Here is a 71,856-nt window from a genome sequence, read left to right on the forward strand (position 1 = left end):
CATCGAGTCCAACAATTTCAGATATCTTGTCACACCCTTGAATACCTAATATCGTCAACTCTTTTAAGTTAGAAAGATCAGGTAATCTTTCCATAGACATACAGTACCAGATATATAAATGTTTCAAATTCTTCAGAGTTAAGATATCCTCGGATGACAATGCTTTTAAATTCCGGCAGTGAATGATGTGTAATTCCCTCAGCCATTTCGAATCCCTCAAGTAGGGTATTTTCTTGAGTGAATGGCAACCCCTTATCTTCAACTCCTCAAGAGAATCCATCCCTTCACCTTCAAAATCAGACAACATGTCAGTCCCACGGATCGTTAAACCGAGTAGATTTCTGGAGCACCTCAGTTTTGGTAATTGTTTAAGTGAAGAGCAGTTCGAAATAAACAACTTCTCCAAAGACTCCAATTCGTTGTCGGCACCTTCAATCTCTTTCAGGCTCTCGCAAAAACTAAGATGTAATGTCTTTAAGTTTCTCCAGCCACCTCCTTCCGATAGCTGTACCAGTGGAACCACAATAGGAACATGAAGGTTTCTCAAACTTGATGGAAGACCGATATATAGGAAACATGAAGGTTTCTCAAACTTGAGGGATGACCAATTTGGCCCCCCCCTCCGTGATATAGATGCACCAGAAACGACGGTCCGTTGGGGGGGCCCCCCCCGCCCAAACCGGGCTAGGTAACAATAACGGTTCTGAGAGAGTTCCAACAACGTCAAGTCTGCTCAAAGGGGGGGTCCTTGAGAGGGGGGGCGGATGACCATACGTTGAGGAGTGTGTGGAGTAGTGGAATCGCTTCTTTTCGCCCCCGATAACGCCGTTATCCACTCACCTCCCCAATCTCGGAATAGATATCTGAGTGTTTATGCGTAACTAACTCTTCTGACTAGTCAAGAGGTCTTCGAATGCTAGGTTGGATATTTTTCCCAAGTGTGGCACTTCTCCACGAAGCGCCCAAGAGGGAGGTATCTCTCCCGAATGAGGCCCTCGGGACCTTCTTCAAGGATGAGATGCACCCGCCCACGGGGGTGCCTTTCTCTCCCGAGATGGGGACTCGGGACTCTAGCTCCCCACAACACTGACTGCTAGGGTGGTCAAACTTGGGGGAATATCTGGTAGTTTTTTCAGAGAGATACATCCAGATAGATCGAGTGTCCTAATAGATGCCAACTCACAACCTTTAATTGCAACATCCACTAGTCTCTGGCAGTCCATCATATCTAATGTGACCAAGTTCTTGAGATAACCGATAGATGTGTGGACCCCAATCAGATTATGACACTGCTGGAAATTCAATACCTCCAAAAGTGGATTTCCTGAAAGGTCAGGAGTTCTACACAAGTTCATGCAATGGTTGGCTTTTAGAACTTTGAGATTAACTGCCATCTGCAAAATAATTGAAAGAAAATTTAAGATTATTTTTTAAAAAAGAAAATGCCTACAAATGCACAAATTAAATGGAAGAGACACCTTGATGCAATCCCAACCCATCCACTTTTCAGTCATCTCACTCTTTGATAGATCAAGAATAACTAGTTTTCTCGGACAAAATTTGGTTAGTGCAAATAGTCCATGGCATCCTTTCCAACTAAGCCATCTCAGTTGTGAAAAAGAATTTCTACATTCGCCCAAGATTTCTACATAATCAAGTTGGAGTATTCTTAATTCGGTCATTGCATCAAGGCCTTCACTCTTTAATGGTTGTCGAAACCCGATAGCAAGTCCTACACACTTATTTATTCCCTGCAAAAGAAATGATTCTCCATTGGTTGACAAAATCATTTTTTTCCTAACAAGCCCCCCCCCCCCCCCCCCCAAAAAAAAAACACTCAAATAATAAATTTACAAAAGTAACACACACACACACACAAAAAAAAAAATAAAATAAAAAATAAAAAATAATAAAATTTATATGAATTGAATACATACTTTCCCATCTGCAAGTACATCCAAAGCTTCTTCATTAGACCATATTCGACTACGTGTCCCCGGTTCTGTATTCTCTTGACGAACAATCTCTCTCCCAAGATCTCGAAGCACATCATGCATCCGTAGCTCATCATCTTCATTAATCGTCATCAAAGACTTTGCACAAAGAACATCAAGTCCTATTTGAGGAAAAAAATCATAGCTTTCCCATATATAACATGCAATGTCTTTTTTCATCCCGATGAAAAAACAAGCAGTATCCAAAAACATTTGTTGCTCTTGATGCCCTAGTCCATCATAACTTATTTTCAGTCTTTCCATAACGTCATTATGGGGAATCTTTTGCAACTTTTTCAACATTTCTTCCCATAATGGTTTATTCTTCGAAAATAAAGATGAAGCTATAACTCGAAGAGCCAAGGGAACCCCTCCAATAATTTTTACAATTGCTTTCGAAAGATACACATAATCTTCATGAGGCTGGATCCTTTTGAAGGCATGCCAACAAAATAGTTGAAGAGAGTGCACATGATTTAGCAATAGAGGCTTGTATATTTTATTTCTATTAACTTCGGCCAAGTTCAAAATATTCTCATCTCTAGTTGTAATTATGACCCTACTTCCTGGGCCAAACCAATTGGGTCTTTCAGCCAAAGCATCTATCTGTTCTTTCCTATCAACATCATCAAGAACAAGAATAACATTTTCTTGGGAAACTCTTTCTTCTATCAATCTTTTTAATCTATCACAATCTCTTGTGTCTGGGTCTTCTTTGATAATATCCTTTAGGAATTGCTTCTGCAAAGAAACTAGACCCTCAATCTGTGCTGCTTGTTCTCTAACATTTGAAAGAAAACAATGCTTTTGAAAGGTCGAAAGGATATCATTATAGATAGCTTTGGCAAGAGTTGTCTTCCCAATACCCCCAAAACCACAAATTCCTACGAATTGAACATCATTGGAGCCAATAGCTAATAACGATAATAGATCCTTTACTTTAGAATTCATGTCAACAAGGTACTCACATTCAGCCAAGCGTGTTCCATCGACCAATTCCCGTAGAGCCCTTTTGACAAGTAATTCAACTAACTCTACTTGATCCCTGTAGTTATTTTATATAAAAATATGATCATAAGAACAATGAAGGGAATGAAAATATCAACTAAAGAGAAGAAGAAAAAAATTGAAGATTTTTTTTGAAACAAAATTGGTAAAATTCTAACTACTATAGAATGAAAAGAATATACATAATGAAACAAACTTAATAATTAGTTTGTAGGATGGAGACTTACGTAGTATTGTCGATAACTTCTCCTTTCAAGTTCCCTACCACTCTTAGAGCTTCCCTCCAACTTTGTACTTTCGAGGGCTCAAACTTCTTTTGGTGTTCCATGAATGCATTCTCAAAAATTCCAGTCTGATTCCGAACATCGGATGGGTCAACAAAGAAGAATATGGGCAAGATTATTTGCTTGTTGGATCTGTGGCATTCAACTATCTGAGTAAGTTCCATAAGGCACCACTTGCTATCCACATAACCTTTGGAGAAGATAGGGATTGCGATTTTGGAACCCTTGATGGCTTGCGAGAGGGCTGGAGCAATTGCTTCTCCAGTCCACAATTTTTCACTATCAAGGAAAGCATTGATTCCTCTATCCTTCAGAGTTCGGTATAAGAAGCTAGTGAAGTTTTTGCGAGTATCTTCGCCTCTAAAGTTGATAAACACATCGTACCTAGAAGAAGCTACAGCTTTGGAACCAGTAGGATAGGAAGCTAAATCTTGTGTTGCCATGAAGTTCGAAGTTTAAGGGAGTTGTAGTTGCAAAGTAGCAAAGAAGACTGGATGTTCAAATAGCTCTCTGTATCTTCTCTAGAAACTAACTCTCTAGCTTGGTATGTAATGCCATCTTCACTAGAAAGTACCGTTGGACAGAGTGATCAATTGCCTTAAAAAAATCAATATTTTACCGACACCAATTTTTAATTTCACATACCTTTAAGAATTACCATCCAACTCTCAACTAAAGAGAGATAAGCTGTCTGATTAATTAATTCAGTTTAGTTGAAATCTTTGTCAGCAGTTTTTGTTTGTTTGCCACTTTGGAATAATTACTTGATTACTTCAGACTTTCTACAGAATTCGCAGTAATGTCTGACTTAGATTTTGTTTTTTTTTTCAATCGTGGTCCTCGAATGTAGTGCAGGTCCCTACCACTACTCAAGAAAAGCAAAAAAGAAAGTTAGCGGCGGTCTCTACAATTGGGTCACAATCCTTTTCAGAATTTGGAAAATTGCTTCAAAGGGGAACGTGCAACTGCGGAAGTAGGTTTCCATCACGCAAATTCCTTTAATTATTACCCGGAAAAAAGAAAAAAAAAAGTTAGAGGAAGTGTTTACAATGGGTCCCATTCTTTTTCAAAATTTGAAAAATTGCTTCAGAAGGGGACGTACAAGTAGTTTAAATCACGGGAATTTGGCCCCTGGCGAAACAAAACTAGGGGCGAATCGAGATTTGCGGGATAGCCGATTTCTCGGCGATATCTCGCCTTTCTTGTCGAACTGCGATATCTCACCGAAATGTCCGATATTTCTCCGTTGTAACCGGTGAAGAGGAGAACCCACGGTGGTTTCCATTGCCGATTTTAGAAGATCAAAGTACAAGGGCAAGGTAGAATCTTCAACCATGGATATCAACTCCGGTCGCTCCTTGAGTATATTTCCGCTCGTTGTGCAAGGGTCCGCGTCTTCCTCGATCAATTCAAGCACTCTGTTTTGGCCATAGCTATGTGATTTGGTTAAAAAGATCTCACATGAGGTCGCCTTCCGATTGCCTGTCTCTTCCCCGCGGAGGGAGGTGGGAAGACGAGGAGTGAGGAGCCATCTCGGCTCCACGGGAGTGAGGAAGGCGAGGGGTGAGGAGTGAGTGATGAAGATTGAATTCGATTTTTTGAGATTATAAGTTGTGAATTTGATCCGCCGCCCGTGGTTGATGGAGAACAATGGAGTTATTAAAAAAAAAAATAAAAATATTAAAGATAAACATGAGGCTGAACCTACGCGCTTTTGCGGTAACATGGATATTTATATTAGTTTATTAATTTTTGAACTTCAAACGTTGAGCATGCGAGCCATCACTCATCAATCATGTCATCATGTTATTTTATAACATATTATTATATAATTCAGGTAAATATCGGCGAAATCTCGGGTTCGCCGGGTAGCGAACCGAGCGAACTTTCGTTCCATGGTTTAAATTGGTTTTGATTTACTATTAAAAATAAATAAATAAATAAAGTGGAGGTAAGGTGCGAAGTCTTGGTGATTCTTGCCGGTTCACTGGTTGAAGCAAAATTTTACCAATATATTCTATGCGTGATAGCTTGATAGGGTGTAAAAATAGGGTTTGATTTACGCGTGTCAGTGGCTTTAAATGTCTAACGCATATTTTAGAAGAAAAAAAAACAAAATATCAATAACTTTTGGGTAATTTTCATCTGGACCCCCTAAGGTTTGGTCTAGGTCACTTTTAGTCCAAAAAAATCCTCCTTTGCATATGGCTCGCCTAAGGTTTCTAAAAATGACTAAGGATAAATTAAAATTTAATGACCAAAATACCCTTATGGTACAATGGGGATTTAAAAAGACAAATTATAACTACAATTTTAATCTTTTTATTTTATAATCAAGGATCTTAAAAATTCAAATTTACAAACTTATACCATGATTGAAACTCATGAAATCTCATTCCCATTATAGAAAGCATGCGAGCAATTAGGGTTTTGGTTTGCAATGAACCAGATTAGATTTCTTATTCTTCTTGTTTGTTCTTCTTTTGCTTCTTAACGATTCCAGAGCTTTCTCAATCAAATTGAGAATTGAGGTGAGCGTGTGAAGAGGGAATAATAGGTAAGTCATGGGTTGCTGAGAATTGTCGCTCTTATCGCTCTTAAAGAGGAAGGCTAAAACAGATAAAGACAAGGTACAACAACATCATAGCCAAATTCCGCCGTTGAAGCACCCACCTCATGCTGATGATTTAGACCCTACTGTTGTTGCTGTTGGAGTTCCTTCTTTCTTTGATTTTTCACTTTTCGACCTTAAAGCCGCCACCAAAAACTTCAGCTCGGAGTTTATCTTTTCTGAGAGTGGGGAGAAAGCCCCCAATCTAGTCTACAAGGGTTGTCTTCAGAATCACCGATGGATCGCTGTCAAGAAATTCCCCAAATTCACCTGGCCTGATCCCAAGCAGTTTGTTGTATTGCATCCCTCTCTCATTTGCCATTTGGGTTTTCTAATTCTCTTCTCTCAATCCCGTCTTGTTTCTTCATTACTCCTTAGGTTTTGGGTGTTTTTCCTCCCCTCTTTTACTTGACTCTGATCCTTTTTCTCTTCCTTTCCGTTGGGTTTTAGGAGGAAGCTTGGGGCGTCGGAAAGTTGCGACATCGAAGGCTTGCGAATTTGATCAGTTATTGTTGTGATGGCGATGAGAGGTTACTTGTTGCTGAGAACATGCCTAACGATACCCTTACTAAACATCTATTTCACTGTGTGTACAGTTGTCTGGCTTCTAGGAAAAGGAGCAGATCAAAACCCTAATTCTGCTTTGTGTAATGGGAATGGGATTTCATTGATTTTTAATGAAGGGTATAAGTTTGTAAATTTGAGTTCTTAAGAACTTTGAATATAAAATAAAAAGATTAAAATTGAAATTATAATTTGTCTTTTTAATATAAACCGTTAGATCGAAATCGCATACATGATACAATCTTGACCATTGCACCATAAGGGTATTTTGGTCATCAAATTATGATTTGTCCTTAATTAGTCATTTTTAGAAACCTCAGGGGAGCCATATGCAAAGGAAGACTTTTATTGGACTAAAAGTGACCTGGACCAAACCTTAGGGGGTCCAGATGAAAATTACCCATAACTTTTTCACTTCTTATTGTGAGTGACATTGATTTACGTGTGTCAGTGGCCTTATCTCAATTATTTTTAAAAACAAACAAAATATCATTAACTTTTTCACTTCTTACGTGTGTGGCTACAAAATACGCAACAGTCAAATCCACTTTTTAACAAAAAAAATTTATTTTTTAACATTAATAGAAGACAACTACACAAAATGATTCATCGTCTTCTTTAGTTCTTCAGTTCCTCTTCTGTTCTTCACTTCTTCTCCATCAAACCGTGGATAGAAAGATTTCAACCATGAAACTAAATACGGAGATAATTTTTTTGTTCGATTGAACCGAAGAGGCAAAGAAAAACACGTAATACGAACGTAGCAGCAGATCAAGGTGGCAATCAATCCATTTCCGGCGATATTTTGTAGGTTGGGTGGCGATTTTTGACGATTTTTTATGGATTTGGTATTTTTTTCCGGTGATATTTAGCGATTTTCTGGCGATATTGTTTCATTTTGTTTTTGCGGTGCATTTTTCGGTTCGCTACTTAGCGAACTAGGCGAACTTCGCCGAAATGTTTTACCGTGAGTGGAGGTCTTCACAGCGGGTCCCTTTTTTCAAAATTTGGAAATTTGCTTTAAAAGGGAACGTGCAAGTAAGTTTCCAACATGCAAATTGCTTCAGTTTAGCACCATAAATGTGCTAAACTATTAAGCGACAAGAAATAGACTGTTAGATCGAGATCTAGGTCGAGACTTTAATCTCGACCGTTAAAAACAAACTGTCTTTCCACTATATATATATTGTTATAAAATAAAGAGAAAATATAGAATACAAAGAAGAAAGACAATATGAGTTCAATCAGAACTAGTCCATTCAGTTGAGTGCATTACATATTTATAGTAGAAGGAACATCTACTCTGATATGGAAATATCAAAGTCTACAAAGAAATACAATATATGATTCTTACACACAATAAGATATTCTTGATATGGAAAGATAGATTGCCACCCAAGATAGAAGGTGCATAGAATGGAAATATTGACTGCCAACATTGTGTGTTGATATCACTGTAATCTTTAATTAAGATGGGAATGTGAATCACCAAGATTGTATGCTGAGGTGGTTGAGATCTTCAATTGGAAGTACAATCTCTTTGGGGTAATAGACATCCATAATAAATATTATTTATAACACTCCCACTTGGATGTCCATCAATAGATAATGTACCTCGTTAAAACCTTACTAAGAAAAACCCTGTGGGAAAAAAATCTTAGTGAAAGAAAAAGAGTATACATATCTAAATAATACGTATTGATAGCTGCCTCATTAAAAACCTTACCAGGAAAACCCAGTGGAACAAAACCTTAGTTAAGGGAAAAAGAGTGCAGCACATATTTTACTCCCCCTGATGATAACATCACTGAGTATCTTTAAGTACGTACATTCCAATATCATATACCAGCTTCTTAAGATTTGAAGTAAGCAACGCCTCAGTAAATAAACATGTCAAGTTATCACTTGAACGAAATCAATGAACATAGATTTCACCATTTCATTGAAGATCATGAGTGAAGAAGAATTTCTGTGAAATATGCATCGTTCTATCATCTTTGATGTATTATCCCTTCAATTGAGCTTTGCATGTAGCATAATCTTCATATAATATTGTTGAAATTCCTTCTTTTAGTAGAAGACAGCATGCTTCATGAATGTGTTGTATCATTGATCTTAACAAAATATATTGTCAACTTAATTCATGAATCACTCTTATCTCTGCATGAAGAAGTGACAGCTATAGTTTGTTTTGTTGAGCATCATGAAATAGTTAACCTTCATTTGTGAATAAACAACTTGTTTGAGATCTAGTTTTATGTAGATCAGATAAATATCCTGCATATGCATAGTAAATTGATATTCACATTCATAAAATAACATCATATCAATAATTCCTCGAAGGTACTGAAATATATATATTTAATAGCATTCTAGTGTCTTCATATTGGAGAAGAGATAAATCTTGCTAATACACTTACAGAAAATGCTATATCCGATCTTATACTATTAGCAAGATATATTAATGTTCAAATTACACTGAGATATGATACTTCAGGACCAAGAAATTCTCCACTGTTTTATTGGGATCGAAATAAATCTTTCTTTATATTGAGCGATCTCACAACCATTAGGGTACTCAATAAATGTACTTTATCTATGTAAAATCACTTCAAAATATTATCTGTATAAGTTGATTAATGAACGAATATTTCATTTGTCAAATGCTCAATTTACAAATCAAGACAAAACATTGTCTTTTCAAGATTTTCATTTCAACTTTCTTCAAATAATCTTCTGCTTTTGGAAACTCTTCAGGAGTTCCAATAATATCAACATATACACTTATTATAACAAGGTTAGATCCATATCATTTAATAAAGGCACAATAATAAATTGGATCATATATTCTTCATTTAGTAAATATCCACTAAGGAGATTATACCATATATGTCATGATCATTTCTGAATAAAAAACATATTAGTGTTCTATAAAACAAATTTAGACTATTTCATCCAAATTTTGTTTTCTCTTTTTCCTTCCTTCTTCTTCTTCTTCTTCTTCTTCTTCTTCTTCTTTTTAATGCTAAAAAATATTGACAGAAGAAAGTAAGTGACAGTTTCTTTCTAGATTTTGGCACTGATAAAGCCATCACTTTGTTCACTTCAATCGAATCCTTTCTTCTTTTTTTTTCTTTTTTTTTTTGTATATTAACAAAAGAAATGTAAAAACAAATAGTAACCCAAAGAAGATGGGTCTCCTATTTAAAATTTCATGGTTTACGGGTCAAATGTTACCCATCTTATATACCATGCATATAACCACAAGAAGGGGCTTTGATCAGCTAATAAACCCAACCACCTAAGAGAAATCATATTCTAGATTTCATAACCAATTTTCTTTATATATAAAAATAATATAAAATGATTACCAAAAAAAAAATAATAATAATATAAAAGAAATCGAAGGAGAAAAAAAAAAAAGACAAATCCCATCTCATCAGCAAAAAAAATCTTTCTAAATTGATTAAATCAAACAGAATAAGAGAAATAATAAAAACCATTTGATGCACTTCAGTTTTACTTTTCTTTTTGTTTAATTTATCAAATTCCATCATAAAAATTTAAATCATGGAAAGGGTTTTCTTAAAAAAACCAAAGCAATGAGTGCTTGTGGAACGTAAGCAACCATTTAAATCTTTCAAATCAATTTCAAAAATTATCAAATCTTGCTATGTACGGCCAGAGAAGAGAAAGAAATAAAGTGTTAGTCCCAGATTGACACTGAGAGGGGGGTGAATCAGTGTCTTCAAAAATTCACCACAATGTGGCTGGGTCTACCAGATAGTGTACCACCACTCTGCAATCAAGGCACTCCAATATGTGCAACAAAGAAAAATAAACAAAAACGCAATGCACCAGAGTTTACGTGGTTCAGCCAAATTGCCTACATCCATGGAATAATACCCAACCTAGGGTTTCGTATATTACTCAATACACTCTTAGATATTTTGACTGCTACAACAGTCCAGGAACACCAATCCCTGCTTTAGTCTAAAATGCAATTCAGACAAGGGCACCAACCCCAACCTCCTAGACAAGCTCCAACTTGCTAGGTCACATTATTTTGACTGCTACAACAGTCCAGGAACACCAATCCCTGCTATAGTCTAAAATGCAATTCAGACAAAGGCACCAACCCCAACCCCCTAGACAAGCTCCAACTTGCTAGGTCACAATGTAAACCAATAATTCAAGTTCCCCAAATTACATTCATGAGATAGATTCTTCATCACTAAACATAACCTCGAAAATAATAGACAATCACTTGTGAATATGGGTTACCTCAACTTGTGTAAGATGCATGGTAACAATACTTGTTTCTCTTTTTCTCCAACTCTTTTTTTTTTTTTTCTTTTCAATCTTTTTCAGTTTTCTCTCTTTAAAAAAGCCATACAACCATGTTCCCTTCTTTTCTTTTGTTGCTTCTCTTTTCTTCTCTTTCACTTTCTTTTTTGTTCAGCAAAACAAAAGACTTCTTATTCCCAAGCTTTCGATCTCCATAGCCAACCAACGTCTTCTGGTTCGACCTCCACGCTATTCCCAAGCTCCTCTAAACGTCCTCCTCTTTTGCTCTCCTTTTATAGATTAATTTAACTCAGAGTTTGAATCAAACTCAGAGTTCCTATCTGACTTAAACAATGAGTGTTTTAACGTACAAATCGGACTAACTTCGAGATCTCCAATGAAAAATCCCACCGTTGGATTTGAAGATCAAGAAGTCTTGAAGCTCTCCTCAAAAAATCAGCTCAATCAGACACTGGATGACCATCCGATGAAGAGGTTGATCAAAACTGGACTCAGAGTTTGAATCAAACTCAGAGTTCCTATCTGACTTAAACAAGGAGTGTTTTGACGTACCAATCGGACTAACTTAGAGATCTACAATGAACAATCCCACCGTTGGATTTGAAGATCAAGAAGTCGTGAAGCTCTCCTCCAAAAATCGGTTCAATCGGACACTGTATGACCATCCGATGAAAGGGTTGATCAACGCTGGACAGAGACCCTCAGAAACGGGATTCTTGAGTTTTCTTTATTTGAATTGGATTCTTTCTCTCAAATCTAATTTCCATATCAAAGCCCACTTAAGTTGCCAACAATGACAACACCTTCATTTTAGGCCAATGGAACCACATAAAGCAATGTCTATTTTTGCTTACTGTATATTGTCAGGATAAACAGATGTACCGAAACAAAATTAACATACTTCTGTGACTTTCTTTTCAAAAAACAATGAATAAAAGATTATTTCACTGGTGAATGTGTTAAGAGGTACTGGACGGAGAGGACAGCTCCGAGGCAAGTTCAATCATACCTTCCTCTTTGATTTGGATCACCAGCAGAGGAAATGAATTGTGACATGTATTAAGATATAGTTCATGACTATTGGAGTCTACAGATCATTATTTCTTTTTTGTTATTATTTTTATCTACAGATCAGGGAAATAAGAAGGTGCCACCTAGTTATCACTTTTGATAGATTGCTCAGTTGAAGATACGGGAATTGAAGGTCTCTCTCTTGGGATTATTGTGGGGGTGGATTAAATGAATAAGAACTTCTTTGGTGTTATGTGTTCTTCTTACTAAAAGTAAGAGGTAGGTTCTGTAAGATTGCTTGACATAAAATTTCTCTAAAATGAAAAGAATTGAGTTGGATGAGTAGCAAGACTAGGAAGGAGATATGGTTGTGATGATTTACATTTGAAGAAAATTAGTTGCTGCAACAATAAGTGATATGGAGAGTTTGATTGAGGATTTCTGGATACCTGCAGCAAAGTGAGGAGTTACAAAACACAAATTGAAGGTGGCAGAGCAAATGGGAAGTGCAAATATGATATCATCAGGAATAAAACCGCAAAAGAAGGAAAACAGAAAAAGAATATCTAGCTTGATACAGGTTGCAAACTGAAAATTAAGCATACAACAAAAACTAAACCGAAAAGTTGTCTTTCCTCCGCCACCAACCAAAAGAAAAGCACAAACACAAAATCCGGAGCCCCTAGTTTCAGTGCAAAATTTCTGCTTGGTAGCCATTAAGTATATACCTGACTGGTCCAAATATTGACTTGACCATCAGAGGTGGCACCTGACCAAAGAGTTGGCCCACGTCTAACACATTGTTTTGCAAGCGAATTAGAGGGAGGCGGTCGATACAAATCAAGACTCATCATTTTTGGCGCCGTCTGTGGGAATGACACTAGAAGTCATGGTGGATAGAAAATCATTGCTCTTGAGAAACCGATCTGATGAGTTAGACATGATACAAGTAGTGTAACTCAGAATAAATTTCAACATATTGACTGCTTTCTATGGTGATGACTGAAGAATGTAAAACTGTTTCTCAGTCCAATTGCCATTAAATTCTGTAATTTGAATGGTCAGTAGGATATTATTGTTAGGATTAGAGCGCTCAATCACACAAAATCGAATAGAAAACAAGGAAGAAGGAGACATGGATTTTACCCTGGTTCACCTCAATGTGAGGCTACGTCTGGTAATAGGTTTTTCACTATACTCTTCTAAAAAAACAACTTAACAATGTTCTGGTATAAGAGAATACATGTATACGCTTAGAAACCTTAAGCCACAACTATTCGTGGGTTTAAGCCCAAACTGTAAAGAAACTCCGAGGCTCATAGAAACGTGGACCCTCTACAGGCTAGGGTAGTTGCCCCCACACCCCCACTGGGGCGGCCTCCCTGGAACCCCCCCGCTCACCGAGGAGCGAGACCCTGTATCCATTGGCAACATAATGAGAAGCATGAGCCATACTCAACAATTATCATGCTCTACTTTATTAATAAAGAAATTAAAAATTAAAAGGTTCTCGTAATCTGAATGGTGATTACCGTATTAGCTCTATTTTGTAACATGTGCACAGTTTTCCTCGCCCACAGAACTTTAAGTCGATAGTGAGACGATCAATTGAAAGACAATTTTGGTTAAGTTAAACCAATCAAGGATACAAAAAGAATACATTGGGTCAATTGAGATTTTGATACCTACATTTATGAGGTGAAAAACATTGATTTCCTTGGTGAATAGCAACTCCAAGGATGAGAGAGCACCAACCATGAAACAGAACCCAACTGCAACACAGCATAAACTGATTTCAGAGAGGAAAATGAAACACGAAGGCACTTGAGCTTGAGCTGGGTTGAAGTGTCTGATGCTGCCATTGTTCATCTCAATCATTAATTTAGTTGACAAAGAAAACAGTTGCTCAGCCCTTCCATATATGTCTTGGATACATTTTTCCAAATATCAATTCACACAAGATACAATAAGACTCCACCCCCTTATAGATAAATAGTAAGCGGCAGAAAAGGAAACACCAAATTAAGGGAAGAAAAGAATCCTGGCCATAAACAATATCAGGTATAGATTAGCACACCTGTGTAGTTATTAGATCCCGAAAGATCCAATAGAGAGCGTGAAAGTTGATTGGCTTCCACTTGAGTGACAAATGAAGAGCACTAGATGGAGAGCTTGGAGAATTAAAGCAACACAGGAACTACTGACTGAATCTGTGTTTAATTTCTGCTTCATGTATAACCTAAAACCTGCATAATTAGTTAATGTTATCAGTAACCATGTATATAAATAAATAACCGGAAATGACAGACATATAACTATCAACATCAGTAACAAAAGAATACCATAGTACGTTTACCTTCAACTAATCTGCAAGGGGTGACTGATCTGGGGAAGAAGGAAGGAAGGGCATTTTCCAGTTGCCACTAGAGATGCTACAGCTTCATGGTTCACGCTTGGGTAGATTCTTTGTTTTCTCTATTTTCTTTTTCTTTTTCTTTTCTTTTGGTATGGATTGATCGGGTATATTCCTGCATTCTTGAATATGTACCTCCCCCAAGTACTTTAAGCTTGATAGATCTGGTAGTCTTTCCATGGAGCAGCATTCCTGAATCCACAAAGTCTTTAAGCTTTCCAATCTTTCAACACCCTGAATCCTACTTAGATTGTGGCAGTTTATTATTTCCAATTCTTGCAAGGACTCTAACCCATCAAGTCCAACAATTTCAGATATCTTGTCACACCCTTGAATACTTAATACTGTCAACTCTTTTAAGTTAGAAAGATCAGGTAATCTTTCCATAGACATACAGTACCAGATATATAAATGCTTCAAATTCTTCAGAGTTAAGATATCCTCGGATGACAATGCTTTTAAATTCCGGCAGTGAATGATTTGTAATTCCCTCAGCCATTTCGAATCCCTCAAGTAGGGTATTTTCTTGAGTGAATGGCAACCCCTTATCTTCAACTCCTCAAGAGAATCCATCCCTTCACCTTCAAAATCAGACAACATGTCAGTCCCACGGATCGTTAAACCGAGTAGATTTCTGGAGCACCTCAGTTTTGGTAATTTTTTAAGTGAAGAGCAGTTCGAAATAAACAACTTCTCCAAAGACTCCAATTTGTTGTCGGCACCTTCAATCTCTTTCAGGCTCTCGCAAAAACTAAGATGTAATGTCTTTAAGTTTCTCCAGCCACCTCCTTCCGATAGCTGTACCAGTGAACCACAATAGGAAACATGAAGGTTTCTCAAACTTGATGGAAGACCTGATATATACGAAACTGAAGGGCAATAACGAACAGTCAAGCTGCTCAAACTTGAGGGATGACCAAACAGTATGTTTTGAAGTGAATAGCAGTTACTGACTGCTAGGGTGGTCAAACTTGGGGGAATATCTGGTAGTTTTTTCAGAGAGATACATCCAGATAGATCGAGTGTCCTAATAGATGCCAACTCACAACCTTTACTTGCAACATCCACTAGTCTCTGGCAGTCCATCATATCTAATGTGACCAAGTTCTTGAGATAACCAATAGATGTGTGGACCCCAATCAGATTATGACACTGCTGGAAATTCAATACCTCCAAAAGTGGATTTCCTGAAAGGTCAGGAGTTCTACACAAGTTCATGCAATGGTTGGCTTTTAGAACTTTGAGATTAACTGCCATCTGCAAAATAATTGAAAGAAAATTTAAGATTATTTTTTTAAAAAGAAAATGCTTGCAAATTCACAAATTAAATGGAAGAGACACCTTGATGCAATCCCAACCCATCCACTTTTCAGTCATCTCACTCTTTGATAGATCAAGAATAACTAGTTTCCTCGGACAAAATTTGGTTAGTGCAAATAGTCCATGGCATCCTTTCCAACTAAGCCATCTCAGTTGTGAAAAAGAATTTCTACATTCGCCCAAGATTTCTACATAATCAAGTTGGAGTATTCTTAATTCGGTCATTGCATCAAGGCCTTCACTCTTTAATGGTTGTCGAAACCCGATAGCAAGTCCTACACACTTATTTGTTCCCTGCAAAAGAAATGATTCTCCATTAGCTGACAAAATCATTTTTTTTTCCTAACAAGCCCCTCCCCCCCCCTCCCCCCAAAAAAAAAACACTCACATAATAAATTTACAGAAGTAACACACACACACAGACACACAAAAAAAATTATATGAATTGAATACATACTTTCCCATCTGCAAGTACATCCAAAGCTTCTTCATTAGACCATATTCGACTACGTGTCCCCGGTTCTGTATTCTCTTGACGAACAATCTCTCTCCCAAGATCTCGAAGCACATCGTGCATCCGTAGCTCATCATCTTCATTAATTGTCATCAAAGACTTTGCACAAAGAACATCAAGTCCTATTTGAGGAAAAAAATCACAGCTTTCCCATATATAACATGCAATATCTTTTTTCATCCCGATGAAAAAACAAGCAGTATCCAAAAACATTTGTTGTTCTTGATGCCCTAGTCCATCATAACTTATTTTCAGTCTTTCCATAACGTCATTATGGGGAATCTTTTGCAACTTTTTCAACATTTCTTCCCATAATGGTTTATTCTTCGAAAATAAAGATGAAGCTATAACTCGAAGAGCCAAGGGAACCCCTCCAATAATTTTTACAATTGCTTTCGAAAGATACACATAATCTTCATGAGGCTGGATCCTTTTGAAGGCATGCCAACAAAATAGTTGAAGAGAGTGCACATGATTTAGCAATAGAGGCTTGTATATTTTATTTCTATTAACTTCGGCCAAGTTCAAAATATTCTCATCTCTAGTTGTAATTATGACCCTACTTCCTGGGCCAAACCAATTGGGTCTTTCAGCCAAAGCATCTATCTATTCTTTCCTATCAACATCATCAAGAACAAGAAGAACATTTTCTTGGGAAACTCTTTCTTCTATCAATCTTTTTAATCTATCACAATCTCTTGTGTCTGGGTCTTCTTTGATAATATCCTTTAGGAATTGCTTCTGCAAAGAAACTAGACCCTCAATCTGTGTTGCTTGTTCTCTAACATTTGAAAGAAAACAATGCTTTTGAAAGGTCGAAAGGATATCATTATAGACAGCTTTGGCAAGAGTTGTCTTCCCAATACCCCCAAAACCGCAAATTCCTACGAATTTAACATCATTGGAGCCAATAGCTAATAACGATAATAGATCCTTTACTTTAGAATTCATGTCAATAAGGTACTCACATTCAGCCAAGCGTGTTCCATCGACCAATTCCCGTAGAGCCCTTTTGACAAGTAATTCAACTAACTCTGCTTGATCCCTGTAGTTATTTTATATAAAAATATGATCATAAGAACAATGAAGGGGATGAAAATATCAACTAAAGAGAAGAAAAAAAATTTGAATATTTTTTTAAACAAAATCGGTAAAATTCTAACTACTATAGAATGAAAAGAATATACATAATGAGACAAACTTAATAATTAGTTTGTAGGATGGAGACTTACGTAGTATCGTCGATAACTTCTCCTTTCAAGTTCCCTACCACTCTTAGAGCTTCCCTCCAACTTTGTACTTTCGAGGGCTCAAACTTCTTTTGGTGTTCTAGGAATGCATTCTCAAAAATTCTAGTCTGATTCCGAACATCGGATGGGTCAACAAAGAAGAATATGGGCAAGATTATTTGCTTGTTGGATCTGTGGCATTCAACTATCTGAGTAAGTTCCAGAAGGCACCACTTGCTATCCGCATAACCTTTGGAGAAGATAGGGATTGCGATTTTGGAACCCTTGATGGCTTGCGAGAGGGCTGGAGCAATTGCTTCTCCAGTCCACGATTTTTCACTATCAAGGAAAGCATTGATTCCTCTATCCTTCAGAGTTCGGTATAAGAAGCTAGTGAAGTTTTTGCGAGTATCTTCGCCTCTAAAATTGATAAACACATCGTACCTAGAAGAAGCTACAGCTATGGAACCAGTAGGATAGGAAGCTAAATCTTGTGTTGCCATGAAGTTCGAAGTTTAAGGGAGTTGTAGTTGCAAAGTAGCAAAGAAGACTGGATGTTCAAATAGCTCTCTGTATCTTCTCTAGAAACTAACTCTCTAGCTTGGTATGTAATGCCATCTTCACTAGAAAGTACCGTTGGACAGAGTGATCAATTGCCTTAAAAAAATCAAGATTTTACCGACACCAATTTTTAATTTCACAAACCTTTAAGAATTACCATCCAACTCTCCACTAAAGAGAGATGAGCTGTCTGATTAATTAATTCAGTTGAGTTGAAATCTTTGTCACCAGTTTTTGTTTGTTTGCCACTTTAGAATAATTATTTCAGACTTTCTACAGAATTCGCCAGTAATGTCGGACTTAGATTTTGTTTTTTTTTTCTTCAATTGCGGCAACAATTCAAAAGCGTTGATCACCGTGTAATCGTGGTCCTCGAATGTAGTGCAGGTCCCTACCACTACTCAAGAAAAGCAAAAATGAAAGTTAGCGGCGGTCTCTACAATTGGTTCACAATCTTTTTCAGAATTTGGAAAATTGCTTCAAAGGGGAACGTGCAACTGTGCAAGTAGGTTTCCATCACGCAAATTCCTTTAATTATTACCCGGAAAAAAAAAAAAAAAAAAAAAAGTTAGAGGAGGTGTTTACAATGGGTCCCATTCTTTTCAAAATTTGAAAAATTGCTTCAGATGGGGACGTACAAGTAGTTTAAATCATGGAAAGAAATTTCGGCCCCTGGCGAAACAAAACTAGGGGCCGAATCGAGATTTGCGGGATATAGCCGATTTCTCGGCGATATCTCGCCTTTTCTTGTCGAACTAGCGATATCTCACCGAAATGTCAGCGATATTTCTCCAGATTTGTAACCGGTGAAGAGGAGAACCCAACAGTCGGTTTCCATTGCCTGATTTTAGAAGATCAAACTGCTCAGCCAAGGAACAATGGGCAAGGTAGAAATCTTCAACCATGGATATCAACTCCGGTCGCTCCTTGTAGTATATTTCCGCTCGTTGTGCAAAGGAGTCCGCGTCTTCCTCGATCAATTCAAGCATCGCCTCTGTCTTCTGGTATAGCTATGTGATTTTGGTTAAAAAAGAAAACAGATTCAGCAAAGCCAGCCATTAGAAAGAGTCTGCTGCACCCTGATTGTAACTGCTGAGTCGCCGGACGGAGAAGTGAGGAAGACGAGGAGTGAGGAGCACCAATCAGTGCTGAGTCGCCGGACGGAGAAGTGAGGAAGACGAGGAGTGAGGAAGATGAAGTGATGAAGATTGAATTCTGATTTTTTTGAGATTATAAGTTGTGAATTTGATCCGCACGCACACGTGGTTGATGGAGAACAATGGAGTTATTAAAAAAATAAAATAAAAAATATTAAAGATAAACATGAGGCTGAACCTACTGACGCTTTTGCAGAATAACATGGATATTTATATTAGTTTATTAATTTTTTGAACTTCAAAACGTTGAACGCATGCGAGCCATCACTCATCAATCATGTCATCATGTTATTTTATAACATATTATTATATAATTCAGGTAAATATCGGCAATCTCGCCGAGATTTCGCCCGGTTCGCCGGGTAGCGAACCCGGCGAACTTTCGTTCCATGGTTTAAATTGGTTTTGATTTACTATTAAAAATAAATAAATAAATAAATAAAGTGGAGGTAAGGTGCGAAGTCTTGGTGATTCTTGCCGGTTTGCTGGTTGAAGCTAAATTTTACTGATATATTCTATGCGTGATAGCTTGATAGGGTGTAAAAATAGGGTTTGATTTACGCGTGTCAGTGGCTTTAAATGTCTAACGCATATTTTAGAAGAAAAAAAAACAAAATATCAATAACTTTTGGGTAATTTTCATCTGGACCCCCTAAGGTTTGGTCTAGGTCACTTTTAGTCCAAAAAAATCCTCCTTTGCATATGGCTCTCCTAAGGTTTCTAAAAATGACTAAGGATAAATTAAAATTTAATGACCAAAATACCCTTATGGTGCAATGGGGATTTAAAAAGACAAATTATAACTGCAATTTTAATCTTTTTATTTTATAATCAAGGATCTTAAAAATTCAAATTTACAAACTTATACCTTGATTGAAACTCATGAAATCTCATTCCCATTACAGAAAGCATGCGAGCAATTAGGGTTTTGGTTTGCAATGAACCAGATTAGATTTCTTATTCTTCTTGTTTGTTCTTCTTTTGCTTCTTAACGATTCCAGAGCTTTCTCAATCAAATTGAGAATTGAGGTGAGCGTGTGAAGAGGGAATAATAGGTAAGTCATGGGTTGCTGAGAATTGTCGCTCTTATCGCTCTTAAAGAGGAAGGCTAAAACAGATAAAGACAAGGTACAACAACATCATAGCCAAATTCCGCCGTTGAAGCACCCACCTCATGCTGGTGATTTAGACCCTACTGTTGTTGCTGTTGGAGTTCCTTCTTTCTTTGATTTTTCACTTTCCGACCTTAAAGCCGCCACCAAAAACTTCAGCTCGGAGTTTATCTTTTCTGAGAGTGGGGAGAAAGCCCCCAATCTAGTCTACAAGGGTTGTCTTCAGAATCGCCGATGGATCGTCACTTGCCAAGAAATTCCCCAAATTCACCCGGCCCCGATCCCAAGCGCTTGTTGTATTGCATCCCTCTCTCATTTGCCATTTGGGTTTTCTAATTCTCTTCTCTCAATCCCGTCTTGTTTCTTCATTACTCCTTAGGTTTTGGGTGTTTTTCCTCCCCTCTTTTACTTGACTCTGATCCTTTTTCTCTTCCTTTCCGTTGCGTTTTAGGAGGAAGCTTGGGGCGTCGGAAAGTTGCGACATCGAAGGCTTGCGAATTTGATCAGTTATTGTTGTGATGGCGATGAGAGGTTACTTGTTGCTGAGAACATGCCTAACGATACCCTTACTAAACATCTATTTCACTGTGTGTACAGTTGTCTGGCTTCTAGGAAAAGGAGCAGATCAAAACCCTAATTCTGCTTTGTGTAATGGGAATGGGATTTCATTGATTTTTAATGAAGGGTATAAGTTTGTAAATTTGAGTTCTTAAGAACTTTGAATATAAAATAAAAAGATTAAAATTGAAATTATAATTTGTCTTTTTAATATAAACCGTTAGATCGAAATCGCATACATGATACAATCTTGACCATTGCACCATAAGGGTATTTTGGTCATCAAATTATGATTTGTCCTTAATTAGTCATTTTTAGAAACCTCAAGGGAGCCATATGCAAAGGAAGACTTTTATTGGACTAAAAGTGACCTGGACCAAACCTTAGGGGGTCCAGATGAAAATTACCCATAACTTTTTCACTTCTTATTGTGAGTGACATTGATTTACGTGTGTCAGTGGCCTTAATCTAACTTATATTTTATAAACAAACAAAATATCATTAACTTTTTCACTTCTTACGTGTGTGGCTACAAAATACGCAACAGTCAAATCCACTTTTTAACAAAAAAAATTTATTTTTTAACATTAATAGAAGACAACTACACAAAATGATTCATCGTCTTCTTTAGTTCTTCAGTTCCTCTTCTGTTCTTCACTTCTTCTCCATCAAACCGTGGATAGAAAGATTTCAACCATGAAACTAAATACGGAGATAATTTTTTTGTTCGATTGAACCGAAGAGGCAAAGAAAAACACGTAATACGAACGTAGCAGCAGATCAAGGTGGCAATCAATCCGTTTCCGGCGATATTTTGTAGGTTAGGTGGCGATTTTTGACGATTTTTTATGGATTTGGTATTTTTTTCCGGTGATATTTAGCGATTTTCCGGCGATATTGTTTCATTTTGTTTTTGCGGTGCATTTTTCGGTTCGCTACTTAGCGAACTAGGCGAACTTCGCCGAAATGTTTTACCGTGAGTGGAGGTCTTCACAGCGGGTCCCTTTTTTCAAAATTTGGAAATTTGCTTTAAAAGGGAACGTGCAAGTAAGTTTCCAACATGCAAATTGCTTCAGTTTAGCACCATAAATGTGCTAAACTATTAAGCGACAAGAAATAGACTGTTAGATCGAGATCTAGGTCGAGACTTTAATCTCGACCGTTAAAAACAAACTGTCTTTCCACTATATATATATTGTTATAAAATAAAGAGAAAATATAGAATACAAAGAAGAAAGACAATATGAGTTCAATCAGAACTAGTCCATTCAGTTGAGTGCATTACATATTTATAGTAGAAGGAACATCTACTCTGATATGGAAATATCAAAGTCTACAAAGAAATACAATATATGATTCTTACACACAATAAGATATTCTTGATATGGAAAGATAGATTGCCACCCAAGATAGAAGGTGCATAGAATGGAAATATTGACTGCCAACATTGTGTGTTGATATCACTGTAATCTTTAATTAAGATGGGAATGTGAATCACCAAGATTGTATGCTGAGGTGGTTGAGATCTTCAATTGGAAGTACAATCTCTTTGGGGTAATAGACATCCATAATAAATATTATTTATAACACTCCCACTTGGATGTCCATCAATAGATAATGTACCTCGTTAAAACCTTACTAAGAAAAACCCTGTGGGAAAAAAATCTTAGTGAAAGAAAAAGAGTATACATATCTAAATAATACGTATTGGTAGCTGCCTCATTAAAAACCTTACCAGGAAAACCCAGTGGAACAAAACCTTGGTTAAGGGAAAAAGAGTGCAAGACACATATTTTACTCCCCCGATGATAACATCACCGAGTATCTTTAAGTACGTACATTCCAATATCATATACCAGCTTCTTAAGATTTGAAGTAAGCAACGCCTCAGTAAATAAACATTTCAAGTTATCACTTGAACGAAATAAATGAACATAGATTTCACCATTTCATTGAAGATCATGAGTGAAGAAGAATTTCTGTGAAATATGCATCGTTCTATCATCTTTGATGTATTATCCCTTCAATTGAGCTTTGCATGTAGCATAATCTTCATATAATATTGTTGAAATTCCTTCTTTTAGTAGAAGACAGCATGCTTCATGAATGTGTTGTATCATTGATCTTAACAAAATATATTGTCAACTTAATTCATGAATCACTCTTATCTCTGCATGAAGAAGTGACAGCTATAGTTTGTTTTGTTGAGCATCATGAAATAGTTAACCTTCATTTGTGAATAAACAACTTGTTTGAGATCTAGTTTTATGTAGATCAGATAAATATCCTGCATCTGCATAGTAAATTGATATTCACATTCATAAAATAACATCATATCAATAATTCCTCGAAGGTACTGAAATATATATATTTAATAGCATTCTAGTGTCTTCATATTGGAGAAGAGATAAATCTTGCTAATACACTTACAGAAAATGCTATATCCGATCTTATACTATTAGCAAGATATATTAATGTTCAAATTACACTGAGATATGATACTTCAGGACCAAGAAATTCTCCACTGTTTTATTGGGATCGAAATAAATCTTTCTTTATATTGAGCGATCTCACAACCATTAGGGTACTCAATAAATGTACTTTATCTATGTAAAATCACTTCAAAATATTATCTGTATAAGTTGATTAATGAACGAATATTTCATTCGTCAAATGCTCAATTTACAAATCAAGACAAAACATTGTCTTTTCAAGATTTTCATTTCAACTTTCTTCAAATAATCTTCTGCTTTTGGAAACTCTTCAGGAGTTCCAATAATATCAACATATACACTTATTATAACAAGGTTAGATCCATATCATTTAATAAAGGCACAATAATAAATTGGATCATATATTCTTCATTTAGTAAATATCCACTAAGGAGATTATACCATATATGTCATGATCATCTCTGAAGTCTTATTAAACAAACTTCCTAGAAATTTTTATATGCTTCAGTCATTTTGAATCCTTCAGGGATTTTCATATAAATTTCATACTCGAGTGAGCCATATAAATAGGTTGTAATAATATTCATTAGATGTATCTCAAAATTTTCATATACTGCCAGATTAATAAGATATTTGAAGGTGATTGCATCCGCCACAAGAGAACACGTTTCTATGTAATCAATGCCAGGCATCTGCAAAAATTCTTGTGCCATAATTCATGCTTTATATATCACGATTTCATTCATTTTCTCATTTCATTTTTCGCAGAAAACTCAATTGTATCCCACTGGCTTAAAACCTTTAGATGTTGGACTATAGGTCCAAAAACTTTATTTTTCAAGCGAATTGAATTCTGCTTGAATTGCGTCTCTACATTTTGGCCTATCATTTCTTGATTTATATTCATCAAAAATTTTATGTTCAAGAATCTCGTCTTGTTGTATTATTTTAACAATAACATAATATGTGAAAATGTTGTCGACAACTTTATATTTTCGGTTCCATCTTTTTCCTGCAACGACATAACTAATCGAGATCTCTTCATTATTTTCAGGTACTTGAACCTCTTCTGGGGTTTTATAGAAAGTTATGTCTTCAGGATCTTCATAATCAATTGTCTCTATATTATGATCATCTTGATCATTTGCTCATTTCCTTTTTTAGGATTTTATTCTTGAAACCGATTGATCTTTCACGTTTTAAACGTGGTTTAATTTCATTTGCACTGATAGATTGTCCTGCTGGGACATCAATCATAATTGGAGCATTCATAGCTGGAATATGAGATTTAGTAACTCTTAGCAGGTCAGCAAATCTGGCAGTTGATTCATAATATTTGCATTATCCTTTGAACTTCAAGTTCACAGTGCTCAGAGGATCTAATGAGATAATGATAATGCATACAATCAATCTCTTTTTCCAACTGTTTATTCTCTCCCCCTCATGTTGGAAAAACTAATTCATTAAATAAAAATCTCATATCATTGGCAATATATTGAATTATATAAGGAGATTCATATCCAATATATATTCCCAACTTTATTTGGGAACTCATCTTTGTGCGCTATGGTGGAGCAATTAGAACATAAGCCGCACATCCAAAAAAATTTTAAGATGATAAATATTTTGCTTCTGACCATAAGCCAATTGTAATATGGAGAATTTATGACAACCTTTTGGCCTTATGCGTACAAATGATACTTTGTTCTCATAAACAATGGTTTAGCTATTAATTGGAGACATTTAATAAATAATTTTACCAAACCATTTTGGATATAAACATGAGCAACAAGCTATTCAACTGTGATCTCAGTTGTTATACAATAATCATAAAGCCTGAGATGTAAATTCACCAGCATTATCAAGACAAACTGTCTTTATCTTATAATCCATAAATTATGCTCTTAATCTCATTATTTGAGCAAACAATCTCGCAAACACCAAATTGCGAGTTCATAATGAACATACATGTGACCACTTTATAGATGCATCTATTAAAATCATATATTATCTGAATGATCCACATGATGGGTGAATGGGCCCATATATTTCACCCTCTATACGTTTCAAAAATGTAGAATGTTCAATCTCAACTTTAGCTGGTGAATATCTAATAATATATTTTCTTTAAGAACAATCAGAATAAGAAAATTCACTCAATTGAAGAATCTTTTCGTTTCTTCAATAGATGACAATTGAATCTTCAATAATTTTTCGCATCAACTTGATCCGGGATGGTCCAACCGATCATGCCAAATAATAAAACTATCAGAATTAATGTTCTTTTGATTTATCCAAGCATGTGTTTCAACCATGCGATATTCGTGTTGTACAAACTGAGAGTAAATGTCTAACACTTTTGTAGTAATACATAGTTACTCACTTTTACCATTATTTGTAGTCTCAATCTGATAATCATTTTGACAAATAGCTTCGAAACATAACAAGTTTCTTTGAGACTTACTACAAAATAATGAATTATTTATAGCCAATTTTTATTTCCCATTTAATAATAGATTAGCTCTTCCGGAGCTTCCAATCAATGTTGTACTACCGATTATTATATGAACATTGGCTTCCGCATCATCAAATAAGAGAAATAATAAAAACCAATTTATCTCCACATTATTTTTATTTCTTTAATTAAGGCTTGACAAAACTTAATTAAATATTGTGGAGTATGACAGATACATGTCTAATAGCTTTCATACTACATCGGTGACAAATAGTATCTTCACTTCTTAAATTGTTATATTCAGAATCCTTATTATTCTCTTATTTATTTCCATAATAATGATGGTAATTATTCCGTTTTTTGCCTCATTCTCTTCCACAGTCATGACCATAATTTTAATTTTGCCTTCTTTCAAGCAAATCATGAATTGCTGCATTCACTTCAGGAAATGGAACAGAACCAATAAGATGAGCTTCATGACTTTTCATTAATAGTCCATCATTTTACTCAGCCACAAATAGGCATGATATCATTCAGAGTATTTCTTGAAACTTCTTTTACAATATTACTATTGTAACAACATATTTGAAGCTTGAAAATTTGCTGGCAAGTCTTCATTAATAATATTTTCTCAACATAATTTCAATAGAGAATTAATTTAAAAAAACTGCAGAACTGTATTTATTTATAATTTCAAATCTTGCAATTTCATGTGCATCTGCAGAACTGTATTTATTTATAATTTCAAATCTTGCAATTTCATGTGCATCTGCAGAACTGTATACATTTACAGTTTCAAATTTTGCAACTTCAAGTGCATTTGCAGAACTGTACTCATTTACAGTTTCAGATCTTGCAACTCCAAGTGCATTTGCAGAACTGTATTCATTTATAGTTTTACATCTTGCAACTTCAAGTGCATCTACAGAACTGTATTCATTTACAGTTTCAAATCTTGCACTTCAGGTGCATTTAACAATATTTGTGGTGCAAAGCTAGCAACCACTATATACAATAAATAAAACCAATTGTTAATGACAAACCACAATTGTTAAGACAATCTAATATCTTATTATTTGTTTGATTCTTAGATTCAATAAAACATATATCTTTTGATCATGATGCACTTACATTATGAGATGGACAATGTAAACTCCATTGTTTACAAAAACGCACGAGGAGATCATCATCATTTTCACTTTGGAATAGAAAACATAATGATCCATAGTCTGCTGTCTTTCTTCTCAAAATGCAGTACTTTGAGCGGAGTCATTCACAATTACTTCGAGCGGAATCGTGCTGATAACTTGTTATAAAATAAAGAGAAAATATAGAATACAAAGAAGAAAGACAATATGAGTTCAATCAGAACTAGTCCATTCAGTTGAGTGCATTACATATCTATAGTAGAAGGAACATCTACTTTGATATGAAAATATCAGAGCCTACAAAAAAAATACAATATATGATTCTTACACACAATAATATATTCTTGATATGGAAAGATAGATTGTCACCCAAGATAGAAGGTGCATAGAATGGAAATATTGACTGCCAACATTGTGTGTTGAGATCACTGTAATCTTCAATTAAGATGGGAATGTGAATCACCAAGATTGTATGCTGAGGTGGTTAAGATCTTCAATTGGAAGTACAATATCTTTGGGGTAATGGACATCCATAATAAATATTATTTATAACATATATATATATATATATATATGGCAAAAATAGTTTGATAGCAATGATAGAAGAGTTTTTTGTAAAATCCCCTGTATAGCAATGATAGAAGAGTTTTTTGTAAAATCCCCTGTATTTCTAACCCTCTTACCCATGCTTTTAGAACTGCGAACCTGGAACTCAAGTAAGCAACAACTGTGGGCCATTCGACTCAAGTAAGCAACAACTATGCGCTTGTGCATCGACTACCGTGAGTTGAATAAGCTGACTATCAAGAATAGATACCCGCTGCCCAGAATTGATGATCTCTTCGATCAGTTGAAGGGTGCAGTTGTGTTCTCAAAGATTGACTTAAGGTCTGGATATCACCAATTGAAAGTGAAGTCTAGTGATATCTTCAAGACAGCTTTCCGAACGCGGTATGGTCACTACGAGTTTAGAGTCATGCCCTTCGGATTGACCAATGCTCCTGCGGTGTTCATGGACCTCATGAACCGAGTATTTTACGATGTGCTTGATAAGTTTGTGATTGTTTTCATTGATGACATCTTGATCTATTCGAAGAGCGAAGAAGAGCATGCAAGTCATCTAAGTTTCACTTTGCAAAGGTTGCGAGAAAAGAAGTTGTTTGCTAAGTTTAGCAAGTGTGATTTATGGCTTAAGAGAGTAGTATTCCTTGGTCATGTGGTTTCAGCCGAAGGTATTCGTGTCGATCCTGAAAAGGTTCAAGCTGTGGCTGATTGGGAAAGACCGAAGTCGGTAACGGAAATAAGAAGTTTTCTTAGATTGGCGGGTTACTACAGAAGGTTTATTGAGAACTTTTCTCGGTTGGCTGCTCCTATGACTAAGTTGACCAGGAAAGAAGAAAAGTTTGTTTGGTCTGACGCCTGTGAGAAGAATTTCCAAGAGTTGAAAGATAGATTGACAAGTGCCCCGGTTTTGACTATACCCGATAGTTCCGGTGGTATGACAGCTTTATACCGATGCGTCAAAGATTGGATTGGGTTGCGTATCGATGCAACATGGCAAGGTCGTAGCCTATGCTTCTCGGCATTGAAAGATTATGAGCGGAATTACCCCACTCACGATCTAGAACTTGCCGCTGTTGTCTTTGCTTTGAAGATTTGGAGACATTACCTCTACGGTGAGAAGATTGCTATTTTCACGGATCATAAGAGTTTGAAATACTTCTTTACCCAAAAGGAGTTGAACATGAGACAAAGGAGATGGTTGGAACTAGTCTCCGATTATGATTGTGATATTCAAGATCACCCCTGGGAAAGCAAACGTTGTTGCTGATGCTCTTAGTAGGAAGAACCGAAGAAGACTTTGGATTTGAATGCTTTGAGTTTACCATTGTGGTCTTCTATTGAGAGTTTTGATTTGGAAATCGTCCCCGAGAATTCTGATTTTATTCTTTACGCCATGACGGCAAGATCTGGTCTTAGAGATAAGATTGTTGCTCCACAGAGTTCCGATCAAGAGCTTTTGATCAAAGTTGAGAAGATTTCTTCGAATCCTAAGTCGGACCCCGACTTTGGTATATCCATGGATGGTGCTTTATTGTTTAGAGGAAGACTGCGTGCGTGCACTGCAAACGAAGAAGTTAAGAAAGAAATATTAAAGGAAGCACACCAGTCGGTCTTTTACTATACACCCGGAAGCACCAAGATGTACAAGGACTTGAAGGAACATTTTTGGTGGATTGGTCTGAAGGCTGATGTTGATGATTTTGTTGCCAAGTGTGAGACTTGCCAACGTGTGAAAGCCGTTCGACAACCCCCATCTGGATTACTTCAACCTCTTCCTATTCCTAGTTGGAAGTGGGAGGATATCTCTATGGACTTTGTGACTAGCTTGCCTCGGACAAGTAAAGGCAATGACACCTGTGTGGGTGATTGTTGATAGGTTGACCAAATCAGCCCACTTCATTCCTATGAAGATCACTCATACTCCGGATAAGCTAGCGAGGCTTTACGTGGATAATGTGGTTCGCTCGCACGGTGTGCCATTGAGTATTGTTTCGGATCGTGATCCTAGGTTCACCTCAAGGTTTTGGAATAGTTTGCGAAGGCCTTGGGAACCCAATTGAACTTGAGTACAGCTCATCATCCACAATCGATGGACAATCCGAGCGGACAATTCGGACATTAGAAGACATGCTCGGATCTTGTGTGGTGGATATGGGTGGTAATTGGGATGAACACCTAGCTTTGGTTGAGTTTGCCTATAACAACAGTTATCAAGCAACAATAGGCATGGCTCCATTCAAGGCTTTGTATGGCAAGTACTTGTAGGACACCTTTATACTGGATCGAGACAGGTGAAAGAAAAGTCTTAGGTCCTGAAATGATTGAAGCTACGAGTGCTATGGTAGATATGATAAGAGAAAGGATTAAGTCTGCCTGACCAAGACAGAAATCTTATGCTGATAAGAGAAGGACCGATTTGGAATTTCAAGTTGGAGAGAAAGTCTTTCCGAAGGTTTCACCAATGAAGGGTGTGATGAGATTCAATGTTAAGGGAAAGCTTAGCCCTCGTTTCATTGGACCTTTCGAGATTTTGGAAAAGGTTGGACCCGTTGCGTATCGATTAGCATTACCTCCGCCTCTTGCTGGTGTTCACAATGTGTTTCATATTTCGATGCTCCGAAAATACATAGAGAATCCGAACACATTTTGCAGCAAGCACTGAAGGACTTAGTGCTGATTTGACCTACGATGAAGAACCGGCCGAAATCTTGGATAGGAAGGACAAGCAGCTGGAATCGCACCATCCCTTTGGTGAAGATTCGGTGGAAGAACCATACCCCTGAAGAAGCTTCTTGGGAGAAGGAAGAAGACATGAAGGAGAAGTTTCCTTACCTCTTTGGAAGCACAGGTACGCTTTCAATTTCGAGGACGAAATTTCTTTAAGGGGGGGAGAATGTAAAACCCAGCCCTAACCTTGACCCGGAAACCTTGTTATTTGTAGGTCCAGTGGACCCGAAGTAAAGTAAGAAGTCAGCTTTGGGCCATCCCAATGGAGGACTTGGTGTCCGGCTTTGAATCCATGAGAGTTGATGATGAAGTTCTATTTATGGAAACTGAATCTTGATGAAGATCGGATTAGTTGATGGACTTGGAGTGCTCTCTATCATGGTTTGAAGGCATTTCTACCTATTAGGTAAGTCACTTGTTATGTGTGCAAAACCCCTTTAGGATTGGATTTGATCTGGGTCTTCAATTCCCTGTTTTGGAATTCTTGTCAAGATTGGTAGACCGATTGGTCGATCGGGCCAGTCGACCAATCCACTCGACCAATGAGTGTTGTCTTTGGCAATTAGGTCTTGCTTGCTCTATTTAAGTCCAATCTCGAGTCTACTTCGTATTTTCTGCCTCCAAACTCTTTGGAACGAACCAAAGACCTCTGCAAGTCATCTCCCTTGCATCCTTGGTGATTTTCTTGACGGATCTTCGTCAAAACTCCTCCTTTTGCATCAAAGGTATGTCTACACTCTCTTCTTCTCCTCCATCTCTCGATTTTCTTTCCTTTTTGAGTTGAGACAGTAGAGGAGATGCTGCATTCTCTCGTTGCAAACATCTCTGGACTTGTCTCTCATGATCATCCTAAGGATTAATGGCTAGAACAATGATCTTAACCATGATCATTGCAAGCTTTTGAAGGAATCATGATCAAACCATGATCTAGTCTTTGTTTAACTTCCGATTTGAATTCCGATCTCCTTGGATCTTCTATATTGATCATGTTAGTAGTCAATTGCTGTGTTTTCTTTTCATGATCCATGATCTATCAATCTCTAGTTGTTCCTCTTCTACCATACCATGTTTTCTTCATGAATCATGATAGTTACATATATGGTAGGTTTTGTTTCCTTATTTAGATTTATGCTTTTAAGCCTATTTCCTTGAAGATCTAAGTATGCTTTTCATGATACCTTTACCTGAAGTAATGATCCATTCTCCTATTGTTCTTGTCTTTGATTTCTATCTTGAATTCTTCAAGATCCATGGTTGATCTAATTATGGTAACTTTTTGTTTCCTAACTTGGATCTTGATGGCTTGATTGGATTAGTGTTTTGAGGTCCCCTTTATGTTAGGATACTACTGATGTAGTTTACCCCTTGATTAGTACCCTTTTGAACCACCAAATTCGGATTTTATATCTTAAAACTCTGTTTTTTTTTAGGCTACTATCTGCATTGGTCGACTGATTGGTCGACTGGACCAGTCAACCAATCCACTCGACCAATGAGTACAGCAACTCCAGAATTGGTCTGTGTTGGATGTTTTGGTATCTTTTCTGTTAGGGATCTTTCCTAATATGTTGTATACACTTGTTTAGGACCTTCTTCTCAAGTTTGCCAAGATCTTACTTGATTTCTTAGGATTCCTTGCGAGTTATAAAAGGTAAGGATGGTTACTTCTATAATAGCATAGATTGTGTGATTTTAGTTTCTATATTAGAATCTTTCGGATTTGTTACCATAATTAGATTCTTTTATGAATATATTACTGTTGTATTTACTTCAATTACAGTAGCATTATTTACTTGCTTTCTTTAGTTTATGAAAGTCTTTATTTGTCAACTGTATATGAGATGAATCTTATTATGGTATATTTTCTATATACTGTAAATGTGTATGATATGATTGATTTGATGCATGTGTATGCTTAAGTATGGTTTGGGAAGGAGAGGTGTCCTTTTGACACTTCTGTCCTTGGACTACTACGGGAATATTATGGGATGTTTCCGGAGATGCCCTATGGACACCTTCCTAAACTGTTGGATGACATATCTAGGACTGTCTAGTAGTGTTGGGCTAGGATGTCCCGTTATGTCAGACCCTAATCGGAGGGGTATTGAGACCGAATGACCCGTGGTAGCAATGGGGATTCATGGGCGCTCCAGACCGGTAACCAACCCGTGAGAGGACAGGAATCACATTGTGGGGGCCATTTATTGGTAGGGTTGCATATGGTTAGACTTGGGCTCACGGGCGCTCAAGACCGGTAACCAACCCGTGAGAGGACGTGAGAGCTTCCCGTTTACCATATGTGGATGATCAATAGGGTTGATGAGTCCGTAGTCAGGGACTATGAGGACTCTAGTGTGAAGGATACCGGAAAGGATCGTCAGGGACGAGGAATGGACGTATCTGGATCTGACTTGATGTAACCAAGTAGAAGACTTGCATTTGGCTAGGCTTAACCCTGACATGCGCCGGTACTTAGACCAATGGTGATGTGAGAGAGTGGTGACCTATACCCCCAGCCATGGAATGTCCCGAGGGATGCCGGACCCATTACCAACTGATGATGAGTGATTGAGACCTTCCTAAAGAAGTACGGTGCTATGACTTAAAGCATGTCTGCCAATAGAGACCAGCAAATATAGAGTTAGATTCATTCATTCATTGCTTGTTTCATACCATATTGCATTTATGTTTGTTCTGAAATCCTGCCATTTATGTTATTATGGATTTAACTACCTTACCGAGTTTCTTTGAAACTCATTCCTTTATTGTACAATGTTTGTTAGACTATTCTGCAGGTACTGAATATTATGACGGTCCCTATGAAGAAGCGCAAGGCGAAGAGGCATATCTCCAGGAAGGTGATTGCGGTTACAACAATTACACTAAAGATCCCGCGAGTGGTTATGCTCCGTACGATGCTTAGTCCGACCATAGAGTGGAAGCGCCCTTGTGCTGTTTATGAGATTTATACTTATAGGGATGTTGTCTATAAAGTGGAGAACAATTTAGTTACCCATTGTACTTGCTACTGGGATTAGATTTTGTCTTGCTTATTCTCTTTTAGAACTACTTTTCCGCTGGTTATAGAGTGGGATTTCGCCTCACTTTACTTATCTGATGTAGACACTCTGATTTTATCTAGTACTCTGATTTATTTATGATTCATTCTTTCCTTATTGGATCTATGGTTTATCTTCCGCACTTTTATTGTTATTGTTCATGATTATGTTATTGTTTATGTGGGAGGTTGATTACTCGATACCTGATCTTCGGGCTGTGGATCACACTCTCGGGTATGCCAGATAGGGTACCGGCTGGGAGGATGTGACACCACTGAATTCATATATTGGTATTCATATTCAGCAACACCACTTGCCTCAACAAATGGATCCTCAATGGAAATCTGATTCAAGGGCAAGATCACACATGACTTTTATAGCATTACTCCAACACTCAACCAACTACTCAAGAGATGCACAAGTTTCTTTTGGGGATGGCAAGAAGCTCTCTATTACTCACATTGGCTTCTCCACTGTGAAAAATCCTTTAAATTCCTTATCTTTAAATAATGTGTTAGTTGTTCCAAAGCTTATCTGCATTATATTTCCCAAATAACTCGAGAAGATAATGTTTCTGTTGAATTTTTCCCATAGCATTTTTGTGTTAAGGATTTAAGTCAGGCATAACACTTCTGAAAGGACCAACTAAAGATAATCTCTATGCAGTTCCAGCCCAAGCTATGCTTCCTTTGGTTCTTTATGGGAATAGTATTTCATCAGAGATCTAGCATCATCGGCTTGGCCATCCATCGTCCATCTTTCTGTGTCAATTACATTCTTCTAGTTTACTTCAATCTTTTCATTGTTTTAAATCTCATACTTTTTGTGATGCATGTCAATTAGGAAAACACTACAAGCTAGTCTTTTCTATTTCTATGATTAAAACTACATATCCTTTGGATTTAATAAATTGTGATTTGTGGGGTCCTACTAGGACACTTTCTGTTAGTGGTATTCTTCTCATATCATTTCCATCGATGATTTGCACTCGTTATACATTGTTCTATCCACTTAAACAGAAATTAGATGCCATTGTTTGTTTTAAACATTTCAAAAAAATGGATGAAAATATTTTCTCTCACCACATAAAGTATTTTCAAAGTGATAGAGCCAATAAACTTACCAAAGGAGCTTTCAAAACTTTTCTTCATGAATGTGGAATTCTTTCTACAATTACATGTTCACACACCCTTGAATAGAATGGAGTTTTCGAAAGGAAACACCGACATATAATAGAGATGGGCTTGATTCTTTTATTTCAAGCAAAGATGCCAACAACATATTGGTTAGAGGCCTTCACAACTGCTATCAACTTAATAAACCGGTTACCCACACCGGTATTACAGGGTCAATCACCTCATCAAATGTTGTTTGGAATCTTGCTAGAATGTACTCACTTGAGAAGTTTTGGATGTGCATGTTATTCCAATCTCAAACCATATAGACAAGACAAGTTGTCCCCAAAGTCCAATGAGTGCATCTTCGTTGGATACAACCAATACCATAAAGGATATCGATGTTCAAATAAAACTTCTGGTAGAGTATACATTTCCTGTCATGTTACTTTCAATGAGACCCATTTTCCTTTTGCCTCATCACCACCCATTCAAACACCAATGCCTCCACGTCCTACCATCTCTCTACCTATCCGACTACAAACTCCCCCACTACAATCCTCTCAATCCACACCTCCATCATCCACTTCTATCACCCCACCCTTTACTAATAATAATACACCAAATCCAACACCCCCCCCCCCAATGGCTGAATCAGCCCTCCCCCTCCCATCCACTTCCCACCCAACACCCACATCCAATCCCATCCATCCCCTACAACAGAAACCCAACCCATCCCTCCAATTCCCAATAATACCCACACTATGGCTACAAGAAGCAAAACCGACCATAGTAAACCTAAAATACCTATCTAACAACAAGGCATCTCATATCCCATGCATTTCTTACCTCTCTTAGCTCATTATCCATAGAATCAAAAACCTTCAAAATAGTGGCCAAGTACAAAGGATGGGTCTATGCTATGCAAGAAGAATACAATGCTTTGATGCACAACAATACTTGGACTTTGGTGCCTTATCAACAAGGTATGGATCTAGTTGGTTGTAAATGGGCATATCACATCAAAATAGAGTGATGGATCTATTGAAAGGTATCAAGAAAAGTTAGTAGCGAAGGGATACAATCAATAGCTTGGAGTAGATTATCATGATACATTCAGTCCCATTGTAAGCCAGCTATAATTCAAATTGTATTGACCTCAACAGTTTCTAACTCGTGGCCAATTCACTAATTGGATGTCAAAATTGTGTTTCTTAATGGCACACTCAGAGAGGATGTATACATAAAACAACCTTAGAGCTTCATTTCAAATGACAAGCCAAACCATGTTTGCCATCTCAAAAAAGCTTTTATGGCCTTCAACAAGCACCTCGTGCCTATTCCAACATTTCACCTCTTACTTGGTTCATGAAGGCTTTTGTCAAAGTTCAATTGATACATCCATGTTCATGCCCACCACTTCCTATGGATTAATTGTGCTACTAGTATATGTGGATGATATCATTCTAATAGGGGAGCATCTCAGTAAAGTACATGCCATCACCCAAAGACTCAGTAAAGAATTTGCTATGACCGTCTTCGGCCTGTTACACTATTTATTGCGTATTGAGGCAAAGCATGATTCCTCTGGCATCTTATTAACTCAAAAAAAGTACTCGGATATTATTCGAACCATTGGAATGGAATCTGCGAAGCCATGTAACACTCTTATTGCTTCTAGATCCAAAATATCGGCAACAACTGGTGCACCATCGGTAAATCCCATTGGATATCGAAGAATAGTCGGCGTATTACAATGCCTAGCCATAACCAAACCAAATATTCTTATGCAATCAACCAAGTATGCCAATTTTCCCACCAACTGACAGATGATCATCTCCAAGCTGCCAAAATAATTCTAAGGTATGTTAAACATACAATTGGGGTAGGAGTTCTTCTTAAACATACACAACTTAATCTCATGGCAGCTTACACAAATGCATACTGGGCAAGATGTCTAGACACACGCCGATCCACTGGACGTTTTTGTACATTTTTAGGATGTAATTTGATCCAAGTTCCAAGAAACAACCTATAGTAACACGTTCTAGTGCTGAAGCAAAATACAAAGCCCTAGTCATGACAACATTTGAAATTCTTTGGCTATCCTATCTACTAGGAGATCTCAATATCTAGGTTCCCAAGCCATTTTTTATCTATTGTGATAACATCTCAGCCACTCAAATGTCTGCACATCCAGTTATGCATGCTAGGACGAAGCACATATAAGTTGACTACCACTTTGTTAGAGACCTAGTACTCAACAACACTTTGACGGTTCAATTTATGCAATCCCAGAAGTAGATAGCAGACATCTTTACAAAGGGATTGACAGCACAGATCTTTCTAGAGCATCTATCCAAATGGGATGATAAAGAGAGTCCAATGAAAATCCATCTTGATACTTCAAATATTTAAATTTTAAAATTTAAATTTATATCAAAATTTGAAAACCCATACTTTCTCAACCTAATTGTAAAGAGTCCTATGTCAACTACTTGTGACTATTGTAAAGAGTTCTTTCTCTGTAAAACACTTGAGTTACTTTTATAAATAAAATTATTTACCTCATTGGTAAGTAATATAATTTCAAACTATAAATGAAAATCATAAAAGGAAGGGTTCTAGATCATTTACCTTAGTGATCTTGACTGCAATTGATCTAGACATAGGAGGTGCCTCTTTGTGTTCCCTTTCGCTTGATTTGTCTTGCGTACTCTATAGGTTATTTCCACGCTTCCAAGTTGATGAACCACAGTGATGGAGGTTCAGGACTAGTTTCTCTCTTTTGAGAATTCAAAAAGCAAAGGAGAGTATTTTAGTTTTTGTCATCTATTTGGTATTCCATCCCTCTATTTATAATATTTTCCATCAATCCTAATTCCATGATTAGAGTTTTACTTAGACTCAACTAAGTGTGGGAAATCAGTATTAGAGTTCTGCTTAAACTCAAATAAATAGAGGGGTAGTCATCCTAGACTACGTAACCGTTTTGCCGCCACCTATGACGCAAATTGTATTGAGTCCCACCCACTACAATTAACATCTCCCACTCACAAAGCGGCAGAGTTATCCAAATACTCTCATCAACTCTAATCCATTCAATACGGAAATGGAACGTGCGAACTAAGAGATGTATCTAGGGTAGGAGTGCTATATCAAGTCTCCATCTAAACAACATAGCACATCACTCGAAATTATCTCATTATACCCTAAACAATTCAATTATACCTAGTTCCACATTCTTGATCCCTCATAGTGAGCAATGTGAACTATCCTCATATGATATACTCATGACTTTATCAAATGACAAGTCACCCGAGCAATGAGTCACATCACTGTTGGGTATAGAATGAAAAATTTTCCCATAGCCCTCATGCTATCAAATGAGCATATGGGTTTGTAAGGCTTTAGGGGACTTTCAAACCAATGACATGTGCCTTAGTTGGAACTAAGATGAGACTTCAATGGTTGAACATAGAATCATCAAATTTCTATGTTGCCTGGGTTGTAGCCGAATGTGAATCTTTTATAATTGGTCACTGAGTGATTAATTGTAAAGAATCAGGTTAGGTGCTTTAGGTAGCGACTGAACCAAGATTCGTATGGCTTTTTTTTCTTTCTTCTTTTGTGACATGCCCATATCAGTGGGAGTTACGCCATAGCATGCATATTTGTTGCATGTGCTGAAGTTGACCGATGATGAGAGTGATTGGATGGATCCCTATTTCGTCACTGTGAGCCATCAGGATCATATTTTGTTGATCCTACTTGTACCCTTCACCTTAGACCTTGCCATGAAGAGGACACCAACCAACTACCCCAAGTGAATGCCCAAGCATGCTTGCAGGAATTAAACCCTATTTTGCTCCAGTCTACTATAAACAGGCAACCTCGAGTTATCTTCTTAATATTATATTCGTGGAGGTTGTTGTGGACGGTTAGGAGTCGGAAAACACGTGTTGGAAGGTGAAGGAAGCATGTTTTGCAAGGAAGATCTAATCCCCCAATCAGATTAGCGAATCAATCGGAGGTAAGTTGATTTTACACTCTCTTTACCATTTTCTCTTCTCTTAATGGTGTAAATCCATCTTCCTTAATTTGGTGGTAAGTTATTTGTGATGGTTCTATTCTCCCACTGGTGATCTTGATTAGATCATGTCCGGAAATGGATCATTACATTCAAATAAATGATTGATCTGATTGAAGGAGATGATGTGGTTATTGAATCATTAAATTTCTAGGGTTTTGGTTTGTGATTGTGATATAGGTTCCTTATAGACGAAATTCAGATTTAGATCATCCCAAAATCAAATTAAAATTGGGAGATCAAAAGTCGGAATTTTGGACTTATGATGCCGTCTAGAATATGGGCAGTCGATTGCCCAACCAACCGCCATAAGCGACCGGCTGGCTCACAGTACCTAGTCAAATTGGTTGTTGCTCAGTTATGACTATTGTATTTAATGTATTTTTATAACCCTATTCTAGGTACTCTCAGAAGTTCTCTGGACTTTCTAATTGTGAGGTTTGATTACAATTACAATAATTTTTACGCTTCTACAAGTAAAAATTCATTATTGCATATATGTGTTGACATGATCTATATTGAATTCCTGTATCATTAAATGCATTTGTATTATTGTAACTTGCTGTGACAATATGTTTATGTGAATTATAGTTATTTATGTGTTTTTGTGAATGATGATTAGATATATTTCAACTGCTATATGATGTTGAATGCTTAATTATATGATGATGGTTGATGATGTGATGTAACTATAGTGGAGGATATCCATATTGGGTATTCATTGCTTGGGATATCATGGACTGTGGTTTGGCACACTGCTTACTGATGCCCCCAACACTATCATGGTTGTTGGATGACATACCTTGGAGGTCTAGATTGCATGACTAGGTACCCTTACATGCTACGACCCTTTTGGTAGGGGAATTGAAGCCGAATGACTAGTGATGATGTGATGTGACTTTGTCTCATCCTACAGCGGTAGCCAGTCCGTGCAGAGATTTAGTGGTCCACTATTGATTATGCATTGGTATGGTTGCATATGTTAGGGTTGGTTGCATATGTTAGGGTTGGGATTATGGATATCCAAGGAGCAGCCGGGAGTCGTGAGGGGACATGAGAGCATCCGTCCCAATAATATTTAAATGACCATAGGGTTAGGGAATATAATCCAATATAGGTAGTCAGTCCGTGAGGATTCTCATTCCTAGGTAAAGAAGTATACTAAGCCAAGTTGGTTGGTGCCATAGGGGGAGTATTTAGACTACATGTAGTATGTCGTTGTATGGCCTTGCATTGGATTGAAATCCCGACATGCGCCAGTTCTCATGCCAATGGTTGTGGCGAGAGAGTGTAGACCTAAACACCAACTATGGTTGATTAACAATGACTGAACCCCTTCCCCGAGATCCCAATAGAGATAACTAGTTCGGTGAGGGATCGAGTGACTAGACCTACTTGGAGGAAGACTGGTGTTATATCTTAAAGCATGCTTGCCATTTAGAGACTTGCATAGTTAGATTTATAGCTGCATCCATATACTTGCATATCATTCTTTATATTTGTTGTTTACCATGATACATTGTCGATATGTATGTGAGACATGTTTCCTTACTAAGTTTGTTAGAATTCATTCCTTTTATGTGTTGAATTATTTTATATAAATGGGTATATTGAATCAGGAGAAATTTCGTATGACTGAAATGACTCCTATGAAGAAGCTATGGAGGCGCCAATGAAAAGTGGAAGATGTATGTCACAAAGCCACCTGTAGATGCTTGGAGTGCGTTTATAGTAGCCATTGATAGCAAGAGGAGACAAATAGAGCGTCATTTTGAGAAGTCGATGGAGGAAGGCTAGATGACTCCCGTCTTTGTAAAATTTGAAGAAAACACCATTGCCATTAGAGAACTAAAAGAAACAGTTAGAATTAACTTTAACTTTTGCTTCCGCTGAACCCTATAAATTTTGGGACATATTATTTTATTCCTTTTTTTGAATTCATTCCTTTCAAATATTGGATTCATGTAAATGTTTTCTATTTAATTATTTGGTTTGTTCTTGCTCTTATTAATTATTATTGCATGCTTTTATTATCATTGATGGTAAACAATGGATCTTCTAACTATGAATTGCACTCACGGGTTGTCGGGCGGAACCAATACTGGCAGGTGGGGTGTCACAGTTATGGTGCAAAACAGTCCACTCAAGTGGCCTCTTCACCCCGTTTTTCTGTGGGTCACATCCAAGCAAAGCCACCAACCCGCTAATCCAAGACACCCATTTTGGGGATGAGAAACTGATAGTGCTGGTGCCTTTTCCGGCACCGGTCACTATGCCATCTCAACTTTCATCGTCACCATCCTCCGCTGCAAGGAAATGCCTAAATCAACTGCATCTCAATCGGGTGAACACCAATGAGTTGTTTTTGTAAATTTCAAAAAATTAGTTGAGATTTTGTAAAATAAAAAATTTATTTTTATACTTATATCCCTGCACTTTCATTCACAGTCGTTGGATTCATATCCGTGCACATGGCGCGATCGCAGCCGCTAGCTGCTGCAAATAAAAATCCCCCAAAACACATCCAAATCCCCATTCTATGAAAATGTATTTTTTCTGACCGATTTAAACCAACTCAGAGCGTTCTGGATCGGGGTTAGCAGGGCCGCGGACGATCCCGATTCCCAAAACACCGCGATTTAACCCAAGCGTGATATGAAAGTTCAAAAGCTCTTAGAAATCTCTAGAAAGTTCAGAGAGCGGAAAAAAAAAAAAAAAAAAAAAAAATTCCGTGTCCGACTAAGTTATTATACAACTCTGTTTCTGAAATTCACCTGATTCATGCCTTATAGTTGTAAATAAATTGTATTTACGCTGTTTTCAAACTCCATTGCTTTGAGGTTGTATTCACTGATATCGAGCCATGGTATGTGGAATCATTCCTTCCCTTTTCGTGGTTTTGAGTTTTTATTTCTATTTTGTCTTTTCCCCCGTTTGGTTCATTTTCTTTGTTTATGCGTTTAATTTGCAATTGAAATTGATTGATAACCTGTTCTAGGGTTTGGAATTAGAATTAGTGCTGGGGTTTCTCTCATATGCCTTTCTCTGGCTTCGTTTCAATCAATTTTCAGTTTGTATGGAGCCATGGTTACTTGCTAATTAGATGATTTATTTACAAAATATAACATTTTCTTCTCATAATTTTGTTGGATGTGGTGTTTTCATTCAAACCATGGAAGTAGAAGATTCAGGTGGGTTGGAAATATAACAAAATCCTGTAGATTCTTGTGGTGCTGGGAGTTATATAGCTGTAGATTGAATGACAGGGTTGAACGGCATTGACATATGAGGATCCAGAGCACTAAATTTTGTTTAACACCAGCTCCCTCCTTATTTTATTTATTTATTATTATTTTTTTTTGGGGGGGGGGGGGGGTGGTTGGTGGGGATGGAAGGGATTGTAAAAAGATAAAATAGAAACTGGGGAAAGGGGTTCAGACTTGGTGTTTATGACAATAAGTGCTATATACCTAGAGCAATATAATTCACTGATATTTGTTACCGTGGGAGACAAGCCAGTAAGTAGCACCTAAGGCTTGAAGAAAATGTCTTGGAGCAGGGAGCAGGATCATGATATGTTCCAGGATTATCCTCTTTTGTAGGTTTAACAGATGGAAGTCAGGTTGTGATATAGAACAAGCCCTGTTTTTGCTCCTAGGAAGAGTGGCCTGTAGTCACCCAGCAGTAGTGGGGTTGTCAGGCACAATCCTGTGTTTTCATTTTATTAGTTTAAATGTTTCAATATTGCACCCAATGATGTGCCATTTCCAACTGTAGGATCAACACACAAAAATGATCTGAACACAATATTACACTTATAAAAGTTCTTTGAAAATCAGAACACCTTAAGCCTAGTTTGAAGCTTTCAAGTAAGAGTCTTCATCATAATGCACACAGAAAAGAAAGTTCTTTTTCTGACTCAACCAAAAAATTTATTCAACAACCATTGGACCTGACTTTCCTTAGGTATATAAGTCTCACCAGCTTGCTTGATTACACCTTTGTTTATACTGATTCCTACCACTCATCCAAGGATTGAAATTGAAAAGGAAAAATTTACATATGCTCCAATTGTCACCCTAGTAGTAATTCAAATCTTAAATCCTCTACATAAGATGGCAGATATATGACTCCTAAGTGTGGTCCACTAGTGTTAATGGTTAAGACAAACCTATCCACGTGATGTGAACAAAGGTCCACCCCCTAGCCGATGAGCCCAAGGCAACTCCAAGGGGTCGCACCTAGGGCTGGCAGAGGAGGCATTTTGGTCAATTTTAACCTAATTAGTTGCTGAAATTTAATTTTGGCATTTTAATTTTAATTTTTAGAGTCCAGTTTTGTTCAAAAGTCTTAGTTTAAGTTGGTAATTGAATTATTGAGTCTTAAGAAGTCTGTCTTTTGGTATAACCCTTATAGGTAATTAGGTCTTTTATTTCAAGGAGAGCTCTTTTAATTTATGTGGTTGTTGTTAATTGTAAGTGGTATTCTAAGATATAAAGGAAACCCTAGTTAAGTTGTTCTCTAAGTCTTAGGTGAGTCCAAATGGAGTCTCCCAAATAGAGTTAGAATCTTTCTTTTTGATGTAAGGCTATAAATAAGCCAACCTAGGATGCAAACCCAGTGTTAGGGTTAGGATTTTGATGAAATTTCCTAAAACTAAGAGCTGTCCAGAATCTCCGGCAAAGAAAACTTATTTTAATGGATATGTGGAGTGGGTTTCAGCACTTGAAACCCTGCTGTAACGGTAATTCCAGATCTTGAATTTTAACAAAAAAAAAGTCTGAAAACTAGGGTTTGGGTGTAGGAGAAGGGACTGTGCTTGCTGTCTTGTAGTTTCAGACCTTGTCCTAATGGTTTTAGAATGTAGGAGAGGGTCTACGTTGAAAGAGGGTTAGGTTTCAGAGTTGAAGATGATCTGCAGAAAATTTGGATGAAGAATATGAACTGCAGGAAAATTTCAGACCTAGGAAAAATGGTCTCTTTAGGAAATTAACAGTAGGACTGAACCCTAGGGATTGGTGCAATCCTATATGGAGAAGAAAAGAGACTAAGGGGCTAGGGAATAGGGAGTTGCAGGGGGTGGGTGTTTGATGCTGTCACAGGGAAGAAAATGGGGTGGGGAAGTTGCGGCTGAGAGGGAAGAGGTGGGGAGGAGTTGGGAGATGTCGCAGGGAGTACGGGAGGGGAATTAGGCTGCTAACGGGGGTTTGGTGGGCTCCTAGTGTTGCGCAAGGAAGAGAAGGGTGGGGAAGGGGATGGGGGCTGCTGTATTTACTTGTCTTCTGCTGGAGCTCTTGTTAAAGATTGCTGGAATGCTTGTGGATGTTGGAATGAAGAAGAAGAAACTGGACTTGATGGTAGAGGTGCTGATCCTTGAACAGACTTTTAGGCAACCATGGCCCCCTCAACAAGGAACCATGATCCTTATTACTAACTCAAATTTTATTCAATAATCAGACATAACTTACAAAGGAAGAGTAAGCTCAAATTTATAGCCTACTAAAAGACCTTAACTCTAAGTGGGATTCATTTATAGATTAGAATCCCACCACATAATCTCAATCATTATAATAAAAATTAAAACATCTAAGGCTCCCTAATGAACACATGCTGAAATAAAAGTTTAAATACCTTAAAACTCTAGTAAGCTTATCTGCTCATGCTAAATTCTAAACTCAATAACTAACTAAATAAAACTTCTTAACCAATTTGGACTCTAGAATTAAACTAGAATTAAGTTTCAATAATTAAATAGGGCTGAAAATGCCCAAAATATCCCTCTTAGAGGGTTCGGCCAGCCTAAGGAGGCTTCTTAGGAGCATCTTGTGGGCCCCATTTAGGTTTTTTGCTGGGGCAATTTTGTGTTCACATCTGCCTATCATTGTAAAGATTATTCTGCATTGAATAAAGATTGAAGACTACTTGTGGGAAATTGGTGGTGGTTCACTTGGGAGGGCCATGGTGGATTCTTGGTGTCTTGATTCAATTGCAGCAGCCATTCTTCAGCCAACCAGCAGTCTTCTTCAACTTCCAGCAACCTCCAAGTGAGTACAACCCCACCCCAGCCTCTCCCCCTTCATCGCAGACCTAGTCCAGTCCCATTCCCTCCATTGCTGCACCTCCCCAACCCCTGCTCTGCTGCTCCACCCCCTCCCCCTTCTCTTTCCTTGGATAGCGCCTTTCCTTTCCCCCCCCCCCCCTTCTGTTTCTTTTATTTTCTGGCTCTTGTGGCAGAATTACAAGAGAAGAAAAGAAGTAAGAAGTAAGAAAGAGGAGGGGGGGAAGAAAGAAAGAAAGAAAGAAAGAAGAAGAAGAAATGAGAAAGAGGATAGCAAGAAATCACCCCACCCCTAAGTGCAAGACCCCTACCCCTCTTCCTTCCTTACAAGCTTCCTACCCCTTCCTAGATAATTGTAGGTCACCCTATCACAGCCCACATCTTTTTGATGTATCTCCAAATTATTTAACTAAATTATTTCCCTCCCATTCCCCTTTTAGTATCCCAAACCCTTCCCATACCCAATCACAGACTTCACTTAGCTTCCCAACTAATTTTAGGTAAAGATTGATCATCCCACCACTCCCCAAATAATTTTTATTAAAACTCTAACCCTTTCTAGGACCCCTTCCATAAATTCTTTAGAGATCTGCAAACATCCCAATCTCTTTTCTTTACCATCTAGGATCCTTCCATAATTTCTTTAGAGATCTACTAACATCCTAAATCTCCCACAACCCAAGTTTAACAGTATAGATTTATCCTTTTGCATGCAAACCACCTCATAGGTTTTCCAGAAATTTTAGCCATTTTAAAGTAAATCCAAACTTCCCATAGAGTTTTAGATTTAGTTGCAGGAAGATTCTGGGTGAACTTGAAATTTGAAATTCCCACTCACACCCTATTTCCATGTGTGAAATATTAGTACTTGGGTCCCCGATTGGAGAAAATTTTTAACGATAAAGATAATGAGAGGAAAATTCATTGTATTCTGTGTGAAATATCGGTACTTGGCCCTCCTAATGTTAAATCCTAGCTCCGCCGTTGTGAATACATGATTGGATTCTACAAAAGAAACAAGTATATATGATTGGATTTGTAGTAATGGATATCACTAACCCAACCCATTTTCTAGATATCCAATTTTCAAAATAGCAACTATCATTTTATCTGTACAGTCCAATTGTGTAGGTCAGTTAACCCTGCAGCCTTCCAAAATTATAGAAGATGCAATTTCTTTCTTATTTGGGCTAGTTTTTGGATTTTAAGTCCTTGATTTGAGACTTGACAAAGCTGGAATTTCAGAGTGCTACTTTTAATAACTAATTTGGTATTAATATTTACTGCAAATTGTTTGGCATCCTAAAACAGAAGTCTTTGAATACTGATATCCCCACTCCCTTTCCACAATTTTGAAGTTTCCCCTCTCACCCTCTTTCCATGTGTGAAATATCAGTACTTGGGCACCTGATAGGAGAAAATTTTTAACGAAAAAGATAATGGGTAGAAAATTCATTGTATTTGTGTGAAATATCAAAACTTTGCCCCTCCCGATGTTAAATCCTGTCTCCGCCCCCGCTTTCCCCCTCATGTTTGGACAAACCATGCATGTATAGCACTTTAAATTCTAAACATCTGCTGCTAGTTTGAGCTCATCTCAGGAAAAAGAATTGGTGGGATTGCTGTGCACTAGGCAACCTAGCTGTTTTTTAGATCCAAGGATGACATGCCTTGTAGACACTTCAAGAGTTTACGTCAATATATGTTTATTATTTGTTTTCTGATGAATATGCTCATATTTTATCTCATACCCTCTTTAGTGTGTGTTGGTCTCCTCATATTAGGTCATTTGAGCATAATATACTATATTGAATTGATATGGCTTCTAATATATGCGCCTAGTTACATAAAATCATTAGTGCTGTATTACATATAGTCATGTGCTTCACATCTGGGATGCCTAGGTAAATTGAGGCTGGTGTTTAAACTTCTAGGTGCCCCTCCAACATCTTTGATTGTGTACTCACCTTGACAATTATGGGATTTCTTTAACTTCACAACTCCCTCAGGCGTCAATAGTTCTTTCTTGTTTGGTGAAAATTACAACATGAATCAGGGTTGAAGGGCCATGGAGAGGGGCAATGAATGCCCATTTGGTTCCAGTTTGTGCATGATGTCATTTGCTACTTTGAGAGATTCATTGCTTGGTTGGACTTTTCCATTTCTACTGTTGCTTTTGTTCTGCATAATCTTTACTGTCTTCCCCAGTTTATCTACCTGATTTCATCTTTTTGTCTAGCTTATTCATATATTTCTTTGCCTAGGCTGCAAAAATTCTTGCAAACTTGATTGTGATGGGCTCTGGGATATTAGCAAGGGCTATGGTTCAGGCATACCGTCAAGCACTTCAAAGTAAGCTTCTTTAATTTCATCTCTCCTCTGGGTTGCAGTTCCAATGTTGTCCTTCTACTAAATCTTGGTCTTTGGGGAAGTTGTTTCTAGATTATGCTTCATCTTTTTTCTAGTGAATACGCCATGCCTTGTATTTATTTGAAATCTTATTTTTATTTATTTTTGTTAATTCATTTGATATATTGACATTAAGGATTCTAATGAATCTGGTAGGGAAACTATTTTTAGTAATTAAAGAGTTGAATTAACTGAAGCTACTTTTGGATTGTATATTACACTGTGGAGCCAAACATTCCTGGTTGAGTTGCTTCAGTATGTAACAAACACTAACAACGTCAAGTCGTCAATGCCCATGATATGTCTTAGGTCTCCGATCTGCCTCCTTGGGAATAATCTTTATGCTTACCATAATTTATGTTTCTGTGGGATCATTTTCATTTAGAATGTTACTGCATTACTTTACGTAGTCACTCACTCTCTCTCTGCTTTTGGATATATGACTTGATGGAAAACCCAATCAAGGTTGATCTTTCTAATTTGTATCACACTGACAGCTGTTCATTCTCTGAAACAATTAATATTTATATGGGTGAACAGATGCATCAAAGTCTGGTGTTGCTCAAGAAGCAGTGCAGAACACCATTCGTGGAGGTAGAAAAATCATGACTGAAGAAGAAGCAAGGGCAGTTCTTGGTGTCACCGATAATGCTGCTTGGGAGGATATTTTGAAGGTGGTCACAATGTTCCTCTCTCTCTATCTCTCTTTTTGGTTTCCTCCCATATCCCCCTCCCCCCACAATCCCCCAAAAAAATAATAATAAATAAAATATATATCAAATTCTTTAATGGTTAGAACCATCTATTTTAACTGGGAACATAAAATGACTGGGATATATGCAGAAGTATGATTCTTTGTTCAAGAATAATGCTAAGAGTGGGAGCTTTTATCTTCAGTCAAAGGTGCACAGGGCTAAGGAATGTTTAGAAGCTGCATACGGAGGCAAAGGTTCAGAATCGGCAGGTTGAGAATCTGGTAGACTGGCTTCTTCCCTCAGTTCATTCTGTTGTCATGTTCTCTCCCTGTCTAACTTTGAAATTTAATATTCTATATCTAGAGATATGAGAAAAATGTGTACTACGTTTTCCCTTCATTTTTAGAACTAACCTTGTATCCAGTGACCGGCCCAATAAATTCTGCAATTTGCAATGTATACATGGAAGTCTAGATTCTGTCTCATTTTTCCAGCTCCCTCTGCACCCTGGGGAAAGAAGGGTATTTCTTAACTGGTGAAGCACGTAAAAACATTGTCGTTTTAAGATCATGGAATGCGCGTGCACAAGAAGTTATAAATGCTGTTCTATGCCGACTGCTATTGAATCAGAATTTAATTATCTGGTTAGATGAATGTTCATTAGTTGCAATTTGTATTTTTTATTTCCATTATGGAAATTGGTGTCTAATCGCATGTAAATCATGTGTGCTACTGGGCATGATTGAGTCAAACCTTGTAGGGAATCTTTCTGTAGGTAGCTTCTACATCAAAATCCATATGAAAACTAATAGGATGTTATTTAAATGTTTTGATTTCAAGATTTGAGTTCCATGGACTTAAGAATTAGTATGAAAGAAATGAAAGAAGCATCCGTATTTGCATACACCTGACGATTCACCATTTTCGTTTTCAGTTATTGTGATTTACAATCTTCAGGTGTTTCTTACTACCTGCATTTACAGGAGGAGCTGTACATTATATAGGGTTGATGATGTATAAGTAGCTCATACTTGTAGTAAGTTCTTGTTTGGAGCAGGTCCAGAAATTCTTGGCTGATCTTCCTCTCCAAGAAGTCATACACCTACTCCACAATCATCTTCTTAATCAGACAGTAATCTTCACTGGCCTTGACTTCATTATGATGCAGCAGGTAAACTACCCAATGCCATCCTTATTCTTTCTAAGAACTCTTTGGTTCATTCCACCTTTTTGGGGCCATCTTATTTAGCCTTCCAGTTTTCCACCCTGATGAATGCTCTAAGGTTTTTTTAAATCACCCAACCCAGAACTCTTCTTGCTCAATCCTTCCTAGTCTCTGTAAGAAAACAAAATTGGTTAAGAAGTGATGGAATATGGTTGGGTTTATAGAGAGAGCTGTGCATGGAGGAGTTCACAGCAGAGATGTGATGCCGATTCTGAAGGTGAGGCTGTGTCATCTTCCTCTCTGCATTCAAATATATGATGCCTCTCACCTGAAAGAGTAATGTGGTGAAGGTAACAGGAGGTTATCTATCCATATCAAACTTGTTCACTGACTGATTTGAAGTGAAGGTAACTCAAAAGGAACCAAAGATTAGACTGAATAGAGTAATGGTAGAATGGTGGTTTGCCTGTATGAGACATGGATGGTTGGGTTAGATAGAAGCAGAAAATGGGTTAATCTTGCACTTCAAAAAGAAAGAAAATCGATTGATCACACAACCCCTTGAAGTGAGATCTGGGCTTGTTTTGGATCCCTAATGAAATAACAAAATATGAACGGGTTTTAATGTCCTCAGCACTGAAACCTGTCTAGTCCTTTGAGAGATGTGAATCAATATTCCCCATCTTCATAAAAAAGGGGGAAAAATCTCTAACCCCATGCACGGCTGTAGTAACTGAAATGAATTAATCTCAGTGTTAAAAGGAACACTAAGAAATCATGAACATAAACAAAATGAAGGAATGAAGAGATCTAAGGTGGTTTACACACCAACGCAGATGGAGATCTCAACTCAAATCATTTTAATTGACTAAATGGGTTTGATTTATTGGTTCAAGTCCTCTGTTTTCATCACAGAGCTTGTTAGTTGGATCATTCGAATCATTCACTAAAATATATGTTTATGTTGATATGGGCTATCTTTAAAATCGAATACAAGAATTTGAGTCACAACATAACACTTAGCCATATCAAATAAAAGTACAAACATGCATCAAATTAAGCATGGATGGCCCATGGGCTGATTCATATGGCATTCTAGTGTAGCTGTGAACAGCAGCCAATGCAAGCTGTTGCATTTTCTGTTAGAAGGTGATGAAACCCTAATAATATTTTTCAAAAATTCATGCAAGAATGCAAGAAATAACAAGATAACACTGGTTTCTATGGTGCCGAGTCACCCCCACACCTCACGGTGTTTCCTCAGCCTACGGCTACTCACAAGACTCTCCAAAATTCGATGATCTTCCTTTCCTCTTTCCCTCTATTTATTATTTCAAATAACCCTAACTAACCCTCATTCCACAAGACCTCTCATCCTAAGGCCCTAACAGAAGGAAACTGAGATTGGCCAAACTTGATAGTGGTGTGGTTTTAGGAATAGATAACATAAATTAAGGATGTAAAAATAATTAATGACCTTACAATCTCCACTTGAGCACCATGTGTTATCTAAAATCATTTTTATTAACACCATTCTCCAGATTATTACATAAAAAAAAGTGTTAAATGGATTAGCATCTCAAGAGAAATGCTGGTCCTAACTTAAAACTAGATGAAGCACCAAATCATGTTGTAGCATTACATATGGGGACATATTTGCAATCTCACCAACTTGGTTTATATTATATAAAATTTGGACACTAGTAATTAATATCCTAGTTCTAAAATTGGTTAGAGTCCAAAATGCAGATGTTAAATTAGTGATGAAAATGATTGCAGAACTTGCCAATCAAGGAAAGAATTCAATACTAGCCTTCAATTCTCCCAACTTGGTGTAATATTTTCATGATATAATCATGATCTCAACTCAGTTATAATGCTTGGGTTAAACAACTCCTATTAAGTGCCATTCTTGGTCTTATACTTAGTCTTATCATGAGGAGTTGATTTCTTATATATGGTTCTAAGGAATTCTTCATTTTCAATTGCATTACCACTAACGTTTAAATTATTGGTATTAAGTATCATATCGATCAGATGATTTTAAGAGATGCATTATTTATATCAAGTGTTGTATTATACTGACCAATCCATTTTAATACAATTTAATATGTACCTTTAAAAAAAAAAAAAAAAAAAAGAGAGACACATTAATATGTATTGTATCGATTGTACTGTATTAAGGGTATCGTATCGTGAAATATAATTAATTTGACTCTTTCTCTTTATAGAAAGCCTTGCATTAGCAACATGTTGGATTTGAAGGTTTATCAACTCTAAAAGCGAAGTAGAATATGATTGTTCTATGGGGTGGTGGGGCCACATATAGTCTTTCTTAGGGCCTGTTTGGAACATGAGTCTGGAGATTTCAAATATCTAGAGATTTAAAATCTATAGATATCAAATCTGTGGAGTCATAATTTATGAAATTAATTGTTTGGTTAACCGAATATGTGGAATGAAATCTGTGGATTTATTTGTAAATTTTGTGAATGTGCAAATGTGTAGCTTTTTTATAATAAAGACGAAGTCTATGGATTTCACCACATTCCTACAAATCTACATATTCACGTTTTTAGTGTAAAAAGATGAATCTCTAGATTTCGTGAATCTTGAGATTTTCACAACCAAATGGATATAAATCTCACATTCATGAATCCATTGAAATCTCTAGATTCATGTTACCAAACAGGCCCTTAAAGAATGATTCCAGTTAGGTCCTTGTAACTTTAAGAGAACTTATAAGCACCACAATGTTTGTTACAACTTACAAAGATTACAGATTAGAAGTCAATACATAATGCTTCAAAGACTTGGTTTCTTCTACTAGGTCTTAGCCTTCCTTCAACCTTTGCTCCAATTAAGCTTCTTGTACACCAAGTGCTCTTTAATGCCAACATTTATGTGGAATTGATTGGATGTACAAAATTACAGTGGTAATCTAGTGATCCTATGATCAAAATTAATCTTCTTAATTACGAGATCACACTAATTTTTGGAGAAGTGAAACTAGGATTGCATGTTGCTTTTCATTAAATACAAGTGAAGAACATCTTCTGCTATCATCTTCACTTGGTTGAGCTACAAGATGGTTTAAAAATCTTCCACTTCTTGAACAAAACAAAAAGCAAAGGAGGATATGTAGCTCTAAAACTCGATATGTCCAAAGCTTATGATCGAGTCGAGTGGAAGGCAATCACTGATTTGCTCTCGTTCCTGGGTTTTAGTCAAACTTGGTGCAACTTGGTCTCTCAGCTAATCAGTTCGGCCACTTACTCAGTCAAATTAAATGGCAGCCCCTTTCAGTGGTTTACAGGATCTAGGGGAATCCGTCAAGGGTGCCCTCTAAGCCCGTACCTTTTTTTACTCATCATGGAAGTCTTGTCCAGGATCCTCAATGAGTATAGGAGGCTCAACATGTTCAAAGGAATCAAAATTGCAAAAGACGCTCCGGAAGTATCTCACCTCTTCTTTGCGGATGATACGTTCCTCTTTTGTAGAGCGGAAAAGGAGGACATCCTCACAATCAAGGCAGCCTTGGAGCTCTTCACGGACATCACTGGTCAACAGATTAGCTTCGAAAAAAAGCGGGGCGTTTTTCAGCGAAATGTTAATCACAACCACAAAACCCAAATCCTGTCGATTCTGGGAATCTCGGAGATGAAAAAAGATGCCCTCTATCTTGGAACCAACCTTCTCCCAGGAAAATCCAAAACAAGAAATCTCAATTTTATCCTGGACAAGATTAGAAATCGGTTTGCATCATGGAAAGCCTCCACCCTCTCCTTTGCAGGAAGAGAGGTACTCATAAAATCTGTACTCCAACCATTATCCCTCTATCATATGCAATGCTTCCGATTCCCAAAAACTATCTGCAAACAGATTGACTCCCTCTGCCAAAGATTCTGGCTAGGCAACCCAACAAAAACAAAAAACTTAACTCTAATCTCTTGGGACAAATGTTGCAAACCAAAACCTTTGGGAGGCCTAGGTTTCAAAAAAATGGAGGACATCAACAAAGCTTTACTTCTCAAGCAAGGATGGAAGCTGCTGACTGAACCCACATCCATGTGGGCCAACATCTTGAAAGCCAAATATTTCCCTAATTCCACCCTGTTCAATCCCAAGGTAAGATTTAAAAGCGGTTCTTGGCCGTGGCGAGCCTGCACAGTATCACAACCGACCTCCAAAAAATGTTGAGCGAAATGTAGGGGACGGGTCTAATACTTCATTACGGTACGACCCTTGGCTACCAGGAGCAAAAAGTGTCAAAGAACTGTTTCCAACACACAATATCTGGATGCATGATACAACAGTTGCTCAAATGTCACAATACATAGCCGCCAACAGGGAGTATCTCTTAAACTTCAATCTCCCATCTTTCCCACTCTCACTATTCAATCTTAATCTATCACAGGACTCATGGCAATCCCGTATCTCAACAAATGGAGACTTCTCTGCCAAATTGGCAGGCAGGGCACTGACGAAACAAAGATATGAAACAATGACAAACGAGTTTGCAACATGGTGGAGAACCTTCTGGAAGATGCGCATACACCCCAAACTCAAATCCTTCTTTTGGCGCTTACTGAATGAAGGGCTTCCAACAAAAACAGTGGTTTCCCAATGGAAGATGATAAATGAAAGATGCGATCTATGCAACAACAAGACAGAAACAACCTGGCACATCTTCATCTCATGCGAATGGACGAAGAGAATCTGGGCAGCAGGACCCCTAGGCTTGCGAACAGAACAACTTGCACAGCAATCAATACTACACTTGTGCAATCATCTGCTAATTGGTCTCCAACCAGACATGCAAAAAATAGAGTGGTTCTTTTCAGTTTTTGTGACCACGTGTTACTTCATCTGGAAAGAAAGAAATAATGCAATCTTTGGAAAAACCAAACCCAACCCCTACAAAATTTTGCATAACATAACAAAATGGCTTCTAGACATGAAGTGCTCACCATGCCTAAATGATGATACAAATAACAATATCCAGGAAGAAACAACAGATTGTAGTAGTATTACTAATGAAACCATTTTGCTTTGTGCAGGGGTTTATAACAAATCACTAGACATCAGCGGCTGGAGTGCGGAGATTATGGAACGAGGAAAAATCATATGGACAAATGCAGGAAGCATGGCAAAAAGCAATTCAATGGAGGCAATAGTAAAGGCGATGAAGGAAGGGCTGAAATACTCCAATCAAATTCAAGAAGTCTGGATCAATGACGGAGCAATCACCCCTAGCTTCTTTAGCCCTCCCAAAAACAACTGGCCTATCCATCAAATAACTGATTTGGTAGATATTAAATCCAAATTAACCCATGCGATTTTTTGTAATTATAAATCCCCGACACTACTCAACTTCTTTGATACACTGGCTACAAGGAATATTGGTAGCAACAGCTGGAACCTAACCCTCAAACATAATGAGGCACATGCATCTTGTTTTTAATCAGTAATGATAGTTTGGTTTTTCTTTGATCAAAAAAAAAAAAAAAAAAAAAATTGCCTTCATTTGAACCCCAAACCCCCCCCCCCCAAAAACCGCTGACTGTAGGATTTTTTTTCTTTTGTTATCTTAAAGCATGAAATGTTGGTGTGAAAACTAAGTTTTCACCATGTAATATGTTCAGGGTAGGTTAGCGGCCTAAAAGAGAATAGTTAACCGTTTTTCGGTGTTCGCTACAGCTGGATGGAATTGGGTCATGTTTAGAATTTCAAGCTTTTCGAAATGATTGGTTGTAGACCTCTTCTTCTTCATGGTGAAACTACTCCGGTTTAATCATAAACATAGCATTTGAATTCACCATACTAAGACAAAAATATTTATAAGGTCTTGTTTGATAACCCACTGAAAAACAGTCTTTTGTTTTTCTTGCTTCGAGAAAAAGAATAATTGGACGAAATTTTTTGATAAAATCATTTTGTTTCTCATCACAACATAAATTGACATCAATAAAATTTTTTGCTGTCAGTTTCTCGAAGCAATCATTGGGTGTAAATTGGATTTAAGTGAAGCAATTTTAGAAGGGATGTTCAAGGAGTTTAGCATCCTAAACATAATAAATTCCATAAATTGTAATACAATTTCCAAATTTCTTTTAAAAAAATAAAATTGATCAAATGGCTATTAGTATTGTGTCTACTTACAGAAGAAGGTTTTATCAAACTTCTAAAAACATAAAATTTCTACTTTTAAAAGGCGTTGGTAGCAAATCCTGTGTTTATCAAAACCTTCCAGACTCTGTTTTCAAGACCAAACGCATGGCTGTTGCCCAGAAATGTACCAGATTTGCCATTCCAGAAGCTACTGTGTAGACATAAGCATCAGTGGGATCCACATTCTGCAAATCACACCCTTCTTTATCTTTTTCTTGATACCTACCAGCTAGAAAATACCTGGAAATTTCTCAGAGGAACAAACCAGAAGCATTCTTAAATGGGTTTGGGCCCAGGGTATTGTCACAGCCAGGTATGAGAGCCAGATGTGAGGATAAAGTCCACAATATTCCCTTTTCCTTTTGGGTACATCCAAGATTCCAAATATGGAAAAAAGGATATCTTTCCTGTTTCTATTAAATTTTTTGATTTGATTTGATATGATATCATGCTTGTTTGCTTTGAACCAAAAAAAAAAACATAAAAATGTTTGCTTGTTAGTTAAAGACTCACTAAACACTTGGAAATGTTTGCTAATCAAGTTCTTAAAGCAGTATCATATTTGATCTCACCAAAAAGGCGAATTTGATGCGAAAAGCTTTCTTTTTTTTTTTTTTTTCCTTTTCGGTACAAAGACGGGACTAAACAACTCAAGGGAACGAACAGAAAACTTAACTTAAACAAGACTCTCTATCCACCATGAGAATTCCTTCTAACAAAAAAGCTTTTTTACCTTAGCAAAGTTTGAGATAATTTTCTTAAATGGTTTTACCTCGATGACAATTTTTGTTGAAAGACTATTTCAATACTTAGATCTCAAGCTACAATTGTGATCTGCCGACTATTTCAACTACCATTTTGCTAAAACCGCCCGTCATATCTATCGTCCGAAAGCGATAGACATTGGATACAGCCTAATAGTTCAATTTAAAAATACATAAAATTACAAATTCCAAAAGCCTCAGCCAAATACATGAAATGGGAAGTTAGTAACCTGAAAACACTAAGTTTTAAGAAAAGGGGCAAATTTATGTACAAATTTAAGTTCCTAACATCATCAGCTGCTAGAGCTCAGGGATCACAGTGTTGCCAAAACAGTGTCAAAGTCCTTAAAATTAAAAACTAAAGCACGCCACCCCAGATTGTGTTCATGCAAGATGTATATCTCCTATTCCTCACCAACCGCACAAACCCAGATGCACAAACCCCTTAGCAAAAGCAGGGTAAAAAACAAAAGGAAAAAGAGAAGAACCCTTAAAATATTCTATAAACTCCATATGAAAGTTACCTACTGGATGTGAAAATATCAGGATAAGATCAATCACTTTCAGAGAAGCTCTTGTTGCTGCTATCATCAGTGTTGGTGAATTGGGTGTGATCCTCTGAAGAACCATCCTTGGAGAGCTTCACTGGGTATTTGATGGCATTAAGCTTGACCTTACGAAGAGCAGCTTTACCAAGATCAACTCCACAGATATCAGAGAGCCTGACTAGGTAGAGAAGAACATCAGAAAGCTCTTCACCCAAGTGTTCTTTCTCTTCTTCTTTCCAATCTGGCAGTCCCTTTGGTACTTCTCCTTTCCACTGGAATATCTCAGATAACTCTCCTACTTCTCCCACCTGAAAACACCAAAATACCAATCCAAAACTTCTATCTTTTATTTCCTTCCACAAAAGAAAATAATATAAATTTTAAGAACATATAAAGGGATTTCAGGGTTCTGTAAGAGACATGAAAAGTTGAAACTCCATGAAGAGGAAACCCATTTCAAGGTACCAAAGCAGTTGCTGAGGGAAAGGGGGGAAAAATCATTCTGTCTTCATTTGGTGTTCATGAAATGAGGAAGTAAGAGATTATAAGGCCTAAAATCCATCATGGGTAAAGCTGTTAAACGATACAAAATAGGAAAACACAAAATCCCATATGGGTTAAGCTGCTAAACCTATCAAAAGTAATAAATTCTAGAGATTCAACTAATGGGTATTCAGGGTTTGAGGAAATTATTAAAATTACCAGAGCTAAGAGGAGATTTCTAGGGCTGTGAAACTGATCCCAGTCTCTTTCCTTCGCAAAATCCGCCATTATCTTCTTCAGATCCTCAAGTGTAACACCCTCTCCTTGTGAAACCCCTGTCATCTCTCTCTTGCTAAATGGTTTAGACGGTTGAAGAAGAGATGTAGAGCAAATAAAAACTGAACACTTCTATTTGAAAGACTGAAAGATTTATATGAAAGTGAATGAGGAAGACCAGATGAAAAGGGTTTCTTTCTTTTCAATGTCTTTTGGAGCTCTCCATGGAAAAGGAAGGATGGGGCAGACGACACTTTTGTTGGAAAGTGAGTTGTTGTTTGTGTTTATGTAAAACAGGGTTTCTATTTTTAATTATTTTTACTTTTAATTTTTGTACATTAAAAAAAACCAAAAAAAACAGAAATAGGTTTGTTGTGGGTGAAAGGGTTAATCAGAATAGACAGATTTGTGCCTTCTCCATCATGATTCTGCCACGTGTCCATTGCTGATGAGGATTCTCGGCTTGATGTTTGGCACCAGGGACCATATGTTCATCACTACCATCATTGTAATAGAGATTTCTTAAAAATTTTTATTCTGTTCTGGTTTGGTTATAAATTTTTATTCAAAAAGCATAATTTGAATTCAAACAGAATGGAATCAGAATTATTTTTGAAAAGTTGAATCAAATTGAATAGTTAAAGGTTTGATTTCAGCTCTAGAACCATTTTTTTTTTTTGCACCAGAGAACTTTTGTATATACCAGAACTAATTTTGTTCTTCATTTAGTTTTAAAACAAATTATCAGCCTATCATACTAATCAATATGGAATCAAATGACTAAAACTCAAAATGATTTTCTTCTTTTCGAGCATTTTTCACTTTCACACGTATATGATCTTTTAACCAATGAATATTTGTCAGGTTTTAGCCAGAAAAAGAATACTTGCCAGAAGAACGTAGGGTCCACAACTACCTCTCACTTTCAAGTGATGAAGTTGTTATGGAAAAATTGACTCTTCAGAGTAATCCATCATTCCATGTAGACAGACCAGAAAGAAAGGAAAAAAAACATGTGATCTTCACTTTTTGAGGAGTTTTTGGAATCTCGAAGTCTCATCTCAACCGACAAAATGATACATTGAACCCAACTCAAATTGTGATCCTTAGTTTGACCATAGCTTTTGATCTTTGATGTTAATGTTGATGTCGACTTGATTATATTGGTGGAGTTAGGTTTTCCAGATTAACAGGATTTAGGATGATTGACTGTTATTTCTTCGATTAATATTCAACATTGGATTTGTCCTTTCTTACAAATTCATATACATTTTTGAAAATTAAGGTGATTGAAGTAGAGAAAACCTAGTTACTAAAAGTTCAAAATAATTTGTGCTTTAGAAAATGCCTTTAGAGAAGAATTTTTACCTTTTGAATAGGAGAAAGGGGAATCGAATGGTCAGGCATTTGAAAATTTTTGGATACCCAAAAGCTTTACTTAGCAAACAAGCAAAGCATAACAGTATTGTGTTTGTCTTGAAATATGGAATTCTTTGAATGAAGACAAACATGCCTATGAAGTCTTTTATTATTATTATTTTTTTAATTAAGGATAATTATTTTATTAATAAAAATTATGATTAATTTTATATGGTTTTTAAGTTCAATAAAATGAGGACCTTGCTTTAGTCCTATGCAATTAATATGCAGGACTGTCAAACAAAACATCTTTAGAAATTTTAGATCCGATGATCAGAAATTTGACTTAACAGTCCTGCATTAAATGCGCACGACTAAAGCAATTTCTATAAAATAAAGTAAGAAACTATTTATGAAGAAAAAGCACGTGACACAATTGCATCTTTAAGAAAATTTCACTTTTTAATAAGAATATTTGGTTGGTCATTGCATCCAGGTGTAGGTGTAGAAATACTAATATATCACACACCTAAATATTATTCTTTCTCCATTAAAATAAATCTATTGAAGAATAACTTTTGAAATACGTAAACTAAAATAAAGTTGTGTTATCTAACGTTAGAAATGGAGGAAAATAACAAGCATCTTATTATGGAAATTAAAATAAAGTATGATGTGAAGAATTTTCAACCTAGAATCAATCAAATTTATGTAAAGATTTTCTTTAAGAATCTATTCTACTTTAGTTTTGAATTTCAAACAAATATTCTCAAACCCATAGAAGAAGGTAGAAGAAGCTATACACAACATATTTGTCTTTATAAGTAAATTCCAATGTACCTTTTCTCTTGTAAGTTTTGTCCAAGAAGAAAATTTGAGTGGACAAAAACTTAGTCCAAAATTTTTTACAGCTAGATTTTGTTTCTAGGGCCATGAAATGGACGAGGTTGGTTGAGTTTGAAAACCCTAATCCTGTTAGTCAAATACTCATAGCCTGGTTTTGACTCACCCCAGGGCTTGCCAGGGTGAGCTACGATAGGTTCGTGCCATGAGCGTGAGACTTCCATCCCTTAGTTCATAGTTTGGCTCTTGAAGTTTCAAGTTGAAACCCTTAGTAGAAAACTCTCCCTTCATCCTCCACTCGCTGCCAAAAAAATAAGAGAGCAAATGATTCATAGAAGAAAGTTTTCATGCCAAACATAGGAAAATGGGGGCACAAAGTGACCACTCTTTTCTAGTAAAAGGGCCAAAATCTTATCCCCATGATGCCAATGCATGTGCTTTTTGTCCTCGTCGCATACGACGGCCATCTATCCACCGGGAATATTCGTGGTTTAAAAACTCGACATAATTTTGTTTAAATTTCAAATATTTTAATCTCAATATCCACCTCCCTCCCTCCTTGGAAAAAGAAAAAGAAGAGATTATATTTTTTTGTTGAATAAAAAGAAGAGATAGAACATCAATGAAATATTGAAACCTGAAATGCAATGTTGTGATCAAACTTTTAGTCATTTCATTTCAAAATCTTGCTCAATTTGATTTAAAAGATTCATTGTTTTGTCCAAAAATCCAATCATTTCAGCCTTTGAACATCTAAATGGTTAAGAAAAGAATAAAACATAGATATATAAAAAATGTCAATAATAGGAAATTTTTTGTTGTTGTAATTGGATAAACATTTTATTTTACATGCATCTTTTATGATTTTCCCTAGTAGTAGTGTTTATATAGAAAAATGCTAAGCATTTAAAAAAATAAAAAATAAATGCATAAAGCAAATTATATATATACCCTCTACATTTATAATTGATTACGTTTACATTCTTTAGAATTTATTTTACTACAAATACTCCATGTGTCTGATACCATTAATTTTAAATAGAAAAAAAAACATATTATCCTTATAGATATTTCTTATAAATGAAAAAAAAAGGAACATAATACACAGTTTTAAAAAAAATATAATATAGATATTGAATCATCACTTAATTCATTATTTTAATATTAAAATTGTAGTTGATGTTGATATATAATCTCAAACATAAAAGGTGTAACTGTAATAAAATAAATTCTATAAGGTGTAAACATAATAGCTTACAAAATACAAACCCATGAATTATATGAGTAATTTACTCTAAATTCATATACTCGCCATGCTTGCATGTGATGATGTGTGGAGGAAACTGTACTAGCACATGATATAACTCTATTTTCTTTTTCTTTAAGTACTAAAGTCCACACCTACCTTCTCCAAAAAGGAAAAAAAAAAATTCCAATCTCTAAAATATGTTATTTTTCTAAGTAAAATTTGATTTTAATGTACTATCACATGTTTTTACTATAAAAAAAGTTTGTCTTTAATTCCCGCTAATCTTGGGTTTGAATTGATTACAGGTAATAAACTATACTATTAAGGATTAAAGTTTCATTAGTGAATCTCACTTGAGATTTTCCATGAATGTTAGGTGACTATAAAAATAGGGTTGAATTGTCTCCAGACTCATAATGCTATTAGTTAAACAAATATTTCAGGGCTCAAGAAGCCACCAAAATTTTCAAAATGAATTACTTTTAAAAAAATTATAATTATTGTAGCAAATTTTTTATAAAACAAAGGAGAGATATTAATGAAAAAGGAAAAGAAGCAACTAATGTTATCATATGTAACATTCAATATCATAAAATATCGGTATTGAATATCATTTCTGTCGGGTGATTTTAAGAGACTATCTTGTATCACGTATTGTGTTGTATTGGTCAATGCATTTTTATATAGTCCAATATGTGTCCTTGAAAAAAAAGAAAAAAAGAAAGAAAAAAAACGAAAAAAAGAAAGATATCAGGAATGTATCATATTAGTTATATACAATATGACTATGTATCAACTAGTATTGTAACATATCATGGGATTTGTATAGAATATGGCTCTTGATATATTAAAATTACTCTAGTAGTAAAATGATTGTTTTTTTTTAAATCAAATAACAACCAAAAGAACATTGGATTAAAGATTTTACTATCATATTAAGATAGATAAAATAAAAACTTAAAGAGTTTTGGTTCAAATCAAGAGTGTCAGTATGTCAAGAAGTATAAAGAATAAAATGATCATTCTTTATCTATGTTTTTAATTTAAATTAAGCTACACTAAAGGTTCGAGAAAAAACTAGATGTGAATATACAAAATAAAATTGATCAGTTGCTTAAGAACATTCTTATTATGAAAAATAAAGCTGAGAATATTTTTCATAAATGTTCTCTTCGCTTGATGACCTTTAACTAGAAGGGGAATCTTAAGAAATTCTTTTTTGTATATTAGAGAAAGGAATGGTACTTTTTGATACCTTGGTATGGATATTTCCAATACTTTACTACTTAGCTCCAAGCTCCTTTTTTTTAGCATAATAGAATATCTAAAATTGAGAATATTAGTGGGTTTAAATCTCAAGTGTGATCTCAATACTTATTCTCAGTGTCAAATCAAGTTTTGGTATTGTAACTTGGAACCCATCAAATAAGGATGGTTTAGTGCTCAAATTTACTATACTATTGTCTTATGTTGTCATCAATTATGATGTATTGTGCAGAGTGTTGGGTTGTTAATAAGTATTATATAATTAAACATAATGTAACAAAATAAGGATGTTGAAATGAATGAATGACAAAATTTCAAATAATAAAGTAAGAAATGATCATATTATATCTAATATGGAAGTAACGCCGATAAATGATAAACTACAAAAAAATAATTTTACGTGGCATGATCATGTTCAACTGAAACCTTTAATTGACATATATGGATGAGTGGCTTTATATGATTGAAAAAACTAATTAAAGAGCTAGAATTAGACCTAAGATAATCTTAAGAAAAATATTGAGAAAAGCATAAGTATGGCTCATGCTGTTATCATGTATAGTTTTTAATAGATCTAGTTGGAAGATAATGTTCCATGTAGTCAACTTTGTTGATTTGAGATAATATATGGGTTATGGTTGATTGTCATATATCTCTTCTTTTTTTTTTTTTTTTTTGGTTTGCTAACCCCGGTTTCCAAGGCTTTGCCTTGACTAATCCGGTGTTCGACCTGGGTCGCACACCGGGCTGTGGTGGGTGAGTCTCCCAGCGGCTAGCGGGGATTTTTTGCATCCACAAAGTTTCGATACCGGAACCTTGCTTAAACGGATCAAGCTGCTTACCACTTGGACCAACCCCTGTTGGTTGTCACATATCTCCTTTGAGTGTTCTATTTGATATCTAATACAAGGAAGAAGAACTATGTGGGTGGGTACATATGCATCAACTGTAATTATCAAAAATTAAAGTCTTGATCAAATCTTATCAGACTTAACCGATTTGTATAGTACACAATGATCGTTCCATTCGTTAATTAAGTTGTGCTATTGAAAGGACCTAGTCGAGCTAAAGATGGCCTCGTAAACACTATTCCTCTATTTCAAATGAGAATAGAAGTCCCCATCTCCTCTATTCTTCCCTCTTTTTCTTTTGGGATAGTGGGTTAGGGGGGGGGGGGACTCTTACAGATACTACAAGGACCATAAAACTCATGACCTCTTTTTGAAGATCAGGGGCTAGTTATTACTTACTGAGCAACCCGTCGATGGTTATTATCCTACCTTTCTTATCAAGAAACTTGCTGGTTTCATCCTTGCCATTAATTGGAGCTCATCAAGTTTAGGCTCTTTTTGGTATTAATTCCCATTCTCTATTATGTCTATTTAAAAGAAATTAGTACAAGAATTCATTATTGGTCGAGAATGAAAAATGGTTTGGTGAATTTTTTCGAAAATAAATTATGGAATGGAAATAAGTTTGGTGCAAAAAAAAAAAAAAAATTGTTAGTAAATAATAGTGAGCAAGTGATAAAAGAGGGGAAAAGTACATTTTTTATAAAAAAAAAATGTATATTGACTATTTTACCCTCATTTTAACCATAAGATTTTAAGTAAACTGATGCATAAATAAAGATAATGAAATTCTCACCATAATTCATAATAGACAAAAAGTTCATTATGGATTTTGAAAGTTTTTCTATTATTTTAAATAAAAATAAAACTCATAATAGATGCCAAACAACTTAAAATATTGAAAAAACCTCATAATAGAGAATGAGAATTAATACAAAAAAGAACCTTAATTAATCTCCACAAATATTTCTGCCAACGAGTACAAGACACATAAATAAAATATAGAATGTGGGAGAACCACATCTGATGGATTCTATTTAGATATCTCATTTATATTCATGTACACGAAGATTCAAACACTTCTCCAATAATCCGACACTCGCCACGACTCGGGATCTTCTACTCACGAGGATCGAGGACTATGTTTCTATATATCATATCCCTCTACTACATGTTTAGGAGACTTATTTCCCATTTGTCTTGTCAAGCGCCTCCTTCCTCAAACATGTGGTTCAACAGTATGAGGAGAGTACAATCCTCTACCCCTATGAGCCAGAGGATTTCAACTTCCCTACCACTTCCTCTCAACATTGAGTCCGGATCAGCTCCCCGGAGAATTTTTTTCCGTTCACAAAACAGGGCCCATGGTGAAACACACTTTTGGTCGGGAAGCATCAGAAAAGTTTAAAATTTTATCCGAACTCTCAACAATATGAGGAGAGCACAATCCTCTGGCCCATACCTATGGGCCAGAGGATTCCAACTTCCCTACCACTTCCTCTCAACATGTGGCTATGTGAGGAAGAAGTACCTGGAGAATAAAGGGAGAGAGGTACGGGTAGGGGACATGGTGAGTCGTTTTCAAATGAAAAGCAAAACAAAGACTTGAGAAACCACATACGACATTGACTAAGGAAAATATTTCAGAATAATGTGGGTAAAATACGGGTTCATTTTTGAGCAAAATTTGGGCCCAACTTAGAACTAAATTGGGCTGGGTCTTGCAGGCAAGCCCATTTCAAAAGTAATCATATACTCTTAGAAAGGTGGCCCACTCAAGTTTGTTCTCCAAGTGGGGATGTGCTTAATTGAGCTACATAACACAAATCACCACATAATAATTAACAAAATAGACCATGCATGCACAGCTTAATTTGCTCTTGTTGTCAACAAAACTACATGCTACACCAATGAGGGATTAGAAAATGGTATCTCATGCACTCATATGAATAGGGAAGTGTTATTGAGTTCATCACTTATTATATAGAAAATGCAAAAATGTATTTGTACATGTATGGGAATTTTGCTAATCTCTACCTACGTGATTATACGTGAAGCATCCACATGAAATTGACATGCATTCATGTATGGTTCATCCCATCAGGCGGAGACTTGCATTCCCTAGTTCATAGTTTGGCTCTTGAAGTTTCAACTTAAAAACCCTCTAAAATATGTTATTTTTCAAAGAAAAATTCAGTTTCAATGTACTTGATTCTCTCACTCTCACATGTTTTTACTATACAAAAATTTGTTTTTAATTCCCACTAATCTTTGAATTGATTACAGGTAATAAACTATACTATTAAGGATGGAAATTTCATTAGTGAATCTCACCTGAGATTTTCCATTAAGGTTAGGTGACTATAAAAATAGGGTTGAATGGTCTCAAGACTCATAATGCTATTAGTTAACTAAAATATTTTAGGGCTCAAGAAACCACAAAAATTTTAAATTAAAGATATGTACAACCAATTATTATTATTATTATTTAAAAGTTTATAATCATGTTGCAAATCTTATATAAAACAAAAGAGAGATCTTAGATGAGAAAGGAAAAGAGATGAGAAAGGAAAAGAAGCAACTAATGTCATCATATGTAATATTCAATATCTTAAAGTATCAGTATTCAATATTATATCTATCAGGTGATTTTAAGAGATGCATCATCTTGTATCAAGTATTGTTTTGTACTGGTCAATGCATTTTTATACAGTCCAAAAAAAAAAAAAAAAAAAAAATAAAAATCGTTTAGCGGTAAAATGATCGTTTTTGTATCAAATAGCAACCAAGAGTTCATTGGATTAGAGATTTCACTATTGTGTTAAGATAGATAAAATTATGCTAATTGAAGGAGTTTTGGTTCGCATCAAGAAGGTCTGGATGTCAAGAAGGTATAAAGAGAAAAATGATCATTCTCCATCCATGTTTTTAATTTAAATTTAACTACATTAGAGGAGTATCATATAGAGTGTTGAGTTAGCCAAGTTCATATAGTACACAATGATCATCCGATTAATTCGTTAATTAATTTGTGCTCGAAAGGATCCAATCAAGCTAAAAATGGCCTCGTAAACACTATTTCTCTATTTCAAATAAGTTTTTATATTAGGGGGCGGGGAACTACATATAAAATAAGGAGCGTAAAAGCCATGACCTCTTCACTAGAGATGCCGGTCACTGTTGGCTGAACAACCCTTCGATGGTTATGATTCGGCCTTCCTTGTCATGAAACTTGATGGTCTCATCCTTGCCGTTAATCAGAGCCCATCAAGTTTATTGAATCTCCATGTATGTTTGTGCCAATGAGTATAAGACACTTAAATAAAATACAACATATGATGGATTCTATTTAGATATCTCATTTATATTAATGTATATGAAGATTCATATGCTCGCTTATTCCTCCAATATTCCATACTCCCCATGAGTTGGGATCCTCTACCCGCAAGGACTTAGGTGGGGGACTAATTTCTCGTTCGTCTTGTCAAGCGACCTCCTTCTTAAACATATGGTAGAAGGGTGTGAGGGGAGTAAAGTCCTCTACTCCTATGGGCTAGAGGATTCCAATTTTCCTCCCACTTTCTCTCAATGTGGAGTGTGGATCATCTTCCCTGACGGGGAGTACTCTGTTCTTCAGAGTGCTCTCTCGGCGGCCTTATAACCACAAATTATGTAGGTCCCACAAGTAAAAAAATAAAATATTATAAAAAATAAATCTCATCACCTTAACCATATAAGCCCTCTTGTAATTTGTAATCAATAGCTGTTGAGAGCAAAACAAATACTTGAAAAACCACAAACGACATTGAGTAATTTGTAGGGTTGAAGTTGAAATCTAAGTTGATACTTCAAAGCGAAAAATAGAAAATAAAAAAAAAAAAGAAATGACGTATCGTTGAAAAGAAAGTATTTCAGAATAATGTGGGTATGCAGGTTCATTTTGGGCAAAATTTAGGCCCAACTTAGAACCAAATTGGGCTGGGCCTTGCAGGCAAGCCCATTTCAAAAGTAATCAAATATCCTTAGAAAGGTGGCCCACTCAAGTTTGTTCCCCAAGTGGGGATATGCTTAATTGAGCTACATAGTCAAGGTGGTGTTTCTAGGGTTGAGCTCATGTAACACAAGCTTGGCTTTTTGTAATTCACCTTTAGCATAAATTACCACATAACTCACAAAATATAACATGTACAGGTTTGCTCTTTTGTCAAGTAAACTACATGCTACACCATGAGTGATTAAAAAAATGGTATCATAGCCAATGCAGGATTTGTAGAGTGATAGATATTCATACTTCTTAGTGGAGAGGTCATGTGTTTGATCCTTGTAGACATCGTCTCCCCTCTGAGGATGTTATCAAGGTGCGCGCAAGCTAGTCCAGGATGAACATATGCACAGGGTTATTGAGTTCATCACTTATAATATGGAAAGTGTAAATTATTTGTACATGTACGGGAATTTGGTGAATCTTTGCTTAGGTGATTATATGTGAAACATCCACATGAAATTCACATGCATTCATGTACATGAAGATTCCCTATACTTCAAAGGTGGCTCCTGCTTTTTTCCCATTCTACATAAAGAACAAGATTGAAAACCATCACACATCACTTGTGTATCATCTACTTACCTCCCAAATGCTAACAATCACCTCACACAAATTACCGACAATGACAACCTATGATCCAACTATCCAACAAAAATTTCTCTCGCATAATATTGTCACATGAAGAAACACACTGCAGAAAAAGATCTAGAGGGAGTGGACCTAGGAAAGAGAATCCTGAGAATGTCGTAAGAAAAAAACAGAAAGATCATTAATTTCTTCCTCCTCTCTACACTCTCTTGTTTTAGTGAAGGAAATATTGGCCTTACACTTATTAGACAAGTTGCACATGTGATACTTTGTAACGTTCTTCCATTTTTAGGACCACATGCAATCATGAGCTTTTAAAATTTTTATTTGGGGTCGTCATCAAACCAGTTACAAGGATTGGAAGATTGGGGGGCGGGGCGGGGGGCGGGGTGGAACCTTTAGTCTTATTACCTCTACATAATAAGCTGTGTGTGAGAAACACTTCCACATACAATTTATACAAGAATGATGAATTTCCTAACTTAACACCAAAAGAGCTGTCTAACCTTCTAAAATCCTTAAAAGACATTCGTCTAAGAACCCAATGAGATAAGAAGATTAGAAATAGAAATACCATTGTTGGTTTTTTGTTTTTTTGGTAAGAAATACCATTGTAAGTGAACAAAGGGAGAAAAGTTCTCTTTCTTGACACATGAAATCGAATTTCCATGAAATCTACATCAATTATTACTTCTAAAAAGCTGTTTACTATTCTTAATTATTACCCATCCAAGTGCAAATTGGTGAAGATCTTTCTCCATTCTCATGTAATGTGATAAAATTTTGATTTGAAATAAATTCACTCGTGGTTAATTTTCCTATAGTGAGATGATTTAATTGGACTTTCAGTTCATCATTAATTATCCCCCGTAATTGTTTATGATCTGGAATATACTTCTTGATGTCTAATAAAAGAATGAGATTAGTGAATAGAGAGGGACGGAGAGGGGTTATCTCAAGGAAGTTGCAGCTCTCCTTTTATGTTCTTCTCTCACAGAAAGGGAGAAAGACACAGAAAAGTGAGTTGTGCTTCAGTAAATGTGCAGCACTGAGCTGCTTGCAATTGCAATTGATTTTGGTGGTTGAGATCCGTTTTGTTTTTTTTATTATTTGGTTTCAGTGGTGTAGTTCAAAAAGTTAACAAAAAAAAAAGGAAAAAAAGAAAACCAAAGATAGGCCTCGAGAATCAATTGCAGCCCCAGACAACTCAGTGCTGTGAGCACACCAGAAAAGTTACCTTAGAAGGAGGAGTTATCTGGAGGAAGTTGTAGGTCTTTTCTTGCAAGAGGGAAGAGCACACAAGAGGTTATAGAGAGTGAAGTAATGCTTCCCTAATTTTTTTGTCTATTTGCGGGCCTTGTTTTTTTTGATTTTGAGATGTTGCAAATTGCTTCTTGGCATCAACATCGAGCCGATTCATGTCTAAGAATTGAATGATTTGCCAAATGCCTTTTGACCATTTTTTCTGTTCTCAAAGAATAATAATCAAAAACCAAAATAGTTCCCTGACTCATTACCTAACAAGCACGAAGGAGTGTAGCACAACCCAGAGGGTGGAAGATGGGGGACAGCCTGTTCGGATAAGATCTACAGAAGATACTGACTTTGCATATTGAATGAGCAGTAGAAGAAAGTTGAAGTTCAGGAGCATAAGTGAATGCATGTCTCTGAGGTTCTCAAGCATCAAGCCATCAGTAATTGAGTTCTCTTTTCCGAATGCAGTGCTAGTACCTGGAATTAGTCTTCTCTGACTAAGATTTTGTTTCTTCTTCCTTCAAACTAAAACCCACAGATTAACCCAAAGTTCTTACGATATCAATAATTCAAACCACACACTGAAGCTTTTCTGGGACTCAATCCAATGCTTCAACACAGACACAGTACAATATACCCAAAGATCGAGAAAAGAAGTAAAAATACAAGACGACAAGAAAATCTTCGAAGCCCATACATATGGCTTCATATCCATATATAGATGATTGCAAATTCCCTAGTGAAAGTTCTCACCCTCTCATCCTAGCTACCTATATCTTACTACCTCTCTTTATATCTCACAAAAGAGACTAGTGAAACTCATCATCTGTGACACACACATCTGTAGTGATAAGCACTGTTGATAGGATCATTAGCATCCACTGGTATTTGTTCAGCTCTGCATTTGTGCTTGCACCCTTTACATTCATTGTAAGTGCAGATTGGAGCTGTAGATCCAATCATTAATCTCCTTGAATTCTTTCCTTTCCAGTTAACTTCTTCATCAACTCCCTTCAAGAGACAGATAACAAAATTGAACATGCAAGAATGAGGAAGTAGAACATGGAACTTGTTAATAACGATGAACTGGGTTGTGTGTTTTTCACCTGCAGATGCAATTCCTTCAGTGATGGAGTTGAATGAAATACCTTCTGTAGATGAGGAATCACTACTTGAGCCGCATGACCTGCAATACTTCATCACATTAATTTTTGAATCCAATACCTTAAATGGAAAAGAAGAAGTTGAGATGAATATGAAGTCCAAAAATGCAGAATCAACTAATGTAATGCAAGAAAATCTTGACAGTTCACTAGAGATACAAGCCAATAAGTTGAGCAGAAACCCATCAAAGACTGCAAGAAAATGAATCTGGAACAGTTTGTATGTTTTGTTTTGAATATATCTGACCTTGTCTAGAGCATGATACTAGGAGGAGGGTGAAGCTAAGTAAGACCAAGTAGGTGGACATCTTAACAGTGACCATTGGTGATCTGAAATTGTAGTAGATCGGAAATGAAGAGAGGAGGGCGGGGGAGAGAGAGAGAGAGAGAGAGAGAGGATAAAAATAAAATGAAGGGTGGCTTTGGTTGGGTGATGGCTATTTGATATGGAATGGGAAGATCTGTAGAGATCTTATCAAAGAACACCAAACAATAAGACATGAATGCTACAGTTGTTATGTTGTGTTAAATTTTTCTTTTTTTTTTTTTTTTGGTGTGGTGGTAACAGAATGCTACTCTGTTGAAACTATAGTTGAGATGGAATTTTACCAGGGTCTCAATTTTACAGTTCTCTTTTGTCTGCTTGATATGTCTGGTCATTGCAGAGCTGGAGAGAGATGAAGAGGAAGGTCTAAAGAAACTGAACTCTAGATGGATCTTACTGAGTTATTTCTACAGACGGAAACAGACACTGACAACTGAATTAAAACGGTAACAGTACAAAGACAGGTTAAAAAGCCTACTACAGAAGAGTATATTTTTTCCTTTACTTCCTTACTGACAGCATTAAACCTCAGGAAAACAGAAAAAGTAAAACACAGACATGGATTTTACGTTGAAGGTTATCTCCATGGCTGAGTAATATTAGTGCTAAATTTTATTATGAAGAACATGACCGAAGAGGATAGATACACCCATAAGTTGGTTCTACCTTCTTAAAATGAGAAGAACTAACTAAAACAAAATATACAAAACCCAAACCCCAAAATGATCGAACACCCTTGACAAAACCATCCCTAGGTCTTGATTTAACCATTAGAACGCATGCATCTAGACACTGAACCAAGTTCTGGAACATTGTGGTTGTGGCTTAGCGAAATTTATCTTTATCAGTAACTACTAACATCCCCTCTTCCCCTAAGCAATTCTTCTCTCACAAATGGTGATTTTGAACACTCAGAATTCAACTTTCAAAACTCTAATCAGCATTGTACGGGTCTGTTCTGAAGATGGTTATTATGCATGCGACAGTGTTTGACAGTGTCCCTGTTAGGCATGAGCTGCAAATCAAGAGGACACTACGACAGAAGAGCTTTGGAGGCTTCATTCTAGACAGCAACCACGACATGGCTCTGAAAGCGTGACTGTGATCGATCTGATCACATGATTGATGTGGCCAGGGACGTCAGATTGGACAATTAGCATCTGTGGGCCTGGTTTATGATGCCCGGTCCTGAATGGTTCACCATTTTGGCCAGCCAAAAAGGTTGGATTTTTGTAGTGATGGTGTCTCTCATATCAAAATCCCTTATACGGTGAGCAACGTTTTGGTAAGAACTAACGAGCTATATTGAAACCAGACTCAAAACTAGGGGTATAACCATACCGGATTCGGATTGGATATGGTATTCAATTATATTCGGACGGATTCGGATAATATCCTATTAGTTGCCCGTCGGATTTAGTCGGATTCAGATAATAATTAGATAGTTATTTTTTAAAATAGATTCTTCTAAATATGCTTGAATGCAAATTGAATACAAGTTTTGAACTACTTGTTTACATCTTTACCATTTTATTTGAGAGCTATGTTTGAAACTAAGAATTTGAGTCAGTTGGTTATGGGTTTTGAGTAGGGGTGTAAATGGATAACTGAAATCTGTTTTTGAATTTGCATCCACATCCGTTTAAGGGTATACAAATCCGTCTGATTACTAATAAGATGCGGATATGGTATACCATTTTTCTAACCGATTATTATCCGTCCGATAAAATTATCCAATTAAGTTACTTATTTAGATTTAGTTTTCTTATTTTTATGAATTTTTTTACCGGTGATATGTGACTATTTTTCTAGATTTTCTACTAAAATAGCTCCCATTGTGTGTGTAAATTAGTTAAAATTAAGATCTTTAATCACATGGGTTAATGATTGAATTTCTAAGAAAAGTCAAGTGTATATGAAGAATAATCAATTGAAAGCCCATATTTGCATGCATGGAGACCTTTCACTTGTGTGCGAGATTATAGTAACTGATATTTCTCTTCCATTGTGCCCATTTATTCTTGTGTTATAGTTTTTCGACAGGGTTAGGGGTGTCAACGGTTCGGGTTGGGGCGGTTTCGGGTCGGGA

At 36.5% G+C, this 71,856-nt stretch overlaps 5 protein-coding genes across 12 annotated transcripts; 1 reads left to right on the forward strand and 4 right to left on the reverse strand.

Moving 5' to 3' along the window:
- Positions 1 to 1,070: 1,070 nt before the first annotated feature.
- Positions 1,071 to 3,866, reverse strand: LOC149019127 (disease resistance protein L6-like). Its single transcript, XM_089154058.1, has 4 exons — positions 3,230 to 3,866; positions 1,938 to 3,039; positions 1,479 to 1,751; positions 1,071 to 1,394 (listed from the first exon to the last, which is right to left on the reverse strand). The coding sequence occupies exons 1-4, from the start codon at positions 3,727 to 3,729 to the stop codon at positions 1,071 to 1,073; spliced, it is 2,199 nt and encodes a 732-aa protein (XP_089010184.1). The 5' UTR covers positions 3,730 to 3,866.
- Positions 3,867 to 11,363: 7,497 nt separating this feature from the next.
- Positions 11,364 to 17,882, reverse strand: LOC149019128 (toll/interleukin-1 receptor-like protein). 8 transcript variants are annotated; one of them, XM_089153196.1, is made up of 6 exons: positions 17,260 to 17,882; positions 16,996 to 17,072; positions 15,971 to 16,149; positions 15,535 to 15,807; positions 14,137 to 15,450; positions 11,364 to 14,026 (listed from the first exon to the last, which is right to left on the reverse strand). In XM_089153196.1, the coding sequence occupies exons 3-5, from the start codon at positions 16,118 to 16,120 to the stop codon at positions 14,221 to 14,223; spliced, it is 1,653 nt and encodes a 550-aa protein (XP_089009322.1). In that variant the 5' UTR covers positions 16,121 to 16,149; positions 16,996 to 17,072; positions 17,260 to 17,882; the 3' UTR covers positions 11,364 to 14,026; positions 14,137 to 14,220. The 8 variants fall into 8 exon arrangements, with proteins under 8 accessions (XP_089009322.1, XP_089009319.1, XP_089009321.1 ...); XM_089153193.1 differs by having other exon boundaries at positions 11,364 to 13,552; positions 13,858 to 14,026; positions 15,971 to 17,072; XM_089153195.1 differs by having other exon boundaries at positions 11,364 to 12,706; positions 13,470 to 14,026; positions 15,971 to 17,072.
- A 23,055-nt stretch (positions 17,883 to 40,937) lies between these two features.
- Positions 40,938 to 49,614, forward strand: LOC149019129 (mitochondrial import inner membrane translocase subunit PAM16 like 2-like). The gene is made up of 4 exons (XM_089153199.1): positions 40,938 to 41,121; positions 46,578 to 46,665; positions 47,263 to 47,396; positions 47,566 to 49,614. Exons 1-4 carry the CDS (start codon positions 41,119 to 41,121, stop codon positions 47,689 to 47,691), a joined length of 351 nt encoding a protein of 116 aa, XP_089009325.1. The 5' UTR covers positions 40,938 to 41,118; the 3' UTR covers positions 47,692 to 49,614.
- A 5,813-nt stretch (positions 49,615 to 55,427) lies between these two features.
- LOC149019130 (uncharacterized) lies at positions 55,428 to 57,080 on the reverse strand. Its single transcript, XM_089154481.1, has 2 exons — positions 56,768 to 57,080; positions 55,428 to 56,373 (listed from the first exon to the last, which is right to left on the reverse strand). The coding sequence occupies exons 1-2, from the start codon at positions 56,888 to 56,890 to the stop codon at positions 56,071 to 56,073; spliced, it is 426 nt and encodes a 141-aa protein (XP_089010607.1). The 5' UTR covers positions 56,891 to 57,080; the 3' UTR covers positions 55,428 to 56,070.
- Positions 57,081 to 68,373: 11,293 nt separating this feature from the next.
- LOC149019131 (uncharacterized) lies at positions 68,374 to 69,867 on the reverse strand. The gene is made up of 3 exons (XM_089154482.1): positions 69,690 to 69,867; positions 69,386 to 69,465; positions 68,374 to 69,290 (listed from the first exon to the last, which is right to left on the reverse strand). The coding sequence occupies exons 1-3, from the start codon at positions 69,763 to 69,765 to the stop codon at positions 69,102 to 69,104; spliced, it is 345 nt and encodes a 114-aa protein (XP_089010608.1). The 5' UTR covers positions 69,766 to 69,867; the 3' UTR covers positions 68,374 to 69,101.
- Between the last annotated feature and the right edge of the window lie 1,989 nt (positions 69,868 to 71,856).

This window comes from Hakea prostrata, chromosome 4, assembly GCF_041222555.1.
Source record: "Hakea prostrata isolate BN-2017 chromosome 4, UWA_Hpros_2, whole genome shotgun sequence".
Classification (NCBI taxonomy): domain Eukaryota; kingdom Viridiplantae; phylum Streptophyta; class Magnoliopsida; order Proteales; family Proteaceae; genus Hakea; species Hakea prostrata.

What these genes read in the sequence shown, in the direction of transcription:
- LOC149019129 (XM_089153199.1), top strand. An exon ending in ATACCGTCAAGCACTTCAAA is followed by an intron (nt 46,666 to 47,262) that starts GTAAGCTTCTTT and finishes ATGGGTGAACAG; the next exon opens with ATGCATCAAAGTCTGGTGTT. An exon ending in CTTGGGAGGATATTTTGAAG is followed by an intron (nt 47,397 to 47,565) that starts GTGGTCACAATG and finishes GGATATATGCAG; the next exon opens with AAGTATGATTCTTTGTTCAA.
- LOC149019127 (XM_089154058.1), bottom strand. Translation starts at nt 3,729, where the DNA reads ATGGCAACACAAGATTTAGCTTCCTATCCTACTGGTTCCAAAGCTGTA. An exon ending in GAAGTTATCGACAATACTAC is followed by an intron (nt 3,040 to 3,229) that starts GTAAGTCTCCAT and finishes AAATAACTACAG; the next exon opens with GGATCAAGTAGAGTTAGTTG. An exon ending in ATGTACTTGCAGATGGGAAA is followed by an intron (nt 1,752 to 1,937) that starts GTATGTATTCAA and finishes TTTCTTTTGCAG; the next exon opens with GGAATAAATAAGTGTGTAGG.
- LOC149019130 (XM_089154481.1), bottom strand. Translation starts at nt 56,890, where the DNA reads ATGACAGGGGTTTCACAAGGAGAGGGTGTTACACTTGAGGATCTGAAG. An exon ending in GAAATCTCCTCTTAGCTCTG is followed by an intron (nt 56,374 to 56,767) that starts GTAATTTTAATA and finishes TGGTGTTTTCAG; the next exon opens with GTGGGAGAAGTAGGAGAGTT.
- LOC149019128 (XM_089153193.1), bottom strand. Translation starts at nt 16,330, where the DNA reads ATGTTGAAAAAGTTGCAAAAGATTCCCCATAATGACGTTATGGAAAGA. An exon ending in ATGTACTTGCAGATGGGAAA is followed by an intron (nt 15,808 to 15,970) that starts GTATGTATTCAA and finishes TTTCTTTTGCAG; the next exon opens with GGAACAAATAAGTGTGTAGG. An exon ending in TGGGTTGGGATTGCATCAAG is followed by an intron (nt 15,451 to 15,534) that starts GTGTCTCTTCCA and finishes ATTATTTTGCAG; the next exon opens with ATGGCAGTTAATCTCAAAGT.
- LOC149019131 (XM_089154482.1), bottom strand. Translation starts at nt 69,765, where the DNA reads ATGGTCACTGTTAAGATGTCCACCTACTTGGTCTTACTTAGCTTCACC. An exon ending in AGTATCATGCTCTAGACAAG is followed by an intron (nt 69,466 to 69,689) that starts GTCAGATATATT and finishes GAAGTATTGCAG; the next exon opens with GTCATGCGGCTCAAGTAGTG. An exon ending in TGAAGGAATTGCATCTGCAG is followed by an intron (nt 69,291 to 69,385) that starts GTGAAAAACACA and finishes TGTCTCTTGAAG; the next exon opens with GGAGTTGATGAAGAAGTTAA.